The following is a 72,089-nucleotide window of genomic DNA, read 5'->3' as shown; positions in this document are numbered from 1 at the left end:
TTTTCAAAAGACATGTAAAACCTTTAGCTATTTTAGTGTAATTAGGAATGAACCTCCTCAAAAAGTTGGCTTTCCCTTGGAGTCTCTATAACTGTAAAAGATTTGAAGGTGGAGGAAAATCTAGAATTTCTTGAAGCTTTAATGGATCCAGTCACATCCCTTCTCGAGACACTAAAATCCAAGAAAATGACCAGAACCAACACAACACACACATTTGTGTGGATTGAGTCAAATCTTGTAGTGTCGCCACCATAAAAATATTGCTCTCAAGTGTTGCGGGTGAATAGTCTGCTTTCGTGAATGAGCAGGTAAATCGTCAAGGTAAGGTTGAACAATGTGCTTGATGTCATGGAAGGCATAATTCATTGCCATCTGAAATGTGGCCCCAGCATTCTTCAAACCGAATGGGAGTTTCCTATAGGTGAATGTGCCCCATGGACAAATAAAAGCTATTTTCGATTGGTCTTATGGGCGTATATTGATTTGATTGTAGCCGGAAAATCCATTCATAAATGAGAATATTTCGCATCCGGCACATTCATCAATAATCTGGTCGATAAAAGGTGTAGGATAATTGCCCTTTGGACATGCTTGATTTACATCCTGATAATCGATGCACACTCGTATTGTTCCTTGTTTCTTCATGATAGGAACAATGTTGGAAACCCAGTCAGTAAGAGGAACAGGGTAAATGAAACCAGCCCGCAAAAGTTTTTCAACTTCTGCTTTAATTGCAACACCTTTCTTCAGATGAACAGGTCAAAGCAGCTGTTGAAATGGCTTGACATCAGGGTACATTTAAATTTTGTGTTCAACAATACTAGAGTCAATGCCTGGCATATCCTCGTAAGACCATGAAAAAATATCTCTAAATTCATGAAAAAGAGCATGGTAATTTTCGAGTTCTAATGGAGAACAATATTTTTCAACATGAATGTTCTCTACAATATTAGGCTTGGTAGAAATATTAATAGAAATCAATGATTGATGGGTGGTTTAGTTCATTTGATTAATATTCAATGTCATCTAGAAGATGGGAACGATGATGATAATATTCCCATTGTTCCTCTCCTACCATAATTGATTGGATGATTCCTTCATCCGTAGAATGTATATGTGAAAAAGGATTCGAAGAGGTACCATATTATAATGACCTATCTACGCATACAATTGCTGAGTGCGGATTTGGGTTTGTCGTACAAGCCCGAAAGATTGATTGCTATGATGATTCAATGGGGCTGAATGAAATCACCTCCATATTACTAACAACTTCAACTTTGTTGGTAATCCTCCTTAAATCAGATGAGGTGGAGGAAATCATGTTGCAAGTCTCTACTCTTGCCACTTCCGCCAAAACAAATGGCGATGGTAGGGTAAAAGTACCCATTAGGGAAGGATCTTTAAAGAGACCTACTCCAACACTTTGAAGTGACAGCGGGGGTCCATGTACCAACGGAATGCTTCTCGTAGCCTATGAAATTTGAAAAGATGGCCAGCTGATCAATGAATGTTATTCCACCCGTAAAAGGGAATGCAATAGTACGAAAGTACGTGGAAATCATAGTAGCCATAACATATAGCCAAGGTCTTCCCAGTAAAATGTTGTAGTCGAGGGGTCCGTCAACTACTTCAACTTCGACAGTAACTGTTTTGCCCCCTAGTTCGATTTGCAGGTTACTCAAAATCCCACATGGAGTATATGTTCTTCCATTAAAAGCTTTCAACGTGGTTGGTGATTGTGATAACAACAGTGAACCAAGTGTTTTCCAACAGCTCATGGACATAATGCAAGTAGATTCCCCCTCATCAATAATAGTTCCGTGAACATTCTTATTGGGTGTTTTTACTTGAATTATGAAAGCTAACTACGTTGGTAATTGTGGTGTATATCCCACATGGTTAAAAACCACAAGATTTGAATTCATAGGATCTATTCCGCTTATTGTTGACAGTAAAGCCTACTTCTGGGAGGGACAATTTTGCAACACCTCAAGTGTCGACATAGCAGAAGGTGATTGAGAAAGATCTTCCACTATGTTATAATTTTGAGCTGCTCGACCCCGAAGGTTGAAAGTCAATTTGTGGACAACTCCCTTTGGTGGTTTTATTGTCAATTTAGGTACAATGGGTGGAACAACTTCAGATGAAGTCAAAGTCAAAGGATTAGGTTGATCAGTGGCTTGATTATTCATCGATGACGACGGATTTCCATAATATTTGTTTCCCTTTGGGACTAAAACTTCGTTTTGTGTGTTTGTGATGGATAACATGAGTACTTGGGATGTGGAAGCATGGTCTGTTGCAACCATATGTGTCTCCGGGATTGGAAATGGATCGGTCAACGCTGCCGATGTATTTGAAGTCTTTAAAAGTTTAGATACTTAAGAGCGGTGTGGACAATCTCTTATAAAATGCTCATCATTACATATCAGACATGGATAATGAGGTTTCCTTGCTGAAGTAGAGGAATCAAATGATTTCTCTTGGGGGGGGGGGAATTTTCTTGTTTCTTTTTGTTTTTCCCCTTTTTCTTGCTCCTTGGTTGCTTTGGATTTTTGCCTTTGTCAGATGACATGGCATTAATCTCTGTTGGCTACATGGGACCTAACCCAGGTTTAATAGTGAGTTTAGCCAAGCAAATCCCGCTACTACTGGCCCTTTTAGCAACAGTCCACAGAGTGCGAACTATGGTCTCACCCAAAGTAGTATGGGAGGGTGCTGGAACCAAGTTTCCACACCCTAGAGATGTCTTGATGAGGGTTTAAGAGGTTTGCAATCCTAATTTGCGCGCTGCGCTGCTCTGTGCAGCTTTCTATTCTTCACGACCCGTGCACACCTTCGTATTATTCCGATCCTATCCTTACTGTGCTATTATATTAGTACTTAACTTAGTCTGTGTGGGCTCAATATTCTTATTACTTATTCAACTTCCAGATTAGCGCGAGTACTCAAAAACAATATAAATGCATAAAGATAACCATAACATAGAAATATAGATCTATAAACAGATGAACAATAATCTGAATTAATCTTGTCTTTATTAATACTCAAGTTCTGTTACAGACCCGACTCCGCCCTGTGCACTCAGCTGCGGACTCTACTAGGCCTCTGCACACTCAGTTGGAGAGCCTCTACCTACCACTACGACCCAATACACTTCAGATTCACTTCTATCTTCTAACCATACCTTCGCATCTATTGTTACTTCTCAAAACTAAGGCTTTCTTTACACTTAGAGCCTTGCTCTATTTATACAATCCCATGTTCTGCGGACCATGGGTAGGCTGACACACTTTACATTAAATCACATTATCTTAGGGTAAACAACCTTAGAATCTCGCACTCTACGCCCGCATTTCTCGGGGTCTTTACATTACACTTGACCAAAATTCGTGCTTCAAGCCCCAAAAACATGCTATGGGGGGATCCGCTACCTAACAGGCCCCCAACACAACCATCATGACTCGTCTTGAGTCACTCTACTTGTGTGGTGATCTTTGCGCAAAGTCCATGCAACAGGTCTCGTACAACGTGGGTGTCCACAACATACTGTTCCACCGCCTGTTGTACTTGTTAAACACATATCTCTGAACTTTCGTGAGCAGGGTCACATTCCTGTCCAGCCGTATACAGTTCTTGCATATGTGCCAGCTTCCCTTCACTGGTAGCTGTGATTGTGAACGCTTCATCGATCCATGGTTGGATGCTTTCTTTAAGCAAGGCTTCCTTTTGGTGCACAATGTCTAATTGGTCCTTCAGTGCCCTTTCCTGTTGTAGTCTAGCGAGTCTTTGAGTAAGGGCAATCGTCTGCACAGTGCCCCAAACACTATCGTTCTCCTGTTGTAACTTGCACGCCTCTGTCTCTAGGCGCTGTGGCTTCGAGTCTTCCTACAGGTGTGTAAGTATGGTTAGTGCTTGCTCCAACATTCCGGTGCACCCCTGTGTCACCTAGCCAATTTGTTCCAATCCCATATAGATAGTGTGGGCATGCTGCTCTCTAACTTCTGTGGGTGTGGAAGGCTGCGCCTTTAATCACAGCTTGGCAATTTGTAGGTTCAGCTCCAAACTAAACCTTTGCCATTTCCTCCCAGGCCTCGCAGACTCTGGCCACCAGTCTATGGACCCGCTCTACTGCTGGTAGCTCTGCCAACATGACCAACTCTGGAACGCTCCTACATGCCTCCTCTATGATCTGCTCTAATCCGCTAGCTTGTGCAACCAACTCATCCCTTTGGATGCTGAGTTGGTCCATGTTGATTTTCTACTCATGCAGGGCCTAGATCGCTCAGGCCTCCCAAGCGCGGAGTTCAACGATGACCCCATCTTGAAGCTAGTACAATACTTTGTGCGGCAGGGTGGCCAAGTTCAAGCCAATGCCTTTCATGCTACTCATCGCAGCCCACTCATCCCCACTTGCTGTTGCTAACGCGCCTTCGGGAAAGATGAAGTTGTTACCCATATGGGCGTGCAGTGGTTGTTCGGCCTTAGTGGTTCTTGCTACGAAATACTAGGCCATTGTGCCTGTTTGCGGGTGCTGTACCTATAAACCTTGTAGCTGCATGCTGAGCGCCCCCAACATAGTGCTTTACTCCATCTATAATCCCTGGAGCGCGTCCTTCGCGACTTCCCGAATTGTTTTGCTAATATCTAATAGATCACCTTCTGTGAGCATGATAGGGTTGATAGACGTCTTCATGGCTTTCCCTTTCTTTGTGGGGGCTATTTTCTTTGGGTCGCACAGCCACTTGAGTTGTGTTGATGCCATACTCGGATCTGCACTGTCCTCCTCCCTATCCACTTCCCTGATCTACTGCCCTGAGGATATCTCCTGACCTTCCTTGGCCTCTCTAGTTGTGGTATCTACCATATGTGCTGCTGCTACTACATCGGCTGCCTTGTATCATGTGGCTACTTCTTGTTCTTAGCGCTTCCTCTCAGCCAGCTGTGCGAGGCACAACTTGGTGTCCTTCTTTCATTGCTGAGCTACGATCTTCTCCATTTCCCTCAAGTTTGGATCACACCACTCCAGAGGCCATGAATCCATCACGACGAAGATTGCATCATCCGTTGTAATGAACGAAAGCTTCACCCATTTTCATGTTGGATCCTTGAACGCTTGGATATACAGGTTATGCATATCCGCCTTAAATTTTGCCTTGCTTTACAAGTTGTTATGAACTGTAGGGGACAAGCACGGTCTGTGGTTGATCCAAGTTCAGATGCTCGCCTTCATGAACACCCAGAACACCTTTATCTTGCGAATCCTGTTCGCGTCTTTTGTAGCCCAGAGCGAGGTGTACCTCACGGCTTCGAGCAGGTCACCCTCAATAGTGAGAAACTGGCTGTCCACCGGCAGCTCCCCTACAACCAACATGATGGATAAGAGTGACCACGCAGAGTGGAAGGTCTTACCCTGCTCCTAGGCCTCTCTGCAGTTCGTCAAGAGTTCGTCACATAGGAACTGTGCCTAGTTGAACTGGACCCCCTCTACGCATCACTCTGCTAATGCAATCACATATGCTGGTACTTAGTCGGCGCAACATTTCCTCATTAGCTTTCCGGCCAGTAACTAGGTGGCTACGCGCACCCTTTGGTCTTTAATACTTGCTATTGTGTACCCCCACTTTCACTTTTCCGGTTTATACTTGGCCTTCATAGCATCTGCAAGGGTCAAGTCGTTGCTTTTTCCTGCTATGGCTGCAGGGTCATTTCCTTTGACTAGTAGTCGAGAAATTTGGTGAATTACATCGAGCGTGATGGGAATTGGCTCCTCCAGCCAGAGATACCCATCATACACTAGGCACAGCAGCTACTTGATGACAAAAATGGTGATGGGAACATGGTGGTAGTGGGGTATCCATCGCAGATGGAGTAACCCAACCTTCTCCACGCCGCGCAACCATTTTTGCTTTATTAACTTCTCCACGGCCAACTGTGGGAACTTCTCGCTATCCCCGAGGTCCCAATATTTGAACTTCATAGTTGGTACTCATCCCAATGGCGGACCTTCAAACCTTATATCATTGGGGAGGAGCAAGGTCTAGAGCGCACTCTTCGTGGCCTCCAAGTCCTTTGGTACTTTGGATTTCCCGTTCCACGGGGGGACGTAAGGAGGTAATTTTGTCACGGAATGATTTTGGGAGATGTCCTTCGCCTCATTGTCTTGCACCCCAATTTGGGCGATCAGGGCTTGCAAGTCTTCCTCCTCCTCTATTGTGATGACTTTTCCCTTCTTCGCCATTGAAAATTTGCCAAACCATGGGTTTCTTGGGGATACACGGATTGGCCCCATCGTTTGCTTATATTTTTGTGGCCGCGGCGTGCGTGGTGATTTTGGAACTTTTGGTGTAGCTGCCACCTCTCCAGGCTCCTCATGGACCATATGGGGCTCCTTGGTAACTTCAGTGAATCACACTCTTATTCTAGCAGCTGTCATTGTGTCTACACTTGAGGATGGTAAGAGTATGCAGCGTTCAATGCTCTGTAATTTCTCAATTCTCAAACAACCAAGTGTTTCCTTGGAGCTGGCCCTGGGGGTTTTATAGTGTCCTTTGAATTTGAATTCGACCCTTCCCCCCACTTCTACATCATTAATGCCTTCTTGGCGGCAGATCGTCCCAAATATCGTTCTTAATTTGTGTCTTAATTGTCTGTTGCCCGCTCCTTTTTGCCTTAAATTGGACCTCTTGTGATGAACAGTGACACCAACGGTCATCTCCCAACCTACCCACGCAGCAGCGCAGCCCCTTATGCACGACCGTGACCCTTCTGATGACCCAATCCTATGCGCAACCTCCGTCTTGCGCATCTCCCATCCAAACTCTTTTATAGTCCCGCGCTCTCTTTCAACTACTTGGAGTGGTGAGACTATGATTTCTACGGATAGTCAGGTGGTCGAACCACTGGTGCGAGGCTTCAATTTACCTGCTAGCCTAGTCTACGAGCACCCCTCAATTACCCTCATGTCCGTCAGTGCATCGCGTTCTTCCTTGTATGGTGCGCTCCCCTGTTTACTTTGTCTAGTAAGGTGCGGTCGCAACCATGGTAGTAGGGTCACAAATTCTTCTAATGTAGTAGTATGGCTAGCTATACCTTGTCCCATCATGCTTAGATTCTCAGCATGGCATGCTTGCGTGACTTTGGTTTCCAATTTGTTGATTTATTTGTCCAATGTCATGCTTTTCTTTCTCAGCCATATCCAATCTTTGTCGAGTTCGCGAATTTTCAAGTTCCCTCACCGAATGGTTTCTTGTAACTGCATAATTCCTTTAACCAGGTCCTTGCATATTGTCCCAACTGTGGGAGCTATTGTATGGGGATTCTTCTCTGTTTTGAGGGTTTCATCTCTTCTCGTCTTTGTTGGGGTCATTTCCGCACTTCGGTTTTTGCTTATGGCCCTATAGGCCCATCGAACCACTGGTACGCATAGGTCCCAGTCATTTCGTCTCACTTGGTGAACTCTGTTCATGATTCCACATAGCTTTTTGAATGCTTCATCATGGAATATTTGTGGTGTGCATCGCTTTTCCTACTACCGTGTTTGGTTCTGATTTTCGATCCTTAGTCTGGGATGTGCTTGCATAGCACATGTCTACACCCATCAACACAGGTGGGCGTGCAAGCTACTTCGTCTTGGCTGTCCGACTCTCATTCGATGTTGGGGACTTCAAAACTATAAGCACATCCATCTTCTACATTCGCGCTAGTTTCCAATGGTCTTCTGATGTGTACTCCATCATTGTGCGGGTGTTGTGTGCAGCACCCATTCCATCGCTCTGTACCACTATTGTTCCAGTACTGCACTTTCAAATTTGTCCAGGAATTCATCCACCGTTGTCATCCCATCATAGGTTGATAGTTCCCTTGCCTTTGTTGTCACGTAACGCAGAGATCTAATCATCATGTTGCAATTTAGCGTTGTCACTTCATTCATCCAGTTCTGCCAGCATTCTACTTCCTTGTCTGAATCTGAAGTACAGGAACTGTCATGCTCCCATGAGATTCTCCCATCTGCAGTCGGGTTCACCCACTCCTGGTCTCGCACGGTTATCTGGTAAATATAGTCCAGCTCATTGTCGCTTTCATCTTCGTGCACTGGTTCAGTGTAGCATGCTCCTGCCACTGGGTCTATCGGAACTACTACGCGTAGGGACTTTTTCTCAAATATCATCTTCTGCTTCTTCAGGTTGATGACTCCATTCATATCAGTGGCCCAGTCTATTCCTAGCAACATGGGATAAGGATTATTGTCATCAACAATATTTATTACTTCGAAGTCCGTCTGCATGCTCGTGCCTTCGATATCAACTGTTACCCCTTGCAACCTCCCCATGGGAAAAATCTTCTTTTGGTTTGCCATTCATAATTGAATAGGGTACCACTGTAATGCGAGCTTGCCCATGTGTTCCCATGTCTGCTTTGGTAACACATTCATGTCCGAACCCAGGTCTAGGATTACCTAATCCATTTCATACTCGCCAATCTGCGCTGTCAATCTCATTTCCCTCCTGGTGCGTAATGTATACTTTCCCAATTTACGTACTATGTGCGGTTACCCTGATCCTGCACACCTAGTGATCAACTCATGTAGTCCCTTAACTGCCTTATTTTTGTGCAGTAGTTTCATGCATGTCTCCAAGAAGGTAGTAAGCATAGAAGGATCCATCCCTAGCTCTAGTTGATCCTTACTACCTGAAGTGGAGGCCTCCGCGAAGCTCTTCCTAGCTTCCATGAATGTCACCTTTGCACGTTCTAAGTCAAACTCAGGTTCCTTTGTAGGAGCCTTGTGAACCCATGTGTCTCCCTTGGGTTGCTTCCCCTTATCCTCCCTTGTGGTCGCACCACTTCAGAGCATCATGTTCACATTTGGGTCTTCTTCGCGCAATTCAGATCTCATCATTTGGATATTTTGAGTCAGACGAGGCTGGAGTACCCCTTTCTCGCACATTTTTGCAATCAACCTAGAATAATATACTGCTTCATGATCGAACTGAGCACAGTATGAACAAGATATTGTTTTTGGGTTGGTACAATCGCGGGCGTAGTGCCCTGGTCCTCTGCAATTGTAACAAATAAACTATTTGCGGCCCCTTCCTGGTCCCATTCCTCCTCGTCCTTGACCTCGCCCTTGAAATCCCATGTGAGCCATCCCCGTCGTTGGGTCGAAGGCTCGTGTTTCTGTCTGCATCTGATAGGCTGGGGTCCGATCCATCATTAACTCGTAGCTGCGACAAATACGCTCGTTGTGGCCTACTAACCTACAAAAATTACAAAACAACTGCTGGGGAGCCTGCGTATACTTCTGCAGCAAACAACAATTATTCATTGTGTGTTTTCCTCCTATTTGACAGATCGTACACCATAACATGGGTGCCGCACTTGGCCCTGCTTGTGCCTCTGCTCTTAATGGCATTAGCCCCTCACCTACCAAGTAGTTCGTGAATACTGGACAATGGTCCTTGTCATGGCCCTATCCTTTGCATTTTATGCACCACACTTCCTCGCGCGCCTCTGGCCGTAGTGCCATACGTTGCTTCAAGCTCTACACTTCTAGGTAGAGATTCTATAGTTGCACGTGGATTTGTTGAACTCCCAACCCCGGATCCTATATCAGTGTTTCATGCAACCTCATCGCCATTTCCAATGCTTCGGCTTGGGTAGAAAGTTTCTGTTGCGACAGCGCCATCCTTAGGTTCAGTGTTAGATATGCCACGAACCATGTGTGATGCTGTGCATCTGTGAGTGTCATATTAGCCTCGCGGATCGTACTCTTCAGTGGCTAATCCAAATTCTAGGGGGGTCTTGCCTGGAAGCATTGTGATCTCTTTAAACCCAATGATTGACCGTGTCTCTGATTTTGGCTGGCTAAATTCTCTATTCAGTGCATTCTAGATCTCTGCTATTCCTGCATTTGGGTAATCATTAGAGTGCTTGATAGACCATGTCAACGCACGATCCTACAATGCGCTCACCAATGTAGCCTTCTTAATGTTGTCATCCGTGACCCCTTGCGCTTCCCACACTGCTGTTACCATGAACCAGAACTAGTCCAGATCCTCATTTCCTACTCCTCTGAATTCGGGTAGCTTGATTGCACTCACCATGTTGAACTGCGGGGGTGGTGGAGGTGGAGTGGGTGGAGATGGAGGTGAGGGAAGTGAAGAGGGTGGTAGCATGGGTGGGGGTGGTAACTGCAAAATGCACTGCCTTATCAAACTGACCGTACTTCTCGAAGAGACCCAAGCGAGCTCTTCCTCACTCTCTCATGAAGGTGAAATTAAGGGATTGTTTTCTAATTCCCCGCTACCTTTGTAGATCTTTCCACTCTGCGTCGTTCCAAACATTAATGTATTCACATAACTTGTTTTTCACATAACAACATCTTAATCCAGGTATTCAAAGATTTAATGTGCTTACCTCGCGATCCCTTGAGAAAATGTCGTTCTGCTTCACTGTAGCTCATGGTCATGTCCACTGTAAATTCAGTGATAAATCCCCCTATTATTTGTTCGAGCCAATGGTCCACAGCTCGTGCGATCTTATCTTCTGATGCCTCTAGTCTGCGTACTAATTCCGGATTCCACACTATTGGTTGGTTGAGCTTACACCTTCCCTGGCTCTCGGCTAACCTCGCGATCCACTCATATAGTTCAGAAGGAAAGGATGCGAAGAAGATCTCGTGGATTTCTGTATACGTAGCAATCCAACCACCTTTTCTCAGATACCTGCGGAGTTTTGTTTTCCTGTGTGACAAACTCATGAATATTCTTGTCCAACCACTCTTAAATTTCCTTCTTTGTTGGGTTCTAGTGGCACGATATTATACATCCCTTAGGAAGATCTTGGTCCCGGCAACGGAACGATTTGTTGGCTATGTGGGGCCTGACCCAGGTTCAACATTGAGTTTAGCCAAGAAAATATCAGTACTACTGGCCCTTTCAGCAACAGTCCGCGAAGCGCGAATTGAGGTCTCACCCGAAGTAGTATGGAAGGGTGCTGGAAATAGGTTTTCGCACCCTAGGGATGTCTTGATGAGGGTTCTAGAGGTTTGTGATCCTAATCTGTGCACTGCAATGCTCTACGCAACTTTCTATTCTTCGCAACTTGTGCGCATCTTCGTATTATTTCGATCTGATCCTTACTGTGCTATTATATTAGTGCTTAACTTAGTTTGTGCGGGCTCAATATTCTTATTACTTATTCAACTTATAGATTAACGTGAGTACTCGAAAACAATATAAATGCATCAAGATAACTAGAACATAGAAATATAGATCTACAAACAGATGCACAATAGTCTGAATCAATCTTGTCTTTGTTAATACTCAAGTTCCGTTACAGGCCCAACTCCACCCTGCGCACTTAGCTGCAGGGGTCCGCACACTCAACTGCAGACTCTATTAGGCCTCTACACACTCAGCTACAGAGCCTCTACCTACCACTATGACCCAATACATTTCAGATTCACTTACCATGCCTTCACATCTATTTATTACTTCTTAAAACTAAGACTTTATTTACACTTAGAGCCTCACTCTATTTATACAATCCCATGCTCTGTGGACCATGGGTAGGTCGACACACTTTACATTAAATCACATTATCTTAGGGTGGACAACCCTAGACTCTTGCGCTCTGTGCCCGCATTTTGCGGGGTATTCACATTACACTTGACCAAAATTCGGGCTGCAAGCCCATAAAACATGCTATGGGGGGATCCACTGCCCAACAATCTCGGAGGCAAGAGTATTCTCTAATACATTGATAGTTTGATTAGAAATAGCATGAGTTTGACTAGATGGTCTTCCTGCTATTTGCGTTCTTGAAGAACCGATCACAGCATCACTGGCACGAGAGTCCTTACTTGATTGTGGAAGAGGAGGAACAGTGAAAGCTAGTCGAGGTGCATTGGGAAATTTATCATAAAGCATGCCAGATTGTGTGTAAATCAAATCCAAGTATTGGGCATGAGCAATAACTTACTCTTATGTGACAACTCCACCTTTTGCCACATCCTTGGTGATTTATGGCAACAAGGATTTTATGAACCACTCAGCTAAAAGCTGATCGGGAACACATGTCTTAACCATTCGACGATGACGCCGCCACTCATGAATATGATCTGATATATGGGTAGGAGTAGTCTATTTAAAGTTGGTTAGGAGTTTCGTTCCAGTCTTGTATTTGATAGGTAACTAGAAGTGGGTCAAAAATGTAGTGGCTAAAGTGGTGAAATTATCGAAAGAAGATCTTGGTAATTCAATGTACCATTTTGGTAGCTGGACCAGTAAGTGTTCTTTGGAAAAGACGAAGTCTAACTGAATCATCATTTAAAGAGTTTGGTGAACACCACAAATGAAAGGTCATGACATGATTTTATGTGTCTTCTCCGAGATTTCCGTTAAATTTCGGAATGTCAGATGGTAACTTATGCTGAATTATCGGCCACCAAGGTGCATATAAGATTGGATCATTAGTGAGCTGATTTTAATTTGGTAATTCTAAAGTTGCTACAAACGACAATTGTCGATTCAAGTCAGGTTAAGCATATCTGGGATATGATGGAATTTCTTAAGAAATAGGTCTTTGCATACTGACATAGGGCATCTGCATTTGGTAACCTTGGTATGGTTGTTGAAAAAAACCAGTATAGGGTGGTTGATGATAACCAGGTTGAATGTGTGGTTGTCCATAACCTACAAATCCTTGTTGACCAGGACCTTGGTAAGCTTGAGATTGACCAAAAATAGGTTGAGCCTATGGAACAAGTCCAAACTGGGGTTGGAATTGTTGGAATTGGGGTTGTTGAAATTGAGACTGCCATGATTGTTGAATCAACTATTGTTGTTGTTGGTACAACTATTGTTGATTTAATAGTTGTTGCTGTCCAACAATGAAAGGTTGGCCAGGTTGTGAATAAACTATACTAGTATAAGCCTAGGTCAGTCCAGATAAGGGTATACTAACCTGAGGTTGCTGCTGAACTCCAAAAACAAGTCGTTGTTGTACAACAACTTGAGGAACTTGAACTTCTTGAACCGAAACTTGTGGTTGCAAGGTAGAAGGATTAGTTTGTACTAGTTGAGATACAACAGTTTGAACTTGTGACTGTGGTACAGTAGTAACAACAGGTGTAGTAGGAATAGCTGACACAGTTTGCATTGGTTGTGTTGGATACACAAGCCTCGGTTGAATTGGCATTATTGGTTGCCATTGACAAACTCTAATTCCAGATTGACCTGAATACTGTGGGATATTACCATATGGTAGTCCTCCGGAATAAGGAGGATACGATGAATAAGCATATTGATCCCCATATGGTGGCAATCTAGTATTTAATGGATACATAGGTTTTTGTTGACTAGATTTCCCAGCTTGATACTAATATGCAGGATCAAACTGTTGAGTTCCAATTAGAGAAGAACTAGGTAAAATTCTAGTTGAGGACATGGGTGATGACCATGGTGTAGAAGAAGCCCCTGAGTGGGTTCTAAACAATGATTGGTAACCAACGGGGATGGACGATTCACCGTATAGGTGCAACTCTGGTGTAGTAGAAAACATCGAAGAGGTTACAACAAAAAATTCTGCTGTAGCTGCATCAAATGATATAGTCTGAGATGTTGACGGTTGTTCACCCATAGTTAACTGACCCAAAAGTTATCCTAAAGAATTGACGGATACCTGAAAATAAGCAAGATCAAATGGAGCGAAAAAATCAGGAGTATTAGGGTAAAGATAAAGCCCAGTTCCAAAGTGAAACGGGGTTCCAAGTGTGGAATCTTCTTCCAATTCCTCCTCTATAGCAATTAAACCTGGTGGAAGAACTTCACCGTCAAGTCTGTAAAATATTTTTGGTGTTGATGAAGTTGAAGTTTCAATAGTTAATGATGTTTGAGGGGTAACCAGTTGATCGTCTTCTGGTAAAACAACAACTTTTGAATGTTCAAATTCGAAGTCCAGATGTTCGGGTAAGTGAAGAACAGTTTCAGAAAAAGGTTCCTGAACAACTTCAGGTTCAGATGTAACTTCTGTTTGAACTAGGATAGATTTTGGATTAACTTCTGGTTGAACTGATTCAAGTTCAGAAGTACTTTCTTGTTGAGCAATTTCAAGTTGAGGATCAACTTGTTGTTGAACAACCTCGGTTACTGTTTCACTAGGATCAATGCTAATGTCCTCAAGTAATTGTGAAACTTATTCTTTAGAAACAGATGGGCTAGAAATAGTTGGAGTAACTGGAGTCTTAGTACTTACTGAAATAGATGATTTAGGTAATTCAGATGAAGAACTAGGAGTTCTTGATGTACTAGACTTAGTTAAGTGAGACCGCTTTGCCCGAATTGGTGTCGCTTTGGGAGGCAAAGGCGGTTTTCTTTCTGTTCTCCATGAACGATGGGGTATGGATTCATGTTCCTCCACAATTGCTAATTAATTTTACTATCAAAAAAGAAATAAACAAAAAGGGGTATACTAGGCAAAAGGTTTACCAAGCAACTGTGAACTGCAGAATACCTCCTGGCGAACCAAGAAGTATGGGTAGGAAATCTCCTTGAATGTGTGTTCGGTGTATCACAGTTTACAGGGCGGCCGACTCAGTTACTTAAGAATGGATAGCAACCTAGAGTTGTCCTCCCATATATACCCTAAGGTACATGGAGGCACATTCCGTATAACTACTGTCTAATGCAAACTGCACAGTGAGAGAATTCCCATATACTTTAAGTACTGTAACACCGCCCTATATACCTAAAGGTACGTGGATGAGCTATGATATACTCACATACGTGGAATGAGCTATCACACTTGGAATGTATTGCAGACAAGTTAGTGACATATGCTTTGTTTTACGACATCGGAACACGTCTCTAGCATAGAACCACTAAATGTTCTCGTTGATGACAATGCTCCATTAGGTAAATTGATGTTTATTTTAAGTTGATCTTGCTTAGGAATTTTCCTTTCAAGTTCACCACGTGATGTATTCTGAAATTTCTAGGAACGCAACTATCATGATAAGCATTCTTTCCATTCAATTTAATGATGAAAATCCTAGCTACTTAGGGATAGAGAAATCAGATTTCTTTTGATCAAAGAGAAAAGAGCGCAATCTAAATGAAATTTCCCTACACTACTCCTATCAACACACACAAACTTTTTCAATGCAACATGCATGTATTTCTTTTCGATTCCCTTAATGTGAATATGAACAAAAACAAAATATGCACATAAAATCAATCAATCTCTCATATGAACGAAGACTTTTATGATAGTTTAGATTCGAAGGAAGAGAAGACTTTACGACACTTTCTTATGAATGACGATTAATCAATTATATCCTAACTTTGACTATTGATCAATAATGAAAAAGAAAACATGAAGAAACATTAATCAATCCAATCAAAGTTGGGCTAGACCAGGAGATGAAAACTCTTTTTTTTGAGACATAACATTCATTGATCAACCAACAAACAATCAAACAGAGAAAACTTGGCAAAAACTATTTCCAAAGGTGGGAAAACAGATCCTAGGAGGATCAACGCAACCTAGAGTGGGAGACAATGCGCTTCAGAGCACTGTCCCTAAGACATGGATGCTCTGCAGTGCACTGTGTCCCTCACAAGCCTGCATTGGTGACAGTAAGCCATTTCAAGAGGAAATTTGACACAATTTTGCCCAAATTTTCAATGTAAACATCTGAATTACAATCTATGAACACAAATAGAGTTTACAATGATGTCTTAGGAGGTGGATAAGCTACTAGGAAAGATGATTCTTCCCCAACGGAGTTGCCAATTTTTTTTGGAGAATTCAACATCTAAGGATAAATACTAATTCACTAGACAAGTAGCTGTGACTAGAACAACAATTTAAAGTGTTTTAGACTTTCCCTATAAGAAATAGATAAGAAGAGAGGATAGAAGGCCTACCTGTAGTTCTGCTTTCCTCTCGTCTCCATTGTATCGATCCCGTCACTCCTTCTCGTACTTAATCCACTTGAAAGGTACCATGTCAACACAACAGAAGATGAAAACCAATCAACGCATACGATCCATTGAATATAAATGAAAGAAATCAGAAGCAATTCATACATATAAGCATTATGAAAGAACACATCATATGGAAAAAGGTTCAAACACTTTATTAGATAGAAGAAGGAATTACAACCATCAGTGTCTGATTCAAAGTCATTCCTCTAGCTTGGATCCCATCTACATCACATCAAAAGCAAGAAAAGCTTGTGGCATCACATCATTTGCTCCAAAGTCAAGTCTCATAGTAGCATTATCTCCTTACAATTCAACATAATCTAGCCCCTGATCACTTAGATGAGTGGTCAATTTATAGGAAGATGAAGGAGGTTTTGTCATTAATGGTGACATTGAATGGCCTTCCATACTTAGAATTAGTCCCATGGAGAAAGGGATGAGAGGATAGGATGATCCTTAACTCATTCCTCATCCATTTTTGAGCTCATAGGAGTTGATAAAATAGGGAAACTTCTAGATGACTCCAAAATATAAGAATATTCCCCAAACCCTATGTGAATTTCGCTCATTCTCACGTAACGCAGGTGAAAGGAAGCCTAAGTGCTTTGCATAGCACCCTGGCAGTGGACTCAACTGCTCTACAGTGCACCTTCACAAGGTCTTACATACATTGGTCCCTCTAGAGGCAATTTCTGGATGCCTTCAAGTCATGAAACTGTCTGGGAAGGAGGCATTCAAAGGGTTGACTTGTTTAGGGCATGAAACAACTGATTTTAGGGTTTGATGTGTCCTAAATCACTAATCTAAATGTTGATATTTGATGTGCTCAAATGGATCTGTAACAGAAAGGAGCACCTTAAAATGCATAATAAAATGTCAAATCCCTCAATTATATATTTCCAACATAGAAATAAAAAATATTTAACTTTGTAAGAAAATTTCTCACTAGGAGAGATCAACAACACTCAGAAAAAAAATGTTTTCCAACAAAAATAGGGCGTAGACTGGTTGTGGTCCACATAATGATGCTACAATCCTAGATTCTGATTGCTATTACATTATATGGTGATGACTCCTTTGAAACCAACTTCATTGTACCCTTATCTTTTCCATTCGAATCAACTTGTTCATGGCCCACTAACTTTGACCCATTGATGATGTTTGTGAAACATAAAATTGTTGAAATTCACAAGAACAGTGGGAGTACTATGGCTGGAAAAATCAAAGTAGCAGAACAATCTCCCCTTTCTAATACTGGTACAGAATGGTATTCCCCCATGCAAACCCCCCAAAAGGGGGGCTACTACCCCCTTGTAAAGCCCTTGACAAGGGAGGATTTTGCACCCCCAGTGACCCCCTGTTGTCCTTGCCCCATGACGCACCCAACATCCCATCTATCTGTGGATGAAATATTGTATAACTCTTCAACTTCATGCCCATGTTCTGTCACAATGTAGTCCAAAATGCATTGAAAAATATTTTGTCCCCATCTAAAATAATGCTCCATGGTATCAAAAAGTGCACCTAGACTTTTCCAAAGAACAAGTGTGTTGATTCTTACCCATTGATGGTATTTTGAGAATGTATTATGACACACATATTGTTGAGCCTATCAACTAACATAAATAGGTAGAGATGTCCATTCCTAGTTGTTGGAAAACCTTTGAGAAAGTCCATGGAAATTAGTTTCCAAAGATGAGTGGATATAGTGTTGAAAAATGCAGCAAGAAAGTCTCAATTTGATTTTTCCTTGGTCAAATTGAGAAAAATTGAATTTCCACATCAGGAGATAATTTGGATGCAGTTTAATTACATGACATAGCTCTTGTCACTCAATTAGCTCAGTAAATTCAAGTTAGAGGAGTTGGAGTTTAGTTAAGCACGTGTGATTGCTAATTTGTAGTAATCAAGGTTAGTTATTTCAAGTTGTTTTTAGTTAAACTAGTTCTAAGAGTTGGAGGAACTAGTGGAAGGTCAATTGTGCAATGGGACTTCATTCTAACTCAGTGGTCATTCAATTAACTGATCAATCAACTAAAAATAGCTACTGCATGTAGATCATTCAAGTTCCCTAGCTGTGGTGGAGATTCCAGGGCAGTGTAACATCAGTTGTAGAATAGTATTGATTATATGGGTGTTGCATGCAGTCATATGATCAACCTTGGGAATTGAGAAATCATTTTGGAGGTAATTCCTAAATAATAGGTGCCTAATTTCCCCAAGAATTGCACAAGAAATTTGGAGCTCAAGCAGAGGAAGAAATTGACTAAGTCTCGGTCAGAGCTTCTTAGTGAGCAGAGAGATAGGTTATTCACTTGGAGGTTGAGCTCAATTGAGCAAGCAATTGTAATACATCTCATCAAATTAATGCAAGAAGGAAAAGGCATTTTTAACATATTTCTTTCTCCTGGAAAAAATACTATGCGCGTGTGTGTTATTTCTCATTGCTTGTTTGTGATTGATGTCCTAAATTGTGAATTGAATTCCACAAAGAAATAGAGTATGATTATGTCTTGTGATGTAAATTAAAATTTCATGAGTAGTTGCAATTATAAACCATAATTTCTACATGGTCTCAGAGCGAGATTTAAATTAGAACAAGAATTTCAAAGTTGTTTATGAGGAGGATCGAATTTGTAGTTTAATGTAGGCATATATCTTTATAGTTGGGAAAATGAAATTCAACGGGGTAAGATTAGAGTATGCCTTGGGAGGCAGCTCAAATTTCATTGCATGGAAGGATCACATGGAGGTGGTGCTAGATGACAATGGATTGTTAAAATATGTCAAGACAGATATTGCAAAACCATAGGCATCTAATGCACATAACCTAGCCCAATTGAAGAAAGATGTAGCCAAGGCAAGGAGAATAATCTTGGAGGAAGTGTGATACCACACTCTCTTAAATATCCATGGGAATGAAACTCCTTTGCAATGTGGAAAGCACTAACAGAATTTTTTGAAAATAGAAATGACGAGGGGAAACTGTCGCTCAAGGATAAACTTTGAAATATCAAGATGCAAAAGAATGAAGCTATCCCATAGTATCTGATAATATTTACACAAGTTCGTGATTAACTTGGTGGGGTTGGTGTCAATGTTGCAGAAGATGACTTGGTAAGCCTAGATCTTCTAGGACTTCCCAAAAGCTAGCATAACTACCAAGACTCAGTGAACGGGAGGAAGAAATTACCGAATTGGGAATGCTTATGGCCTAATTTTGTACAAGAGGAGATAAGGCAGAATACTAGAGATGGGACTTCATCAAAGGTAGAGGATGAAGAAAAAAATTCATTGGTTGGAAAAGGAAAGAAGGGAAAAGGGAAGAAATATCAAACCAAACCAGAATCGAGCCAAGGGGGAAAGAAGAAATATTTGTCCAAAATAAAATTCTTCAATTGTCATGAATTCAAGCACTATGCCATGAAGTGTCCACAAAAAAGGTTCAACAAGAAGTATCATGAAGTAGGAGCAACAGGTGAAAAATTAAATTCATAGTTCGATCTTGACTTCACCCTTATTGCATGCATGGCCAACGTAGTGATGGGGAGCGTGTGATACCTGGACTCTAGTGCCTCGTTTGACATGAAAGGTTGTAGAGAGTTTTTCAGTGACCTAGAGGAAAAGATGCACATTAAGTTTGGGGACGACGAAAGGTACATTGCGACTGCAATTGGTACAATAACCTTTCAGAGGGAGTCGTGATGCCTCTCGAACTCAAGAATGTCATGTTTATTCTAGGATTAAAGAAGAATCTAATCTTTGTAGAAGTATTGGAAGACCGTGGTTATGATGTGATCTTTAGCAAAGGGAAAGAATTTCTGAGACACATAGCCATTGGATAAGTGAAGAAGATCAGGGTTCTAGTCAAGAACCTGTATTCACTTGACGTAGAAGATGCATGTACAACCTTGAGGAGTAAGGAAGAGATTAGAGATGTGGTGGTCGAGAGGGAGCAAGATAGACCTCTCAAAATGGAGCCTCAGAAGGAGCCTCAGGAAGTTGTGGAGCAACCACAAATGGAGGGGCAAAGTGGAGGTAGAGTGGATACACCCACTCAAGTAGATACCTACAATAGGGGGATAGTTTTATCCAAGTGGGTAGAGGGAGAAGTTGCAAATATACCTCCATGAGTGAGGTGGAGTGATGTAGATCCCTAGCCCCACAATTTCAGATATTTGGGCAAGGTCCATTAAGGTGTTCTTCTCATGGATCACTACCTTGCTACAGGGGCCCACAATATTCAGTAGAAGAGGGATTATTGTTAGTCATATATTGAGGAGTGAAAAGGAGTGTTGACAATAGAGCAGGAGGCTCAATTGCAAAGTTAGTTGTAGCATAATTTTCCCAATAGATAGTTGTAGACATAGTTGATTCAATTTTTTTGGATGCTTCTTAGTTGTATATGTTGCAATAGAAAAAATAATGGTGAGAGGTTTTTCTACAATACATTCAAAATGTGTAGGATAGGGGTGGTTGATAATCACTTTCTCGCTGAGAGGGAGTGTTGAAATATGCAGCAAGAAAGTCTCAATTTGATTTCACCTTGGTCAAATTGAGAAAATTCAAATTTCCACATTAGCAGACAACTTGGATTCAGTTATCTTGTGTGACATGGCTCTTGTCACATAGTTCGCTCAATGAATTCGAGTTAGAGGAGTTGGAGTTCATTTAAGCATGTGTGATTGCTAATTTGTAGCAATCAAGGTTAGTTATTTCAAGTTGTTTTCAATTAAACTAGTTCTAATTATTGGAAGAACTAGTGGAAGGTCAGTTGTGTAGTGGGACTTCAATCTAACTCAATGATCATCCAGTTAACTGATCAATCATCCAAAAATAACTAATGCATGTAGAGAATTCGAGTTCCCTAGTTGTGGTGGAGATTCCAAGACAATGTAACATATGTTGTAGACTAGTATTGAGCATACAAGTGTTGCATGCAGTCAGATGATCAACCTTGGGAATTACACAACCATTTTGGAGGAAAATACTAAATAATAGGGACCCAATTTCCTTGGGAATTGCACAAGGAAATAGGGCTAAATAAGAGGTAGAAATTGACTAAATAGGGGCTCAAGAAGAGGTAGAAATTGATTAAGGCTGGGTCAGATCTTCTTAATGAGCAGAGAGATATGTTATTCACTTATGGGTTGAGCTAAGATTGAGAAAGAAATTGTAATACGTATATATTCATCAGATTAATGCAAGTAGACAAAGGGGTTTTTAGCAGATTTCTTTCCCTTGGAAAAAATATTGTGTGCATGTATGTTATTTCTCATTTCATTTTTATGATTTATGTTCTAAATTATGAATTGAATTCTGTAGAGCAGTAAAGTAGGATTGTGCCTTATGACTTCAATTAAAATTTCATGAACAATTACAATTCTACACATAATTTCTAAAACAAGATGAGTGGATATAAATAAGGGATGGTATAGATCATATTTCCTATTACTAGGCTTGCTAGTACAAGAAAGAATGTCCTCTTATGAACCTAGCTATCTCTTCTTGTATCTTGGGCCAATAGACACACTCTACATGTTGGCCACTCTGATTTCTAAATCAAAATTCTTTGGTATGAGTCTCTCTTATTAGCTATCTCACCTTTAGGAACACATAACTTATATAACCTATATAGTAACTCATTCTAGAGATGGTATTCAATTATGCTATCACCATCATGCACATGAATATGGATTTTCAAATATCAAAACACCTCCTTAAATTCCTCATCCTTCATGTATGCCTCTTTGTGGGTGAAAGGCTCCATGTGCATAAGAGTTCCCAAAGATATGATCTTTGATGTGGGTGGCCTTGAAAGCATGTCAACAAATTTGTTAGTGTTTCCCTTATTGTACTTGATCACTAAATGAAACTACTATGGAAACCCCATCCACTTGTAATTCCTATTATATTGTAGCTTATTCTTGGCCTATAGGTGTTGTAGTGGTTGGTGATCTATGTGCATTATTATCTCCTTTCCCATTAGATAGTGTTTTGACTTCATCATAGCTTACACCATGCCATAGAGATCCTTGTCATAGGTAAGATAGTTAATAATAATTGAGAATGGTATTATAAAATCCTTCTTCCCTGCATGAAGGCTACTCCCATAACATACCCACTTGCATATGTCGCCACTTCAAAGGGCTTCAGCGAGTCTGTTAACGCTAGAATAAGTGATTGACTGATCTTATTCTTTAACTTCTTATAGGCCTTCTACCGACCCTTTTCCCATTGGAAACTCTTGCCTCTCGTTCGTATGGTATGGAGTGATGTTGATACTACTAAAAAATTAGGCTATGAATTTGTACATGTATTGTGCTTCCCCAATGAAACTCCTCACCTCAAAACATTGGTAGGCACTAGCCATTTCATGATGGCCTCTGTAGAGCTATAAAAAGGGTCTCTTTCACCTCTAATTACCTCACATTAATATGTCAATCCGGGAGCATTTTGTTATTTCAAAGAGTGACTCAATTTGAGGCTATCATTTGTAGAGTAATGCTAGTAGTACAACGTTCAACAAAATACAAGAGTAAACGGATGCTTGTCTAGAACTAAGTTACTTCAAATGAATAAATCACACACTCTAAAACTAGGCAATTTATCAGTCAAGGGTTCGGCAACGGTAGCCCATCCCTTTGGAAACTGATGGAAAGGAAATTAGAGCATGGACCATGGGTCTGGGAGCTAGACAGTAAATGCCAAGGCTCACTACAGCCACAGATCATCTCTCACACCAAAACAACAAATGTGAGTAAATGAAACGGCAGGTAGAAAAATGGAACAACAAATAAGAAATCGAACAAAAAATCTGGAATGGACAACAATGCTAAAATGGAACAGCAATTGGACAACTGAGTCTCGCGAGCAGTAATCATGCTTTATCCTACTAACTTAAATGCACTCGTTGTAATCAAACAACAATCTTTCATTCTCCAGGCAAATCAAGCAGCACACACTAATGGAACAACATTAATTACTAATAAGTTATGGAACAGCGTTTGGAAATCATACACACACAACATACTTGAAGAGTAATCGGATCTAGCATCAATTGTCATCAACAGGAATGCAACTGCATTTCAAAATGGAACAACATTACTCCTGAATCGTAAAGAACACAACTTTCAGTTAAATTCCATAACAAGAATATACAACATAAGAGCTCTGTAACAAAATAGTAACAATGTTCAGTCAAGACTAATAATATTCAATCAACTCTAAAAGGATTAGTGATATAATGCAGAGTCAATACAATAGTTCTTGTCTGTAAAAACCTTAATGAATGAATCTTAACAGAGCATATGATGTAACTTATAAAGCATATCAGATTACCAAATAATGACGATAAGCAAACCACGCAGAAATCAAATCGTAGTGATACAGAAGCAAGTGTCCTCCGGGGCTGGGCCCTTAGCCTCCAAGGGTACACCGCTTTAAGTTAATCCAGATGCAGAGATAAAATACTCACCAAGTTTATATTAATGCATAAAACAAAAAGTACAATGAGCCAAGTTCAACGAGACTCGATGATCAAAGTTCGATCTTTAACAGAAAGTTACATAAAAGCATCATCCCCCAAAGCTAACAGTGCCATCCCTTTATATAAGGGTGACGGCGGAGATGTCTAAGTAATAAGATAAATAAAGTAGCGATCCCTCAGGATCAAAGATCTTGAGGGATTAGCCAAACTGTTAATCCTTAATCACTTCTTTTCTCCTCCGCCGAGCTGGTGTCTTCTCCTCCTTTTCCGGACCAGTTTGCTTCAACCTACTTAGCCTCGTTTGTACTCGGTCCTTCATCAAAGGGACAGCAATTACCATGTTCTTGTCTTTTTCTTTGGAACAACAGCTCCTCGTTTTTACCCCTTCCTGCACAGGAGAATGACAACTATCAGCGGTTAAGTCTTGCATACTAATCCCACATATTTTGTTATAATTCTTTATTTTTTTCCACGTTCATGATGCAAAAAGGTTCACAAGTTCCACTGAAAAGCCATTGAAATGATCATAAAAAACATACCTTTTTAGTACTCCATACACCCCCCTGCTTACCTTGTTTCATGTCCTCATGAAAACGTTGTAGTTGACATGCAAAGCAGTGAGAGAATAGGCTGGAGAAGGAATCTCATGCGGAGGCCTACAGCCGTGGTGAGCGACTAGGTAGTCAAAGAACTGGCTTGTATGACCCTCAGGCATCTCATATAGGGCTTGATATCTGGGTGCAGGGTGCCAGATAATTGGACTGCGGAATCTATATCCTAACCAGGATGGCCCTACCCTCAAAATTCTTTCGCCATAAAGGTTCAAACGGTTGGCAGCTAATTGAAAATTCTCATACCTAAATGGCTCCTTGAGCTGGATGTTTGGATTAGAGATTCGGTACCAAAATTTGGCTGCATCAATGGCGAGGTCTTTGATAGAAAGAAAATATTCTAAATTGTGTCGAATGAGTGCCTCGTGCATGGGTCCTAACGTTTCAATGACACCCAGAGTTCTCATGAAGTTTCTATGTGCTTTCCACAACTGTACTGGGTCCCTAGGCTCAACCCTTACCCACAAGTCTAGGCCAATTTCCTGCCTCTGGAAAGTATTATAGGCTTTGAGACATTTAATCTGATTAACCCCGAATGAGATGAATGCTTGCAATTGGATGTCTCCAACAAAATGGCCAGGGTTTAGTTCAGTCTCCTGATCTAGCACGAGGTTATGCAAATAGAATTCACACAGCAATCTCTGGACCTTTACCCCATAATGTTTACAACAGTCTATAAAGTCATTGACAGCGTTAATTTGTATAGGGGCGCCTGCTTTAACAACTTTTATTTTTAATTGTAAGTACCGTTCCAGTAAAAACAGAGCATAGTTTTTGGCAGGGGCCCTACATGATAAAACGTCATTGTATAAAGAACACAAGGTATCCATCTGCTTGATAACAGTATCTAGCCTACGAGTTACCCTTGCAACTTTCTCTTGTTCCTTTCACCACCCTTCAAAGGCCTCGCTTTCAGATTGATTGACATTCCTTAGTTGCTGTTGTAGTCCTTCATACTTCTCGCGAGGGATCGTTTGCTCTCTAAGCCTTTCTGCTTCTTTTTGAGCCTGTTTCAATCCCTTCCGAAAGGTCACTGTCTTTGGATCTCTTCTCCATGCAACAGTGGAGGCCGAGAGTTTTACTTGAACTTTCTTATTGCATTGTTTCGAGTTCAGAACCCTTATCACCCCTGAGGGTGGTGCCTCCATCTGAATTTTCTTGTTGTCCGTTTCTTTTTTAACACAAATATTAGCTTGTTGTTGTTCCTTTTCAAATGGAACAACAGTCTGTTCCTCAGCATCATTTGGAACAACAGCTGGATCTTTAGCAGGGTTTTGAACAGCAGGGCGATTTTTGGTCCTCCGCCTTTTTATCTTGCGGATTTTTACTGCAGTGGTCCCCTTTTTCTTCCCTGCGGTCTTCCTTACCCTCTGCCTTCCTTTCAGGATCCTGACCTGCTGGTGGAGCTGGGCTATTATGCTCAATAATCTCCATTGTTCCTTTCGTAATTCCCTAATTTCCAGCATTTTATTAGAAGGAACAGTAGGCTTTCTGCTGCGTTTTTGGCCGTGACTAGTCCCTGGATCTTTCTCCTGGGGTGCTTCTTCGCTGTTCTATTCTGGTTGTTCTGGGGTAGGAACCCTAACTGGTTCCGTCACTTCTTGGGTGACTTCTTTTTCTATTCCTACTTCCTCCGGAATTTCCTCTGGTGCCTTGGGAACAGATTGTTCCTGTTCAGTGTCTCTTATCTCCTCTTCATCATGAACAGGCAGATTTCCTTCTTCTACCTCTTCTGCATGTGGTTTTTCAGATGCATCTTCTTCCTGGGGTTTGCCGTGGAGGTCTGATGGAGTGGAAGGTTGGCCATACTCACCCATATTGGCCAAGACTGCGGCCAATTCATTTTCTCCCACTGGGTCCTGTGGTGGGCTACCTACCTGCTATCCCATTTCCTCCTCCTACTTGGATTGTTCAGCTTCTGCCTCAGAATGCTCAGCTTCTGTTTCAGAATGCTCATCTTCTTCCTCATTTTCTTCTCTAGATTGCTCGGCCTCCTCAGCCTCTCCTTTCTTTTCTCCTTCAGCTTGCTCTTCTTCTTCTTCTGGTCGTGAGGATTGCTCATCCTCAATTTCCACTGGCTGGCTGGTGCTTTCCTGGAGCTTTTCCAGCCTTCCTCTTATCCGAGCTAACCGGATTGATTTTCTGCGTTTCTCTAGCTGTTCGGGTGTACCGGTGTCATGCTTACGCTTTGTCGATTCCTGGCGTGTTTCTGGTCGTTCAGATGTGCTAGCAACATGTTTTTGTTTTACTAATTCTCTGCGTTTTTCCGGATGTTCTAGTGTGCTTGTAGTATGTTTACGTTTTGGGGATGGTGTTTTCGCCTTCCCCTCAATTATTGCAATTAGCTCTTCCCAGCTGCTTTGCTGCTGGGTGAGGCTATGACTAACTATTAATCGAATTAACCCGTGGTGGCTGACAACTGACTCTACATGCTGTGCCTTTTTTAGGCTTCGTGCAACGTCATGAAGTAATGAATTCAAAAGTGTAGGCAGATTTATAGAGCATTTCTACTTTAGAACAACTAAGAGTTTAAGATGTCGTGGTCTTACCACGTCTTTTCTCCCCTCGCAGGTGATGTAGCTTTACACGGTTCTTGCTAATTCCGCCCAGGGATCTCCTAGCGTTGCTGGCAGAACTCCCTTCCCCTTAATCGTCAAGCTCTGGCCTTCGTCCTGGAAGATTTCCATGATCTTCTGTAATCTTTCCTTCTTTAATGTCCATACAGGTCCGGTGGCTGGTAGTCCCGAGACTTCTGCGATTATATCATCGGTGACTGCTATCTGCTTCCCCCTTACTATGGAGTGATCCTCCTATAGATTCTGCAGGAATTCAATCGCCACTGTTTCATTAGACTCCTGCAAGTAACTGAGATAAGTTAGCCACCCTGCTCTTTCCAGGATCTCCCGAGCAGCAGCGGAGACTATCAACTCCTGAGGTTCCCTTCGAATTGCCCTCCCTCCCATGGTTTCACTGTGGATTCTCAATGGAACAACAACTGCTTGTGTTGTTTGAAACATAGAGAGGGTAATAATCGCAAGATTTTGAAAAAAACACAGAGTATGCAACAGAAATGGCTTCTGAACAACAAATTGTAAAAAAAATAGAAATATCATGTCGTTAAGCCGTGCCATTCCCTAGTACACTATTTTTCCCGAATAGTGAGCTGACACATAACCCGGGGAATAATGAGGTTAACCTCCCCCCCACAATGTGATAGGCTGTCCCAGCCGTCAAAGAAAGGAGCAGCACCCGATTTGCAACCAAGTCATAAAGGAACAGCGTATGAAAATATGCCATGTTTAGAAAAACAATGAATTACCGAAATCGAGGCATAAAGTTGGATCGCGTATTATGTAAGAGGCTGCTGTGATATGATGCGAGGCTGGGGGATAGGACGTCTGTCGTACTTGCCAAATCTCAAGTGGTCATTGTCACCTCCTTTGCCATGATTGGTGGTAATAAATGTTCATGCGATATATAGGTCGGGAAATAATGTATTATTAGTGCCTAGGATATAAGAAACAAAAGAGTATTATTATCTTACCTATTGGTGTAATCAATGTGACTTCAATACCATTAAAAGTGCTCTGCTGCCGATAGGTGTCCATAACCTTGGCAGAGTTGATTATTTCACCCCTGGAACCATGATCCTTTATGTGCATATTAAGGAATGTAATATCAAAGTGTAAGCCATTATGCTGGCTTGGTAACCAGTTAGCCATAATGCCATTCACGAGGAGGGAGCGAGAGTGGGCAGGTTGGCTCGTGATGAGACCTCCTGTTCCAAGGTTTGTTTATTTGATATACCTTTTGGACCATATCCCTGGTGTGGTGGCCATAGTGGGAATGCCACTTCACTTCCATCCTCATGATCATGGTAGGCTGGCTCTTGATGAGACCCCCTATCCTGCATTTGACAACTTATAATTCATCTTTTTACTTTCTTCCTTTTCATAAAGCACTTTTCCTTATTTATACACAAAGGGTGGTTCAACACTCCTTAAGAGTAGGAATGGTGGAATAAGTCTTATCATCTCAATAGGTAGATATAAACCCTTTGCTCTTATTCCTAAACAATAATCAAAGAGGATTAAAGGGGATGTCATGATAAAGATAACCAATCAAGGCAAAATTAGTAAGACAATGATAACAAAAGATGATGAATAAGTATGTCCTTCCTTTTGTCCTCTTACCAATACAAAGCCTCATAAAGATAACAATTTATAATTTGCTGATTTCAGTATGTTGTGATTTTATGTTCATTGCATAAGTGCATAGCTGTCTCTAAAAGACTTTGAAAGAATAGGAGCAAGAAGCATCCTCAATTTAGATTAGCAAAAGGGATAAGCTGTTTCACAAGGAGAGAAAAAGTATGCTGGAAGTGTTCCTTTTGGAAAGAGGAACAACAAAGGAGCATAGGTCTCAAAAGTGCAAATGTCGTTCCTTTTGAAAAAGGAACAACAGAACACACCAATGCTGTTCCTTTGAAAAAGGAATAGCAAAAAAAAAAATGCTATCTTTCTTGAAAAAAGGGACAGCAAAACACTCGAAATGACGTTTCTTTTGAAAAAGGAACAGCAACAATGAAAAATGAAGTTCCTTTGAAAAAGGAACAACAAAAGACGCAAAAGTGTCGTTCCTTTGAAAAAGGAACAACAGAAATCAAAAGTATGTTGCGCCTTTGGAAAAGGGACAGCAGACACACCGCAGTGTCGTTCCTTTTGAAAAAGGAACAACAAAAATCAAAATGTTGTTCCTTTTAGAAAAGGAACAGAAAAAAAAGCAAATGCCGTTCCTTTTAAAAAAAGGAACAACAGAAAAATCAAGAATGTTGTTCCTTTTGAAAAGGAACAGCAGAAAAATCAAGAATGTTGTTCCTTTTGAAAAGGAATAGCAGAAAAATCAAGAATTTTGTTCCTTTTTAAAAGGAACAACAAAAAAATCAAGAATGTTGTTCCTTTTGAAAAGGAACAACAAAACATGCAAATTCCATTCTTTTAGAAACGGAACAGCAAAAATCGAAATCTTGAGGGAGAAAAGGAGCAGCAAAAAAAAAGACAAGAAAACATTTAGTTCAAGCATATGTACAAGAATGACTTAAAGAAAAAAACTTATGTACAAATTGTAAAAATAAATGAATTCCTTAATGAATTACAGGTGAGAAAGACTTCTCTTCCTCTCCTAAAATCTCCATATCAGTGTCTTGGCGTAGCTACTGGTAGAAGGATTCCCGAGTGAGTGGTTTACGATAGAGACAAACTCAGTGGCCATTTACTTTGAAGGCATATCTAGAACTGTCAATGGTGATTAAAGTGAGGGTCCCATTATCATGTACCTTCTGGATTTCGTATGGTCCCAACCAACGAGTCTGGAGTTCCCCAGGGAAGTCCTAAAACCGAGAGTCATACAATAGAACCCAGTCTCCCTCGTGGAAGACTTTGCTTTTGATGAGCGCATCATGCCATTTAGCTCACTGCTGTTGAATCAGTGTTGTATTTTGTAGTGCAGAGAGCCTAATTTCGTCCAATTCATTGATCTGCTATAGTCGATTAATCTGTGCCTCGCTTAGATCTAAGCCAACTTCCTGTGCTGTTCATAACATTTGGATTTCAAATTCTATAGGAAAAATGGGTTGTTTTCCAAACACTAATTGATAAGGTGAGTAACCAGTGGTGCTTCTCCATGTTGTTCTATAGGCCCAGAGTGCTTCAGGTAGTCGGGCAGCCCAATCATGCCTATGTGACGCAATGGTTTTCGTTAGGATTGATTCTATTACCTTATTGCTGCTTTCTACTTGTCCATTCGCCTGTGGGTGATATGGAGTAGTGATTTTATGCTGGACATGATAATTATTAAGTGTTGCAGCTAATATATTCCCAGCAAATTGTGGTCCTCCGTCTGTAATTATTTCCCTTGGAAGGCCATAACGTACAAATAGATGGAACAGGAACTGTATGACAGAGTCCTCTGTGGCTCTTGGTAATGCTTCTGCTTCAACCCATTTGGTGACATATTCTGTTGCCACCAAGATATATGTTTTCTGATTTGATGAGGGGTTGATGGGTCCAACGAAATCAAGAGCCCATCGCTCAAATGGTTCAATGACTAATTGTGGTTTCAGAGGCATCTCGTCAGCTTGACCAGGACGTCCTGCTCGCTGGCAGCTGTCACAGGCTTGGACAAATTTCTTTGCATCTCTAAAAATCGTGGGCCAATAATATCCTGTCTGTAATACTTTATGTCCAGTTCTACACTCAGCGAAGTGTCCCCCACATGGTCCATCATGATAGGCTTTTAGGATGTCAAAGATTTCATCTTCTCGAACACATCTTCTGATATGCATGTGTGCCCCTGTGTGAAACAAATAGCCCCCAATCCAGGAGAATCGAGTACTCTTATGAACAATCTGTTTTCATTCATTAGGGGTTAGGTGTTTTGGTAGTTTACCTACTGCAAGGTAATTGGCAACATCAACATACCAAGGTGTTTGAACGGCAACAACAAACAGATGTTCGTCCGGAAATTGATCTTCAACTGCTGCTGCATCAATTGGCTTTGGCATTCTTGAGAGAAAATCGGCTACAGGGTTTTCTTTGCCAGGCTGATCCTTGATTGTGATATCGAATTCCTGCAATAAAATCAACCATCTAGTTATTCTGGCATTTGTGACAGGCTTATTTGCTAAATATTTTATGGCGGAATGATCTGTATACAAGATAACAGGATAGCCTGTAATATAATGTCTAAACTTATTGACAGCATGTATTATAGCTAGGAATTCTTTTTCAGTAACAGTGTAATTTAATTCAGCAGGGGATAAATTTTTGATGATGTAATAGATAGCGTATGGTTTTTTATCCTCGTCCTGCCCAAGGACTGTGCCAATGGCTGTATCTGAGGCATCAGATGATATTTGAAATGGCAAATCCCAGTTTGGTCCTCGAAGGACTGGGGTTGTGGATACGAGCTTCTTTAAATCCTTGAAAGCACGTTCACATTTTTCTATCCAAAGAAAATCAACATTACCAATTAGTGCGTATAAAGGTGCAGCAATGTGTGAATAATGTTCTATAAATCGTCTATAATAACTAGAAAATCCAAGAAAGATGCGTACCTCTGTTTGAGTAGTAGGAGTGGGAATAAGCAAAAGTATTTGGATTTTGGCCGGGTCTACCTGAACGCCGGCTGTTGAAACATAGTGTCCTAGGATAAGTCCTTCAGTCATCATCATGTAACATTTTTCGTGGCTTAAGAAATGTTGTAGGACCTTTTCTAGGGTGTCTAGTGCTGGATCAAAATCATCTCCATATGGTGTAAAGTCATCCATATATAATTCAAGTCCATCATTTATTAAATCTGCAAAAATGCTAAGGATAGCCCTTTGGAATGTGGCAGGAGCATTACATATGCCAAAAGGTAGAACTCGGTAGGAAAATGTTCCCCAAGAACAAGTAAAAGTAGTTTTGTCTTGGTCTTCAGGGGCAATCTGAATCTGATTGTATCCATTGAAGCCATCCAGGAAAGAAAAGAATTTCTTTCCTGCCAAAGTATCTAGCACTTGGTCTATGAACGGGAGAGGAAAGTGGTCTTTTTGTGTTGCTTTATTGAGTTCCCTGTAATCCACACAAATTCTCCATTTCCCGTTCTTTTTTGGTACCACCACAAGCAGAGAGACCCATTTACTGTCATAAATAGGATAAATAAAATTGACATCTAAAAGTTTCTGAAGTTCATCTTTTACCACATCCTTTAGATGAGGATTAAGTCTTCTTTGCGGTTGACGAACAGGTCTAGCATCTTTTTCTATATAAATGTGGTGTGTACACAATTGTGGATCGATTCCTTTCATATCAGGGTAATCCCATGCAAATGCTTCCTGATATTTTCTTAACAGATGGATGAGCTTCATTTCTTGTTCAGGTGTGAGGTTGGCATTGATATTTAAAGTTTTTCCCGGTTCAATTTCCACAATTTTACTATTTGCGACAGAAGTAACAGGTATTGTTTGATCATGTGTATCTTTCAGAGGATCTTCTTCTAATTCATTATCAAATGCTGCTTCTATCATGTGACATTGTGTGCAGGATCCAGATTCAGTTTGACTAATGAAGTTGTTAATGGCATCATCCTCTGTTTGATCTTTAAAATCAAGTGCCTCTTGTATAGTCAACGGAGATCTAATGTTGTCAGTAAGGTATGATACAGGGTGCTTGTTAGTTTTAATTATTGTGACACTTGGCTGCACTGGAGGGTATAGAACTAAATTCTTGATATCAGGTCCTTTGGTTATGGTCATGTTTCCTTGCCGGCAACCAATGTAAGCATCGGTAGTGGCAAGCCAAGGTCTACCTAGGATTAGCGGGTGTCCATCAAGTCGGGTTTTTGGATTAATTATCAGGAAATTAGTTGGATATTCCCAAGAATCTACAGAGACCATGACATCATGTAGAGTACCCTTTGGTCTAACCACAGATCGGTCAGCCAATTCTAACAAAGTAGAGGTGGGTTCTATAGATGTAATGCCGAGCTTTTGACAAGTAGTGGTTGTTAAAATATTGATTACAGCTCCTAGATCAACTAAGGCATTAGACAGGATCTGCCCATAAATTTGAACAGTTACAATTGGATTTCCTGGGTGTTCATATTTAATGGGTGTTTCTTTGCCGGATAATAAATCAGATAAAGTACCGACTACTTGGACTCTTGGATTAGTTGTTATATTCCTCCTTGGTTTCTTTATGCACAATTCTTTGATAGTTTTTGCGTATATAGGAATGTCTTGAATGGCTTGGAGGAATGGGGTTTTTATGTACAGATTTTGTAATTCTCCTAGAATGTCGAAGTCAGGATATTGTAGAGGTCGAGGTATGACTAATCGTTCTGGGAACGGAGGAGAGGATGTGGTTGCTTGATTATGAGTTTGCTGCTTATTTAGATCCTCTTGTTGCAACTGATGTTATCTTGATAACTGATCTTCAATATGAACTGTTTTATCTCCCTCAGTTTCAATAATACTTCCATATCGTAACTGAAGATCGTTACACTCCCTCAGGTCGGGTCCTATTTCTGGTGATTCTATGATTTGAAGAGATTGGACCAGTCTGTTATTTGGATTAGGGTTGGGTTGGGGTGGGAGTTGCGGTCTCAGATTAGACTGGGGATTTTGTTGTATAGCTGGCAGAGTAGCTTGAGGGAGCGGAATAGTTCCTACTGGCTGGTGCATCGGTCTTTGCCAGTTTGTCTGCCAGGGTGAACTTTGTGAAGTAGGGGGAGTCCATTGTGGAGGATATGGGCTATTTTGCCAATATGGTGGAGTGTAAGGGAAATTCGGCCAACCAGATTGGCTTGCCTGATTCAGCCATGGGTTTGAAGAAGGAAGCGACGGTGGTGACCAATTTGAAAATGGGGGTTGGGACTGACTTTGCCACATACTATATTGTTGAGCATTATATTGTGGAGGCTGAAAAGAAGAAGTTGGGTCTGGAAACATACTAGATTGTCTCGGCTGCCATTGGCGGCACTGGTTGATCAAGTACACCGATTCTGGTTCTTCCTGCACTTCCTTATATACTGCTTTTAATCCAGGAAGTGAGGGGCAGCTTTTTGTAAGATGATCTTTTGTACAGATGGCACATGTTTGGACTGTATCCAGTGGACACTCCTTGTGACTATGCTTTTTCCTGCATCGGGGGCAGAAGATTGCCAAATTCTGTTCTGCCTCCATCTGGTTCTGTTTGGCCTGCATAATATCAAGTTGTGTAGTTAGTGTCCCTAGAATATCAGTTTTAAAATTTTCTAATAAATTTCCAATCTCTACACGTGTTACTCCTTCTATTGATATTTTGTTGTCTCTTGTAAACCGATCATATTCTGCCGGTTTTACTCTTGTGCTGCCTCTCGAACTCCTGGTACATAAATCAATGATGTCGACAAAATTTTCTTGATAAATATCCCCTTTTCCCATGATGTTTAATGTTTCAATCCATTGTTCCTTCATGCCCCTTATCAATGCAGTTTTTAACACATTATCAGGTAAAGGTAGTGATGCATAAGGAGATCTTTGTAAATTGTACTGAAAACGTTCCACATACTCTTCTAATGTTTCATTCGGTTTGGCTGTCATTTGGAATATTTCGTCTTTCAATTCTCTAGACCTACAATAATCCTGATATTTTTTTAAGAAGGATTCTTTCATTTGATCCCAATTATTGATGACCCCACCACCTAGTCCCATAAACCATCTTAAAGTAGCCCCTTTTAATGTAGAGGGGAATAATTTCAATTTCTGGGGATCGGTGGTGTAATCATATCCCCTGCACAACACATCGAATTCGAATAAAAATGCATCCGGATCTTCTGATGTGAGACCGTGAAATGTAGGGATATGTTGAAGAGGGATAGCTTTCATGGGCGCATTTGCTGCAGAATCCACTATAGTATATTGTAATGTAGAGGTTTGAGTATTTGGCTGGTTCTGAGCCATAGGATCAAATATATGCTAATAACCTTCTGGGATATCTAGGAGGGTATTCCTAGGTTGAGAGGGAACGGTTATGGCAAGGATAGTTTTAATGGCACTTCCTTTATCTGGGATAAGGGGAATACCTGATGTCTGAGGAGATTTGATTCCTTCAACAATGATTTCCGCAGCGCTCCCCTTATCTGGGCTATTTAATGGCTGATCTGTTCCAATGGGAGATTTTGGTTCCTCGGTTTCCCCTGTTTCTCCTTCTCCTTCACAAAAGTTGCTGAAATTCCCTTCCTGCAATAGCTTTGGAGTAGAATTTTCAATTTCTTGAAAGTCCTACTCTTCCGTTTGACTATGCACCTCAGCAAAGGCTACAGATGGTGATCCTGTGGCCTGAAAGGAACTAGTAGGTTGTTTAGAAATGATTTTCCTGGGGCCTACTGATGGCTGAGATTCTGTTTTCTTATAGATTTCGTCTATGAAGGTCGTTCGGCCAAGGGTCACCAGCCCCTTAGCTTTTTCGGGTTTGGATGGAAGCTTAATATTCTTTTCTGGTTTTTTCTGCTTAGTCACGCACTCAAATGAACTACTAAATTCTATTCAAACAAAGCAACAACAAATCCGTTAGGAAAGCGGACAGTGGAGCAGGGCTTTTACATGCTCCACACGCAGGTTCTTACCTTCCGTTTTTAAGATCCAACTCTTCCCTAGCAGGTTCGTACATTACTCTGAAAAGGACAAATGGCTACACTCTTTCCTCGGCAACGACACCAAAATGTAGAGCTATAAAACGGGTCTCTTTCACCTCTAATTACCTCACATTAATATGTCAATCCGAGAGCGTTTTGTTATTTCAAAGAGTGACTCAATCTGAGTCTATCATTTGTCAGAGTAATGCTAGTAGTACAGCATTCAAAAAAATACAAGAGTAAATGGATGCTTGTCTAGAACTAAGTTACTTCAAATGAATAAATCACACACTCTAAAACTAGGCAATTTATCAGTCAAGGGTTCGGCAGCGGTATCCCATCCCTTTGGAAACTGATGGAAAGGAAATTAGAGCATGGACCATAGGTCTGGGAGCTAGACAGTAAATGCCAAGGCTCACTACAGCCATAGATCGTCTCTCACACCAAAACAACAAATGCGAGTAAATGAAACGACAGGTAGAAAAATGGAACAACAAATAAGAAATTGAACAACAAATCTGGAATGGAACAACAATGCTAAAATGGAACAACAATTGGACAACTGAGTCTTGCGAGCAGTAATCATGCTTTATCCTACTAACTCAAATGCACTCGTTGTAATCAAACAACAATCTTTCATTCTCCAGGCAAATCAAGCAGCACGCACTAATGGAACAACATTAATTACTAATAAGTTATGGAACAGCGTTTGTAAATCATACACACACAACACACTTGAAGAGTAATCTGATCTAGCATCAATCGTCATCAACAGGAATACAACTGCATTTCAAAATGGAACAGCATTACTCCTGAATCGTAAAGAACATAGCTTTCAGTTAAATTCCATAACACGAATATACAGCATAAGAGCTCTGTAACAAAATAGTAAAAATGTTCAGTCAAGACATATTCAATCAACTCTGAAAGGATTAGTGATATAATGCAGAGTCAATACAATAGTTCTTGTCTGTAAAAACCTTAATGAATGAATCTTAACAGAGCATATGGTGTAACTTATAAAGCATATCAGATTACCAAATAATGACGATAATCAAACCACGCAGAAATCAAATCGTAGTGATACAGAAGAAAGTGTCCTCCAAGGTCGGGCCCTTAGCCTCCAAGGGTACACCGCTTTAAGTTAATCCAGACACAGAGATAAGATAATCACCAAGTTTATATTAATGCATAAAACAAAAAGTACAATGAGCCAAGTTCAACGAGACTCGATGATAAAAGTTCGATCTTTAACAGAAAGTTACATAAAAGCATCATCCCCCAAAGCTAACAGTGTCATCCCTTTATATAAGGGTGACAGCAGAGATGTCTAAGTAATAAGATAAATAAAGCAACGATCCCTCAGGATCTTATTCGCCAAACTGTTAATCCTTAATCACTTCTTTTCTCCTCCGCCAAGCTGGTGTCTTCTCCTCCTTTTCCGGACCGGTTTGCTTCAACCTGCTTAGCCTCGTTTGCACTCGGTCCTTCGTCAAAGGGACAACAGTTACCCTGTTCTTGTCTTTTTCTTTGGAACAGCAGCTCCTCGTTTTTACCCCTTCCTGCACAGGAGAATGACAACTATCAGCGGTTAAGTCTTTCATACTAATCCCACATATTTGGTTATAATTCTTTATTGTTTTCCACGTTCATGATGCAAAAAGGTTCACAAGTTCCACTGAAAAGCCATTGAAATGATCATAAAAAACATACCTTTTTAGTACTCCATAGCCTCCATCTTAGTAAGATCTATCTTCAACTCTCCCCCACCAGTCACATATCCTATATACAACAAAGACTATTGTGAAAACTCATATTTCTTGAGATCTTCTAGCACCTACATCAAATGTGAGATGTTCTCCTCCCATGTAGCACTATATACTCGTATATAATCTAAATAATAAATAATAAATGAGTCTATAAAAGGGTGTAAGACATTATTCATTAAGCTAATAAACATAAATGTTGTGTTACATAGACCAAGCGACATGGCTAACCACTCATATGAACCTTTCCAGGTTTTGAAGGTAGTGTTCAAGTATCCTCTTCTTTAACTTGAACCTAGTGATATCCAAAATTCAAGTCCATCTTAGTGAAGTATTTTCCTTGCTACAACTGATCTAGTAGATCACCTATCTTAGGTAAGGAGTACCTATTCTTAAGAATAATGTTTTTTAATGCCCTATAATCAATACACATTTGACAAATTTAGCCATTCTTTACACAATGATGAATGGTGACCCACATGTGAGGTACTTGGTCAAATGAAATTGTGTTCTAGTATTTTCCATAACTAATTCTTCACCTCATTTTCCTCTCTAATGGAATTCCTATATATCCCAATGTTTGGCAATGAAAAGTTCAACAATAGCTAGATCTCATGCTCCACTTCCCTCTTAGGTGGTGTGCCCTTATGCTCCTAGAACACACCCCTTTATGCCTTTAACATTTCTTCCTGTTGATGTTTTCATACCTCAGTACACCCCTCCAAGGAAGAATTATATCTCATGGACTCTTCTATAGACTAATTTTCTTGTAAAAAGAAGAAAACATATTTATTGCTAGAGTTGATCATTGTATTCGCTTGGTTCATAATTTCTAGTAAGATCTTCAACTTTCCCTTGTGCACATTGATGATGATGGATTTTCATCCTTGATGAGGCAGTACTAGTTGGCTCTCCACATGAATATAACATCTCACATATACATATAGTGACTCTCAAACATAACAACACATACATCTAATGGAACCACATCCAATTATACTTCATCAATAAAGTCAACATCAATAACAAATTTGATGTTATTACAGGGAGGCGGCTCTGTAATGGTGCACTAAGGAACTAGGGTTCCTGTCAACACCATCCACAATGCACAACAACTTTTCAAGTTCAAACAAAAACTTTGTCAGGATTGGCATTGAAATTCTGAGCGCAAAGGACAATGAACAGTCCATCGAGGGAGGCATCATCGCCTCCCCCCAAAAATAACAATAAGGAAAACCCAACTGAGAGCAGAACTGAGAATGTAGAGAAGCCTGAGGCATGGCCTGTGTAGCAGAAGGAGAAGAATGAACAAGAAGATGTGGAACACGAGAAAATGGACAAACAAGCAACATCTGGCAAACCAAAGAAAGCCTCATCGCCAACATGCAAACCCATTGCCACAGAAAGGCCCAAGATCAAGCTGCCTAGTCACAGAATCAATGTGCAAATACAATATATGAAAGATCATGCCCTGATTGGCAAATTCATAAGTTTCTGGCCGACGGAAAAACCCCTGCAAGGCTAGATAATCTAAAAATGGAAGCCCAAAGGTCATGTAACTCTATAGTTGGGCCCTAAGGGCTTCTTTACAACCACTTTTAACTGCCTTGAAGACAGAAACCGAGTTCTGGACGGAGGACCCTATTTCTTCAATGCAGCAGGCCTTCATCTACGAGACTGGGTCGAAAGATTCAACCTTGACAAAGAAGATTTCAGTTGGGCGCCAGTATGGATCCGCATGTACTCGCTTCCACTGGAATATTTAGACAAGGATTCACTAAAAACCATTGGCAATGGCTTAAGCGAGTTCATAAAGGCTGCAGAGGAAACTAAGCTTTGAAGATATACATCTTATGCATGGATCTGTGTCTACATGAAGCTGGGCCATGCGCTACCGGACATGGTAAGTCTTCTGCACGCTGACTTTGAATGGATTCATCCCCTTGATTATGAACATGTACCCTTCTGTTGTAGGTGATGCCATGTCCATGGTAACCTCTTTCGTGACTGTCTGTTATTGGGAAATCTAGTGTCTATGTAGAGCTTCTAGTCCTACTAAGGCTGGTAGCTACCTTAGAAACAAACAAACTAAAACCACTTTTGTTTTCCTTTATGAGAGGTAGATAAGAGGGGAAATAAGGAGACCAACCTCTCTCTTGCGCTTGGTTCCTTGCTTGATTCCTCTCCCTTCTGATAGATCTTTGCCACTTGCTTCCTCGTTTACCCAGCTTCAAAGAGTACCTATAGAATCAAAGCGGCATAACACTATCCAAGAACAGAGATCTACTATCATAAACAATATAGGACCAGATATATATTGACCACACAAATGCATATATCATCAATCATACAAGAATGTGGAGGAAAAATCGAATAGCTTTATTTATAATCAAGAATAGCAAAGAGGATTACAACCAATTGTTCTGACCCAGCGTCATCCTCTTAGCAAGAAAGCCCTTCTTCACCTCATGAAAAGCTTAGATCACCCAACACTATGATGTCACACCAAGAAACCAACAACACTTCCTTACAAGATACAAAATTCCAGCCTCTGGATCTCTGGGATGAGAGATCCATATATAAATTTTTGCAAGGGGGGTGAGGCAGCTTTTGATATTTGATTAGTGTCCTCTCTCTGATAGTTCTTGATTCCACTTGGAGATTGATGATCTCTTACTCATCCCTGGGCGAATGCAGAGAGGCAAGTGTCACAACAGAAGTTTCTGGAAGATTCCATGATCCTCCACCTTGCAGATTGACCTTTCCATTTGTCCACTCTCCCATTGCACCCCATAGAAGGGCTTTTCAGTATGCATCACACCTCCCGTGTGCATTTAGGTGGGATGCAACGCACTTTGACCATGGAGCAGGTGAGATGGTCCAATTTTGACCAGTTCTAAGTAGTTTTTCATGGAGAACTTCTGGGAGATGATGTAATCAGCTGACCTTGTTCTTTTAGGGGTTGGAACAACACTTTTAGGGACTTAAGAGCCCTTGGTTTATGGAAATTTATGATTGGGGTTGCAGTGCCCAAAAATGTCTATAACAGTTGCCCCCTAAAGCATGAGGTCGTTAATCTTTTTGATGTCGGGTGAAATGATTTATCATGAGGATTTGAAGTTTTTTCGATCTGGAAGGCGACCTATAATAAAATACAATACAATACATTATCTTCATAATATTTTCATGATATAGCTGATCCGGGCATTCCCATGCTCAACTTTATAAATTCATTTTCATGTACATAAGACAAACAATCGTCTGTGTGCAGACTGATGATTCTGGTAGAGCCATCATCCCTTAAGTTGGATGACTATCTATGCAGTAATGATGTACATTTGATGTCTTTATTTTCCTGAATATATATCGCAGCCCGGATGGATGAAACTAGATCTGAGGTCTTCAATCTCGTTCGATCTTCACTCAAAGTACAAGTCAATCCATGTGAGAGATGTTCTGGAGTTGAACATGGAAAGACATCGCCTGATTACCACCCAATGATGTAAGCTGTTAACAGGCGCGAGAGGAATCACCGATAATGATGATGACCCTCAAGGTACTACAGTACAATTCATGTGGTGTGAATAAGGGAATTGGCATCGAACAACACGCAAAATCTTTCGGTCGAAGCCCATTGATGTAAAGCTGTCGCCGGAAGTGAGAAACTTGCCATTGAGGCATGCAAGCTTCAAAGTACTTAAAGGGCTGTTCCTAGATCGACTTCCTGGATAATGAGCTAATGTCGACAAGAAGTGATCTGTCATAGGAGGGCCTTAGTGAATCCCACATCAATGACATGGAACGGAGCAAATGATTTTAATGGAGGTGAAAACGATCTGATGACATAAGGTTCAAGGTGGCGGTCATGAAAGAATGGAGCGTAAATGTATTGCAGTGGATGAGACACAGGTGAATTCTCTGAGCGACTTCTCTTGAACATATCGGCGACACTGACATGATGGCTTGGTAGCGTTAACCCCAAATATGGATGGTGTGATGGACCAATGGTGATATGACTAGTGAACGGAACAACCCAACCCGACTCAGATGCGAAGTGAAAGTGTCATGTTCAAGAGCGACTTGCTACCAATAAAGCTTCTTCAAGTTTTCTTCCCAATTTTTCCCCAGTCATTGCTGACTAGTACCTCTTTATTTTTGTCAAGCTTGAGGAGGATAACATATGATTGTTCTATAATTTGCCCTTCGGGCAAACCCATCGCTATGTTTTAATGAGCCTAGCGATAGTGAAACTTGTTCTTGTCTGTGTGGACAAGTTTGTCGCTATTCAGTTTTAACGAGTTTAAGGACAAAGATAACTTAGTCCTTTTCAATTTTATAGAGTCTGAAAAGGGACGTAAAGAAAAATCCAATAATCCTTTTTTGTCATATAATCCCTTGAGTCCAAAAAAGTATAAAACAATACAAAAGGGATGAATTTTCGGTAATTTTAATGAGCCGAACAAAACAAGCACTCGATCTTTTTGTGTAATAATCCCTCATGTCCAAAAAGATTAAAATCTAAAGGAGGGATAGCACTTCCAGTCACTTTAACGAGCTGGAGAGGCCAATTACTCGGCAATCTTTTCATATTTTACGAGTCAATTGAGAAGAGCTTAAAGGAAACTCATTCTTTGAGGAACGAGTGATAAATTTGGGTAGTAGCTAATTCCAGGTAAGGTTTGGAATTTTCCAATCACGGCAGTGTCACAAGGATGGCTAACAGGATCACTCTTCGCAGTTGTTCCTCAAAAAGGGTAAACAATCAAATGGAGGTGAATGATCGGCCAAAATAGAGTGGAGGTGATGATGAGAACATGACCAAGGCTTCAAAGGCTGATGATAGTACATTCATGATGGTTATTTACCGGAAATTGGTTTATTTTTTAATGAGCTTAAACTCTGGGGGAAATTTGCTCATTGCTTATGTTTATTTTTTAACGAGCTTGAATTCCGCGTTAAAACTGCTCGATCCAGTCGTATAATAAGGATGTCTCATTTAAAATGGCATTTTTTCAAAGCTTCGCCCCGCATCCTTTCTTTATGCAAGTTAGGAAATGACCAATCCTATGAGTTTAAAGGGTTAGAGGACATACAAATTTAAAAAATAAATGGTCGCTCTTCGCTTGCACACCAAAAGGTTTTCATGCCCCCGGGTATAGCGAAAAATTTCCAGGTTACCAAAGATTGTTATATCCTCACTTTTAGACAAAACACTTCCTCGGATATGTCTACCGAAATAGACAAAGTTGAGTGGCGCAACTGGCTCCACTCACATAACTTTGACGAAGGAATCTTATTCCAGTCTAATCTCATAAACTAGTCATATATCCTTCGCGGAAACCTACCCTATACCCAAGGTTTTCCTGTCGAAACAGGCCAGGGTGCATGCCCCCTGGGTTTCAGTCATGTCCTCCGAATCACTCGCGCTCATTAGGTGGACGAACTGGGGATTGATGAGACATTCCTTGCATGAAAATACCATTCAGGGATGGTATTTGACTATTTGCTATGTGTGAACCGAGGAATGAAAGCTGGTCTACGAGCTTGACCACTCTTCCTTCATGCGGAAAACACATTACTCTAAAAAGTGAGGAGACAATGGCTCCCATGCAATAAATATAGTCGCATCCAAGGAGTAGGTTATAATCTAGGGGTCCTTGGACTACCATTACGTTCATGTGAACAATTTTCCTTCTCAATGTTATCGCCACATTGGGAAGGATCCCTAACGGTCGACTGGTTCCTTTGTCAAAGCCTGTTAGATTTCTCATTTCAGGCAAAAGCGATGGCGAACCAAGCGCTTTCCAAGCAGTTGAGGAAATGATACTCACAGAAGCCCCTTCATCTATGATGGTACCGACCATGACCATTCTATATATTTGAGCAATGATTCGAAATGGTACACTAGCCAGTAACCAAGGTCTACCTAGTAGATTCCAATCAAAGGAAACAACTAGGTTGATTGGAGGTGGGACTGAATAGACGGCCGGATATGACTCTGACGAACTTCCTTCCTGCAGTAAAGGCACGGGTAGACTACCCCCATGTTCATCGGAGTCTGTGCTTACGAAGAGAATTTGGACGGTGTCATTCTTGTTCTCTCCGGTGACTGTATCATCTAAAGATGGATCCTCTGAAGGCAAGACCGGGTCCACTACCGCCTCGACCTTTTGACCTTCATCTGGTGTGAATTCAGAGGGTTTGTCTTCAATGATAGACGCTTCAGCCGACCACAATGGCGTGTTAGCCGGATTTTCAACTAGTGACAGACTCAACAAGAGTTTCTTATATCCAGGAGGAAGCCGTAATGGTGAAAACGGGTGGTTGTCCAAAACTCTTTTAGCCTCATCTAAGAAGAGACAACGGTGGATGGCGTGATCGCCTTCACACAGTTCACAAGGAAATTTACATTTTCCTTTTTGTCCAGGGGCTTCACTTTCACTAGTTGACGCTGTATCTTCAACATGATCGTCAGAGGTTGATGAAACCGAATTGTGCAAACGAGGAGACCAGTCCCTTAAGTCCGAGGGATGTAAGGACAATCTCGATGATAGTGGTCTCCTTTGCAAATGACACATGGCGATTTAGGCCTAGACGGTGCAGTGTGTGGATTTTCGCTAGACGATGTCTGGTTGCCCCTTTTCGCCTTTGGCTCCTTCTTCTTCTTCTCTTTCTTCTTCTTCTCCTTCTTCTCAGTTACTTGATTTTTGGCTTTACCAGCTTCATCAAGCGAAGAGAAAGTAGGAGAGGGATTATTGGACGAAGTAGAAGGTTGGGGGGTAACTCTGGTATAGTTTAGTTTCTGACTTGATTGTTTAGGAATCACGGTGTTCTGAATGACAGAGGTCGAGAAGAGCCATACGGGCAAGCCGATTGTCAATCCTAGAAGTGACAATGTGGCCATATGGTGTGCACCAACATCTCCCCAAGAGGAGAAAGGACTAGGATTTCCCCCAAGGGGAAATCCTTGGTTGGTGGACTCCATTTTTCTCAACCTAAGACCAACGTAGGAAAGGTTATGTTTATTCCGATTAAAATAAATTTTAGACGCTTTGACACAACTTGTTTTTTCAATTTTTAAGAGTCGAGAAAAAACAAAAGATGACTCTAGTCGCCTTCGATTTTTAATGAGCCCAAAGTGACAAGTGCTCAGATGGACCTTTTCCTTTAAGGAGTCTGAAAAGGAACAAAAGAGACTACTCTGGAAATCTAGACAGAGGGATTACCAAACCAATCGCAAAACTGCAGAATACTTTTTACAGTACGACAGTCAATCTTCCCGAATGTTGTGTTCAGTTCATTGCGATCGATAGGGCAGCAGCATGGCTTCCTATGGATAAAGGATAAAGCCTATTGTGGTCTCCCAATATATACTCGACGGTACGTGGGAGCACAAGTCCGTACTGGCACTTACCATCTCAAAGTGGAGGAATCACCCAACCAGCAATGAAAACAACAGTTACCAGGCTTTACGACACCGGAATATGTCTCTAGCCTAGACTTCTAAATGTTGTGCGTTAGGTTCCAAAGCGTTTTTAGATTCATGAAATTTATTTTACAGTTGATCTTGCTTAAGAAATTTTCCTTTCAGGTTCACCGCATGATGTAGATATACAATTCCTAAAATGCAATCTAAGATGATAAACAATCGTTTAATCTTCTTTTTGCAATGAAAATCCTAGCTACTAAGGGAAGAGAGACGATATTCTTTCAACATAGAGCAGAGAGCACACACTGTATGCACTGTCCTAAATCAAACCAACAAACAGTCTAAATGCAAATGCACATGCATGTATTTGTTTTCAACCTTCTTAATGTGTGAATGATAAAAAGAAAGCTAAGTGAAAATCTAAATTATTTTTCAAAGCGACATTACTAACAAGTTTCTTTTCAAGACAAAATGAAGACAATGACAACACTTTGTTCTTTGGAATTGAAAACTTGCTTTCGACACTTGAAAAACTACTAATTCAAATCAAATACAAGAGTAACAGTGTAATCGACTATCAAGAACAATCAGATTCTTTTCTATGACTGAAAACGACACTTGCGACACTTTCAAATCAAGAAATGACAGTTCAATTACGCTACTTCTTTGTAAAAGAGAACTGAAAATGGCTCAGAATACATAAGAACATTTACAGTTCTTTGCATAATGGAGGTGGAATAATGGCAAGGAAGGGTGTTTCCAACAGAGGTATACTGATTACAAACAACAAAACTCCTGAATAGAGCTGAAAAGAGTGAAAAAACCAAAGTCTGAAGGAAAAATTAGCCCTTTCTGATCAGCGCACCTATTACACAGGGATTCCAGTATGCATCCCACCTACAGCACACGGGAAGTGCGATGCATACTGAGATCCTTGAAGAGAGGGTGCGATGGTACAGTGTGAGACTTTTGATCTAGTTCTTGATCACAGTTTGCAGCACAGTTCAGTGATTTAGGCTGAGCAAGTGGTAATCAGTAAATAAATCACAGGGGTAGATCTAAAGAGGTTACTAGAGCCACCACAAGGGCAATTAGAGAGTTTTTAAATCGATTGTTCAATTCATAAACAAAACTCGGAGATAGATTGAAGCAGCATTGATCTACTTTGCACTTGCATAGAAAATGCAGTTTGAAGGCTAGCTGGCTTGACTTCAGGCTCCGTCTGTAAGTTTATAAAGAAAATAAATATAGACAAACAAACAATCTATTCGCTCCCCAACGGAGTCGCCATTTTGTTATCGAGAAATCTAGTGTCTATGTAGAGCTGCTAATCCCACTAAGGCTGGTAGCTACCTTAGAAACAAACAAACTAAAACCACTTTCGTTTTCCTTTATGAGAGGTAGATAAGAGGGGAAAGAAGGAGACCAACCTCTCTCTTGCGCTTGGTTCCTTGCTTGATTCCTCTCCCTTCTGATAGATCTTTGCCACTTGCTTCCTCATTTACCTAGATTCAAAGAGTACCTATAGAATCAAAGCAGCATAACACTATCCAAGAACATAGATCTGCTATCATAAACAATATAGGACCAGATATATATTGACCACACAAATGCATATGTCATCAATCATACAAGAATGTGGAGGAAAACTTGAATAACTTTATTAATAATCAAGAATAGCAAAAAGGATTACAACCAATTGTTCTGACCCAGCGTCATCCTCTCAGAAAGAAAGCCCTTCTTCACCTCATGAAAAGCTTAGATCACCCAACACTATGATGTCACACCAAGAAACTAGCAACACTTCCTTACAAGATACAAAATTCCAGCCTCTGGATCTCTGGGATGAGGGATCCATATACAGATTTTTGCAAGGGGGGTGAGTCAGCTTTTTAGATTTGATTAGTTTCCTCTCTCTAATAGTTCTTGATGCCACTTTGAGATTGATGATCTCTTACTCATCCCTGGGCGAATGCAGAGAGGCAAGTGTCATAGGAGAAGTTTCCAGAAGATTCCATGATCCTCCACCTTGCAGATTGACCTTGCCATTTGTCCACTCTCGCCCATCGCACCACATAGAAGGGCTTTTTAGTCTGCATCGCACCTCCCATGTGCATTTAGGTGGGATGCAATGCACTTTGACCATGGAGCAGGTGAGATGGTCCAATTTTGACCAGTTCTGAGTAGTTTTTCGTGGAGAACTTCTGGGAGATGATGTAATCAGCTGACCTTGTTCTTTTAGGGGTTGGAACAACACTTTTAGGGACTTAAGAGCCCTTGGTTTATGGACATTTATGATTGGGGTTGTAGTGCCCAAAAATGTCTATAACACTATCCCTTAAACATACCGCCCAAAACCATAGAAACTGGAAACAAGTTTGACCCTGAAGGATTCACACACAGCCACAATTTGGCTTCCCCTACCTATTCAACTGGAAATCCCCACCATTATAGTGCTGTTGGTCATTATCCGAATGCCAGAAGTGGTAGAGGCAGAGTTTGCCTCCACTGCTCCAGATGCGACGAGGCGGTTGTGCGTACTGCTACCTTCCCTCTACCTCCGCATCAAGTCCCTCACACTACACAGTTCTGGTTGTGTAGCTCTATGAATTGCCTGGTTATAGTCACCACTGTCTCCATCTACATTTCTGAAGAGCCTGAGCAGCAAATACCCATGACTACTTCCCTGGAGGAGACGACCAGAGCAAGCCCAAGTTACCACAGAGACAACAATGACGAGCTGGATGGTAATGGAGGTCAGCACAGAAGACATGGAAAAGCCATTGCTGACAGTTCACATGATGCTTCAGGAATTCCTAGTGACACGTGGGTAGTGGAAAGCTATCTGGAGAACAGATTGCAGGGTGTTGCTGGGAGCAGGGAAGGAGGAAGTCTGGTTGTGGGGCATGGCTAGGCAGACAACCCGGATGACTGGGCGTTTCCTATCATGGAGGAACCCGCTCCGGATGACCTGGCGCCATGTGTCACACCCGACAGGTGGCAATTCATTTAGTTCTGGGTTTATTTTCTGTCTTGCTTAAGTGTCCTTAGGGTAATCAGCTGGCTGGGCGGTCTAGTTAGGACAATCTGTGGTTTTTCTGGGTGGTTTTGCTAGTTTTCAGGGTAGTTTTGTTGTTAGCTGATAGGCTGGTCTATTCAGGAAACCTGTGGGTTAAATTTGGATGTTTAATGGATTGGTTTCCCCTTTATAGGGGCAGTATCAAATAATTTTCATGGTTGCGTGCTAATTAAGGCCATGACCCTTCACGGCCCGGCTACTATGTAACTTTTTGTATTATATCAATAGATTAACCTTATTTAGAAAAAAAAAACATCAATAACAAATTTAATTTTTCATTGTTTGGTTATATTTATCTTTCCCACCTTGTTGATCCTTCCTAATAAATATGGGATAATATTATCATGAATTTGGTCCTATTTTATTAAATGTATCTACTACAATGATATTTTCTTATGATCCTTAGTCAAATAGAGCATCAATTTTAGTCTTCTTGACCTATACCTCTACATGGAAGATTCTGGTTATTTCCTTCTCTTCCTATTGTTGAAGGCTACTTATATTCACCCCCTTTTGCACTGGTGCAAAGATAATATTCACATCCATGCCCAATTTTATTTCCACCCAATTACTTGAATATTTATGCATGATATTTTTCTTCTTAGTATTTTATTTTCAATTCTTAGGGTTGAGATCTGTATGCAACTTCCAACACTTCTCCTCCTCTTTGTGACCATAAATTTTGCAATGGTTGTAGTGGTTAATGAGAACTTTTCATTGGTATGTTTTGGCTACTATTTTTTTTCTTTCCCACCTTTCCACTTCTTCTTCACCTAATGTGGAAGCTTCGTAGTGGTCCTTTTGCTTTAACCCACTTGATTGTACTTCCTGTAGCTTATGTTCTCTAGGTATTGTAGCTGTACAAAAGCCCTGTCCATTGTTATATGTTTGAAGAGAATTATTTTCTTCTATAAATGGGAGTGTAGATCCCCCAAATACTTGGCGATTATGTCTTGATTATTTGGAGATATATCCAACATTATGGTCATATTTCTAAATTCTGTTGTGCACTCTTGTACACTCTTCACCTATCTTCTCCTATAGTAATTCCATCAAATCCATTGGTATTATACATAAATGATAAGGTTTGATTGTTTCTTTATTATAGTTTTTAAATCCTCCCACTTATTCATTGGAGGATAACTCTCCAACCTCAGAATATTTATGTGGCAATCCCATTAGTTTAGGGAATGGCCCTCTGATTTCAATAGAGAAAACAAATTCTTTTATTCTTCCTCTATATTATGAACACTAACATAATCTTCTAATTGCTACAATTAGTGATTTAAATTTAGAATTTAAATCTCACCTTAATATGTCTTGATGTCAACCTTTTCTTCCATTTTGAATAGGAACTGTAATAGACTCATGAAACTCAAATTGTGTTGTTTCTTTTCAAGTTATTTCATAGATTCCCTCTCTATTTCTTTCTAATTTGTTGATTTCTAGTTTGATATGACTTCCATATTAGAACCTCCATCTTCTTTGAATAGTCTTAGCTTATTGGTGAAGCCTACCCTAAGAAGACTCACATTATGTTTTATATTTGCGACTTGTTCTCCCATGACACAAACCTCTCCTTTGTGGGACCATGAGTGTTATTAACCAAATCATCAACAACGGATGGGATTTTATGACTTTTTCCTTAGATGTTTTGGATCCCACACAAATACACAATAAATACCCAAAGAAACCTACTCTAATACTAATATGATAAAATGTCGTGGATATTCCACTCGACAATTTGTCACATCATATTTGATAAATTTATACTGAAAATATAAAATCTATACTATGAGGATTATTTTTCCAAGTTGTCTTTAGTGAGACTTTTTGGAATATTTTTCAGTGGGTATTTCCGCTCTAATTTCTCTAAAATCCGACAGGAATTTATTGAAATCGCAAGCTGGGTAACCCCTACACAATCAAATTTCTCTAGGGTTTTTTCACGGTGTTGAATCCATATATACAGTAAAAAAACTAGTTTAAATAACACAAATAAATACTTCAGCTCAATTTTTTCCACTGGATTCCAGCACTGGAAAGTCCAAAAAGTCACACTAAAGGAAACTCTTTATTTTCCTTAGACATATGGATTTTTTAAGTTATTGTTTTTATGCATGTAATATAAAAATGCAAAAAAATATAATAGAAAAAAATACATCATTGATAACCATAATATCATAGGGTACAACCTAGGAAACCCTTTCGGGAGAAAACCTAGTTGAAGGTGAGGTTGTTATGCTCTTGCTTTCTTTGAATGGAAATGATTGCAGTTACAAGAAGTGAGACCTATGGTTTGTGGGATTCTACGATGTACTAAACTTCTAAATTTTCTCTCTTCCTATCCACTCTTGATTTTTTTTCTCATCTATGGAACAAAATACACTCAAACATAATGAAAAACATTACATTCCTCACCCAATTATAAAACAGTCCAACAACCTACTAGTGGTTAAGTTTGAATCCATCAATTCTTAACTAGAGTTACAATATCGACTCTTCTAGAGTCTTATTCATCATGATCATGTGGCTATCCCATTTTCCATGGATAATGGGGGATGATGTGGGATACTCTTAAATCATAGTGCTCAAAACGGGAAAGTTAAGTTCCAAGTGGCATTATTTTTGCATACAGACTTTTATTGAGGTAATTCTTGCATAATTGGGAATATATATGCATATAAAATAGTGCTAGGGGGTGTTTCACTAAAGAGGAAATTTTTTAGCTCCATAAAAATTGTTTGATGGCTCAAACTAATTCTTTAATGTTTTAGACCCTAACTTTTCAAATTGGGACCATCGATAACAAATGTCCTATGAGCTTATTCCTCCACTTTTCCAATCTAAAATAATTAAAATGGATCACAAATAATATACTTATCCATTCTAGATATTCTCCACCTTGGTTTTTAATCTTGAAAATATTCACACAACCACACTATGTCATCTCCACCTTGTTTTGTGGCCACTCAAGATGTGAAGAAATAGATAGAAGATGATTATATAAGGCCACATTTTAAAAAATTGGTCACTGTTGACACCTAATCTTCATGATTGGGGGAATTTGTAAATAAATAAATTAGGAATGTGAACAGTCATCGGGAGATGAACTGAACAATCACTCCTATTGTATATAACAATAACCTACCTATGGAATAATAGATGAATCAGTTTTACTGCCTTTGGAGAGTTACTGCCTGACCTGACATGGTATCAGAGCCAGCTTCTGTTCTTTGTAACTCCCTCCTACATAGTCTGCTCATATTTTTCCCATGTTCTGCAGGCTGACATGTCTGTCATATCCCTGCGAAATCTCATTCATTGTTCAATAATTTTGTTGTGTGTGAGTTCCATTTTGCTATGCATTGTGAGTCTCAACCCAAGCCTGCTCCTGCCTGTCTTCTGAATACAATAATCGCTCTCTGGCTGTCCTAACAGAGAACTGAACAGTTAGACCATGTCATAAACGTTTCAAAAGGGCGTTATTCCTCCACTGTATGAATTGCTTCAAGCTACGCCTCCATTGATTATACTCTGCGGATTCTCACATCTCACCTGCACCTCCATTGATTATACTCTGCGGATTCTCACATCTCACCTGCGCCTCCATTGATTATTCTGTGTGGATCTTGCAGGTTTAAGTCTTGGCCACTGTTTGAGCTTTTTTTTGTATCTTCGTTACCCGTATGCCTTGATCTTTGTTGATCGAACTCAACATTTTTTTCTCTCTCTGGATTTAGTCGTAGCAATAAATCTGTGCTACTTGCGCGAACTGATGTCTCGATTTTCTGAGTCAAATGATTAATGGTGTCTCCGTCTGTGGAATGGTGTCTCAATTTTCTGAGTCAAATGATTAATGGTGTCTCCGTCTGCGGAATGGTGTCTCAATTTTCTGAGTCGAATGGTTAATGGTGGCGCAGCAGAATGCATACACAACAAATTTATATCAAATGACTTCGCATTAACATTATTGTTCATCGTTGAAACTCTGTTCAGACATATTAACATATGTCTGTGGGTCTGTAAATTTTTTAACCGTCTTCAACGGTTGAATCTGGAACCTGAAGCGTAGCATCTGGAACCTGAAGCGTATGCGAACCTGAAGTGTAGCATCTGGAACCTGAAGCGTATGCGAACCTGAACCGTAGCATCTGGAACCTGAAGCGTAGCATCTGGAACCTGACACTAGTAGATTCGGGTCTATGTCGACGGAGTTTGCTGCAAACCCTGTAGATTTTGGATATGAGAAAATTTCAGTGACAGGCTGCAACGATGGTTTGGACAACAATATCAAGTAGAGCTATCTCAACTTGGTATATGGCTATACATGTGGTCAACACTATAATCTTTCTGAGGAAAATATTTTCTTTATGGAATCTAACTGAACACTTTATAGTAGAGTTGTAAGATAAATAAGTTAAGCATCTCCAACATGGAAGATAGATGTTTTAACTGATAGTGGTTGAAGCTAAATTTGAAATTGTGCTGATTTGTTATGTTAAGTCAGTACAAAATATTGGAGATTTGTTTATTTCAATGGTATGCGAACCTGACATGGTATGCTGGATGCTTTTATCAAACATTAGAGGGATTTGAAGAAAATATAGTGCATAAAGTTGTAGCGTAAGGAAGAGATTTGAAATCCTTTGAGAATGCCTTTTTGAGTGCAATTTCACTGTATATCAGCAGAAGTTTTTTTTTTTATCAGCAGAAGTATTTTTTATAGAATGCATTCAATCAGCTCTATGGTAGGAATAGTTCTCACTGGCAAGGAGAACTATCCTGAATGGTCCCGGATGATAAAACACACCCTCATCTTCAATGAGTTGTGGAAAGGAGTGTGTGTCGGAGAAGCAGAAAATGACCCAGTGCAGCCTACATCAGATAAAGAGCTCATCATTTGGGAAAACAAGAACAGCAAAGCCTATGCATTAATCGTAGCATCTGTAAATGAAGAGGTGAGTCGCCATATTTCATCATATTCAACTGCCTTTGAAGCTTTACAAAAGCTGAAAGAACTCTATGACTCACATTCTGCACTTGAAGTTGTTTAGCTCATGATTAAACTCTTCACTCTTGAACTAAAAAATAATGATCCTCTTGCTCTTGCATATGAAGTAAAGTATATAATGCATGATATCAAATCCACTAAGGTTGAGCTGGATATCCCTCTTATTGCTTTTCTCAAGGCACTCTATCCTACCTACTCCAATTATCTTGAGTCTTTACAAGCAAATGGAAATCTTAAAGATATAACCTTTGACTCTCTTGTGAAAAAGTTTGCTGAAAGAGAGAAAGCCTTTGGAAAGAAGACAACCCCTAAATCTTCTGAAGAGACTGTGTGCCTTGCTCATAAAGAAAAGCATCCTGCTTAAGATTCTACAAGAGGAAGAGGTGGACAAAGAGGAAGAGGAAGATACTTCAGAGGCAGGGGGGCAGACATTCTCAAGGAGAAAAGGCAGACTTACACTGCATTCGCTGCAAAAGAAACGGATCACATGATGCTTCTACATGCAAGCTACCATGGGACATAATTGAACAGAAAAGAAACCAACAGAAAGGTAAAACTGATGATACAGAAAAAGGTAAAGCACCTGAATCCGCTCACTATATTGAGGCACAATGTAACATTGGAGTAAATGAAGATTTGTTTAATGCTTCACTTGCTTCTTCAAAAAATGATTGGTTGCTGGATTCAGGAGCAACCTGTCATATGACTCATAGAAAAGATTTTTTTGAAGATTTCACTAATAATGTTGATGGAGCAGTATACTTTGTAGATCAGTCAAAAATCAAGCCATCAGGGCTTGGCACAATCAGGCTTAAACTGCCTGGTCTTCCAGACTTTCTTCTGGATCATGTTCTATATCTCCCACAACTCAAAAGAAACTTGTTGTCCTTGGTTCACATCCGCCAGCAAGGTCACTCCATTCATATGTTTGATGGAAAGCTTGAGGTAAGAAAAGCATCTGACCACTCACTTGTCATGAGGGGAATAGAAGAAGAAAGGCTTCTCAAACTGCAAGGAACCTCTGCTCATACACAAAATTTCTCATATATTTCTCATCATGAAGAAGGTACACTTCCATCAAGTTTATTATGGCATGCTAGATTTGGACATTTAAACTATGACAGTCTCCACTTATTGAAGAAAAATGGTGTTGCTGGTTTGCCTACAATTCCTAGGAAACATAAGCAATGTGATGCTTGCATTCTAGGAAAGCATAGCAAACAGTCTTTTCATGATTCACATTCAAGAGCACATAGGAAGCTTGAACTCATTCATTCAGATTTATGTGGTCCAATGCCTATTCCTTTTGCAAATGGAAATAAATATATCATGACATTTATTGATGATTACACCAGAATGTGTTGGTTTATTTATTGAAGAACAAATTTGATGCCTTTCAAACATTCAAGAATTTTCATAAATGGATTGAAAATGATGCACAATCTCATATTGGGTCTATTCGCACTGATAATGGAAAAGAATATACATCAAATGAATTTGAAAACTATCTTCGCCAACATGGGATCAAACATCAAACAATTGTGCCTTATAATCCCCAACAGAATGGTGTAGCTGAAAGAATGAATAGAACAATCTTGAATATGGTAAGATCCATGCTTTTCTTCAAAAATGTAAAGATAATGTTTTGGGCTGATGCTGTTCTATGTGCTGAATATATAAAGAATAGATGTCCATATAATTCTATAAGAAACAAGACTCCTTATGAATTGTGGTATGGACATGTTCCTTTGGTAAAACATCTCAGGATCTTTGGTTCCACCTGTTATGCTTTGATACCAAAGGTACATAGAAACAAACTTGGTGCTACAAGTCGTAAGTGTATCTTCCTGGGGTATTCAAACACCTCCAAAGCATACCGCCTCTATGATGAAGTAAATAAAAAGTTTGTTGTATCTAGAGATGTAATTTTTCTTGAATCATCCAAATTTGACAATGTTGTTGAACGGCCACTTGATCACTTGGATAGATTCGCAAAAACAAAATCATTTGAAGAATTTGATAATCAAATTCCACATCTTGAAGGGGGGATTCCTATACTAGATCAACATGTGGAATCTTCTTCTGAAGAACACTCTCCCCCGAATGAAACGGATGATGCTTTAAGTGATGTAATTGATAGCATTGGGAGACTCAATCTTGATTCAGTCCCAACTCAATCAACAGAGCAGCCTGGACCATCTCAGAAAGGTCCCCCAAAGTGGTTGACAAAGACACTTGAAAGTGTTCATCGTGATGAAATTGGAAAAACAGGAACCAGAAATTCAAACCAACGAAATGGAGGTGATGTAGATGACTCTAATTCACCTATTGATATGGATGTTACTTATGATTGTGAATTGAACTTGTCTACAGATTTTGAACCAACTTCCTTTAAAGAAGTTGCTTCTCATGATGAATGGAAAGAAGCGATGCAAAAGGAGTATGATGCCCTCATAGAGAATGGCACTTGGAAGTTGGTTGATCCTCCATTTCGAACCAAATCAATTGGCTGCAAGTGGGTCTACAAGAACAAGTACAAAGCTGATGGCTCACTTGACAAGCACAAAGCTAGGCTTGTGGCAAAAGGTTTTGCACAGAAGGAAGGGGTCGATTATGAGGAAAATTTTTCCCCCACAGCAAAATGGGCCACCATCCGGACACTCTTTGCACTAGCAGCTCAGAACGGTTGGAAAGTCCATCAAATGGATGTAAAAATTGCCTTCTTGAATGGAGATCTAAAAGAGAATGTTTTTATGTCCCAGCCTGAAGGATTTGCTGTGAAAGGACATGAACATAAAGTATGCAAAATTTTGATGTCCTTGTATGGCCTCAAACAAGCACCGCGAGCCTGGTATGAAAAACTAACTGAGCATCTTCTGAAACTCTACTTCAATCATTTTGATCTTGATGATGCAACTTTATTTGTCAAGAAAGTTGGCAAAACAATTGTGTATATTGTGGTATATGTAGATGATCTTTTAATGACAGGGAATAATGAAAGCTACATTGCATCCATAAAGAAGGAATTGGGGAAAAGTTTTGAAATGACTGATTTGGGCTATGTTCATTACTATCTTGGCATTGAAGTAACCCAACATCCAAAATCCATATTTCTTTCTCAAAAGAAATACATTGGAGATTTGTTAAACAGGTTTGGCATGATAGAGTGCAATCCTCTTTCTACTCCAATGGAACAAAACCTAAAGATCACATCTATTGAAGGAAAGGAATTTGAGGATGCAACAAAGTATAGACAACTTGTAGGAAGTCTCATCTACCTCACTACTACCAGACCAGACATTTCATTTGCTGTTGGAATCCTCTCCAGGTTTATGCAAAAGCCTTGTGAGGGACATTGGTCTGCTGCAAAAAGAGTTCTAAGGTACTTGAAGGGAACTCAAGACCTTGGAATCAAGTATACACAGGTGGATGACTTCAGCTTGATTGGATACTCTGATTCAGACTTCGATGGAGACAAAGAAACAGGGTATCTACTTCAGGATATGCTATGAGTCTTGGATCAGGAGCTGTCTCCTAGAGATCAAGAAAACAATCAGTTCCAACAGATTCCACAACAGAAGTAGAATACGTGGCAGCAGCTGAAGCAACGAAAGAAATTGTGTGGCTCAGGAAAATTCTTGAAGATTTGCAGGTAAAACAAGTACAATCAACTCCACTCATGATTGATAACACCTCTGCAATAAAGTTGTCCAAGAACCCAAAGTTCCATGATCGAACAAAGCATATCAATACTAAATATCATCTGATTCGACATCATGTTGGGGCCAAAACAATCCATCTCCGTCATTGTTCCATAAATGAGCAAATTGCAGACATCTTCACCAAAGCACTTGGAAAGGAAAATCTTGAACGATTCAGAATGATGCTTGGACTCACCAACATCCCTTCAAATTAAGGGGGGGGGAATGTTGACACCTAATCTTCATGATTGGGGGAATTTGTAAATAAATAAATTAGGAATGTGAACAGTCATCGGGAGATGAACTGAACAATCACTCCTATTGTATATAACAATAACCTACCTGTTATGAAACCAGCTCACAAAAAGATAGAAAAGAGAGATCCACGCCTTAAAATTCAGCCTCTTCGAGGGGGCAACCTCCTTTACATTACATAAATGAACAATTCTTGGATGATACAAATGAAAATACCTCCTTTCTATATATAGGAGTCTAAGTGGTCCCAATACAATCAAAGCCTACATAACAATAATATTGTAGGCACAACAATAACAATAGTGGGCTTCTATGTGACACAATAGTAACAATATGGGCACTAAATGGGTACATCAATATAAATAAGGGGTATAACTACAATAGTAATGGGGTAATCACTAGTATTATAGGGACCCAACATGCCCCTCTCCTTCAAAAAAGTGTTGTCCTCAACGCTTGAGTATTTCATGATACTTCTGCATAAAATTCTCATCCTCCCATGTGGAATCTTCAGCGGATAAGTTCTTCCACTTGATAAGGTACTCTGAAATTGATCGATTTCGTAGCTGTCGAGTTCTTGTTTCTATAACTGCTTTCTGGCAATATTGTTTGAACTGGGAGCTTGTCGCCTATAACCTTCTTTAAGCATGAAACATGGAAAACTGGGTGCAATCGAGAAGCTGCAGGAAGCTCCAATTTGTATGCCATAGTACCAATCTTTTGCAACACCTTGTACGGACCATAATACTTTGGTGATAATTTATTATCCTTCTTAGCTTGCTTGAGGGACATTTGCTTATATGGTTGTAGCCGTAGGAATACCCAATCACCTACATCAAAACTTCTTTCACTGCGATGTTGATCCTGTTGTTTCATTCTATTCTGTGCCAACACAAGGTTATCCTTTAAGAGTTGGAGGACTTGTTGTTGATGTTCGATGTGATGTTCCACTGCCTGAACCTTAGAATTTTCTCTTAAATATGATGTGATGGATGGTGGTTGATACCCATAAAGTGCCATAAATGGGGTCATTTTTGTTGTTGTATGAAAGGAAGTGTTATACCACCATTCAGCCAGAGGCAACCATTTGACCCATTGTGTCTGTTTATCAGATACAAAGCAACGAAGATATCCTTCCAAACATTTGTTTACTATCTCAGTTTGCCCATCAGATTGAGGATGATAAGATGAGCTATGAGCTAACTGAGTACCAAGACAAGAAAATAATTTTGTCCAAAATTTCCAGTGAAAATGGGATCTCTGTCACTTACAATAATCTTTGGGTTTCCATGTAGCTTTTGAATTGTTTCCATAAATGCAGTAGAAACTGTACTGGCTTTGAAATGGATTGATAATGCACAAAAAAGTGCATACTTGGTAAGTCTGTCAACTACCACCACGATGACACTCTTTCCCTCAGACTTGGTAAACCTGTGATAAAATCCATTGATACCTCCTCCCAACGTTGGCTTGGAATGGGTAAAGGTTGTAATAGACCCGGTGTCTTAATTGTTTCAACTTTATTTTGTTGGCAAACCAAACATTCTGCCACAAACTTTTGAATATCTGATTTAATGCCATCCCAAAAAAATTCCTTCTTAACCCTGTGGTAAGTTTTTAAAATCCCGAGTGCCCTCCTAAGGGAAAGTGTGCAATTCCATAAGAATCTTTTGTTTTAGCTGGGAATTCTTACAGAGGTATAAGCGATCTTTGTACCATAACAACTCATTTTTCCAGCTAAATGTATCAGACGTACTGGAATCTTGTTGTAGCTTTCGAATAAGTGCCCACACTTCTTTGTCATTCTTCCATTCCTCCCTTGCTTCATTTATCCAATCTGGTTGGATGATAGAAATAGCACACAACAATGCTTCCACATCCTCATCCTTCCTTGAGAGTGCATCTGCCACCACATTTTGCTTCCCTTTTTTGTAGATGATTTCAAAGTCATAACCCAACATCTTTGTGACCCACTTTTGTTGCTCTTCAGAGGATAATCTTTGTTCTAAAAAATATTTAAGGCTATCATGATCTGTTTTTACCTTGAAGTGTCTTCCCATTAGGTAGGGTCACCATTTCTTAAGTGCATGGAGTATTGCCAACATTTCCTTCTCATAAATAGCTTTGCTTAGAAACTTTCCCTTGATTGGACGACTTTCAAAAGCAATGGGTCTTTCATCTTGCATTAGAACAGCACCAATTCCATTTCCTGAAGCATCACATTCCACAGTAAAGGTTTTTGTGAAGTCCGGTGTAGCTAAGACCGGTGCTTGGCACATTGCCTCTTTAAGATGTTCAAAGGCCTTTGTTGCTTCCGGAGTCCATGAAAATGCATCTTTCTTCAATAATGTCGTTAGAGGTGCTGCTATTCTCCCATAATTCTTAACAAACTTGCGATAATACCCTGTCAACCCAAGAAATCCACGCAAATACTTTATGGATGTGGGGATTTTCCATTCCTTAATGGCTTTAATTTTGGTAGGGTCTACCTTAACTCCTTCATGAGATACAATATGACCCAAATATTCCACCTCCTGGACTCCAAAGAAACATTTGGATCTTGGCATATAATTGTTTCTCTTCCAATAGTTGTAGCACCTGTCGACATGTTCAACATGATCCTTCCAAGACTTGCTGTAGATAAGTATATCATCAAAAAATACTAACACAAATTTTCTAAGGAATGGTTTGAAAATTGAATTCATCAAACCTTGAAATGTTGAAGGTGCATTGGTAAGGCCAAAAGGCATGACCAAAAATTCATAATGACCCTCATGAGTTCTAAATGCCGTTTTCGGAATGTCTTCAATCTTCATTCTGATTTGATGATATCCTGAACGAAGATCCAACTTGGTGAAGTAAATTGATCCATGCAATTCATCCAGTAATTCATCAATGACAGGAATGGGGAACTTATCTTTAATAGTGAGCTTGTTGAGCTCCCTATAATCCAGACACATGCGCCATGATCCATCCTTCTTGTGCACCAATACTACTGGAGCAGAGAAAGAACTTTGACTCGGTTGAATTATACCCGCCTCTAGCATTTCTGCAACCATACGTTCAATTTCACTTTTTTGGACATAGGGATATCTGTACGGCCTGATGTTTGGAGGAACACTTCCTGGAATCAGATGAATAGTATGATCATGATCACGCATAGGTGGGAGACCTTTGGGAGTCTCAAATACCTTGGAATGATTGTCCAGGACTTTTTGGAGATCTGGAGAAATAGATGATTCTAATGTGGAAACATCTAGCGAACATAATTGTGCAATTACACCCCTTTGCTGCTTTTTTAGAAGCTTTGTCATACCATTAGAGCTGATTATCTTTCCTGGTTTCCCTGCAATACCCCTTAATTCAACTTCCTTTCCTTCCACAGAAAATTTCATGAAAAGTTCTTGAAAATTAAAAGCTATTGTACCCAAGGATTGTAGCCATTGGACTCCTAGCACAACATCAGCACCTCCCATTGGAATGGAAAGCATTGGGCTAGTCAATACATATTCTCCCATGGATAGCTTGATATTATGGCACTTTCCAGAGCAATTTATTGTTCCTCCATTTGCAATCATCACTTGACACTCTGGTGCTGGATATAGGAAGCAATTCAATTCTTTTGCTACCCTACAATGAATAAAATTGTGGGTGCTTCCTGAATCAATCAACACTATCACCTTTTTCTTCTTGATTTGTCCTTCTATCTTGATGGTTTGAGGAGTGGTAATTCCCGCCAATGCATTACAAGATATGGGGATTTATTTGTTCTTCATCTAGGCTTTGTTCCTGGAGTATATCTTCTTCTTTTGACCTTTCTTGCTCCTTTTCTTCTTCCTCTTCACAATCTATGTAGAATAATTTCTTCTCACCACACTTATGACCCTTTGTGTATTTGCTATCACAATTGTAACAAAGCCCTTTTGCTCTTTTTTCTTCCAATTGTTGTGGTGTCAACCTTGTAGGTTGTGGAAGACTATGGCAACAACGCCTCCATCTTTATAGTTTGTGAATGGTATGCTTCCTAGTTGCCATAATTTTGCTTTCCATTTTTCTTGCTAACCTGAATGCCTTCTCTAATGAATCAGGTTCCCAAAGGCGAACATCATGTTGGATATTATCCTTTAAAGACCCTATGAACACATCAATCCTATGCTCCTCTGGAATATCTTTTACCCTTATGTTCAATTTTTGGAACTCTTCAATGTGCTCCATTATTGAACCCTTTTGTTTGAGACTTATCAATTGGCTAAAAAAAGTGTTGTTTTTTGTATCCTCATAATGTGTTATCAATTCTTCCGTAAAAATTGCCCAAGTGATAAATTGTTTACGAGAGCAAAGCCATTGATACCATACAAGTTGATTTGGTTCCAAATATAAAGTTGCCATACGTACCTTTTGTGTGTTTTGCACATTATTGAGATCAAAGAACTGCTCCATCTGTAATATCCATGTGGCGGGATCCTCCCATCAAACTTCCTCATATCGATTTTTGGAATATGGTGGGTCTTCGATCCAACATTAGAATCTATGGAATCATGATTAACATTACTTTTGTTCACATCATGAGTTTCCTTTACAACCTTTTCACCATTAGTAAGTATCTCTTGTAGAAAATTGTCAAATCTGTCTTCAAATCTGCCATGTCTGTCTTCAAATCTGTCTTCAAACTTGCCATGTCTTTCTTCAAATCTTCTTCAAATCAGTCTTCAAATCATCCATCTTAGCTTCCATGCCCTTTATCTTAGCATCTGTTAGCTTTTGTGAGCGTGACATTTGTTGCACTTGTTCTTGTAATTTGATATATCATGTAGCATTTCTTCCTCTTCTTCATGAGTCATGCTAGAGCTTTCAGGTTCCTTACTAGGCGTTTGCATTTTCTTTCGTCGGGGCATCAGTTAACGATAATAATTCTTTACTAGGCCCTTTGAATTCCTTCAAACCAAGCTTATGCAAAAATAAAAAATAAAAAATAAAAACTACACACCTTTTTTTTACTTTGTAGAAGCCTGATATTGAATCTGATGTACCTCTGAAATTTCGAATCATCCAATTCTGAAATTGTGATCTGTAGTAGGTTTCTGTGTCCTCTTTCCAATGCCACTATTCTGAACCAAATTGGATTCTCCAAGAAAGAGTTATGCACAATCTCCCGCAGTGACCTGATTATAGACTGTTTCGGTAGAGCGAACTTGTATGAAGTGCCACGTGTCACTGTTTCAACCCTTGACTCTGAAAAATATATAAACGAAAACTACAGTTCGTCCTCTTTCTGCAACTTCTTACGAAATTTCAATCCGATGCTCAGAAAGAAAGTTATGACGATTTTCCCCAGGTCACCTGTTTTGAGTGTAATTCAGGAGTCTGCAAAAAGACCAACTTCCGCAGATCATATCTCCGAAAATATTGCACGAAAAGATCTAAAATTTGGACCCAAGGTTCAGCGCCAATTCTTATCAAATGGGTTTTTTTTGTGACTTCTGAAACGTCACAGAAAAAAAGTTATAGCGAAAATTCCACGATGACCTGTTTGGAGCAGCGAAACCCTAGAATCCAAAGCTCTGATACCAAATGTTATGAAACCAGCTCACAAAAAGATAGAAAAGAGAGATCCACGCCTTAGAATTCAGCCTCTTCGAGGGGCAACCTCCTTTACATTACATAAATGAACAATTCTTGGATGATACAAATGAAAATACCTCCTTTCTATATATAGGTCTAAGTGGTCCAATACAATCAAAGCCTACATAACAAAATATTGTAGGGCACAACAATAACAATAGTGGGCTTCTATGTGACACAATAGTAACAATATGGGCACTAAATGGATACATCAATATAAATAAGGGGTATAACTACAATAGTAATGGGGTAATCACTAGTATTATAGGGACCCAACACTACCTATGGAATAATAGACGAATCAGTTTTACTGCCTTTGGAGAGTTACTGCCTGGCCTGACAGTCACCTTTTGTTAATGGCATGAAAACAAACTTAGATTTTGAATTTTATTTTTCTTTATTTCTTGTAGTACTAATTATGTTATGAGTTTTATAAACACAATATTTTAAACATTTTATGGTGTTAATGTTTAAAAAATTTACTTTCAAATGAGAAATGTGTGTGAGTGTTTTATTTTGTATTTATATAATATTTCTATTAAATATGTTACTTGTATATATAAGAGAATATGATACTACCAATGTACTCTTCTGGTATTGCGCATAACCCTTGGCCATCCAAGGGAGCCAATATATTTGAAAAATAATTAATCACTTAATGATAAGGAGACATAATCAATTATAGGATATTTCTATAAGAAATGAACATTTTGGAAATTTCCAAGAAATATTTTATAACTTGGACCCTTTTTGTACCTAGTAGCTTGGATGCACTGGTAGAAAAACAACAATAATGATTTAGAAACTACTAAAAATTGCATATAAATGACTGAGTTTGGTCATGTGACCATTAGTAGTTTATTGTCAGTCATTTATAACATAGAAAAATTTATGGCTAGGCCAATTTTAGTCACTTATTAGTTGTTTTGATTGATCAATTTGGTAGTATATTTATTCATTTATTTCATCATTGATTTGTGTTAACTGGTCATTTATTTAGTCATGGTAGTCATTTATTTAGTCATTGTAATCATTAATTACCATCAATTGGTAGTATATTTAGTCATTTTTATTCATTGATTTTTGTCCATTGGTAGTACATTTAGTCATTTGTATTAACTTATTTATGTCCATTGGTAGTGTATTCAATCATTTTAGTCATTATTTTGTCATCAAATAGTCATATATTTAGTCATATTTATTCACTGATTTTTTTTCAATTGGTAGTATATTTAGTCAACATACTTATTAATTGACATCAATTAGTAGTTTATTTAATCATTTTTATTGACTCATATCTGTCAATTGGTAGTAAATTTAGTCATTTTAATTTTTAATTGTCATCATTTGGTGGTTTATTTAATCGTTTTGGTCACTTCTTTCTATAAACTGGTAGTATATTAATGCATAGTTTATTAATTGCATAATCATTATATTTACTACTAGTTTAGTGGTTGTTAGGGTAGAAATTCCAGATGAGTGTAACAAAATCTCTCTTCTTATTGTTGGTGATTAAGCAACCTATCAACAGAAAAAGTTCCAAAATAAATTCCAAAACCCTGCAATAATAAATAACAATCTTTAGATCTGCACAAAATGTTAGTGCAAAACCTACAAAAATATCACATAATCTTAAAATAAACGCTAAACATTACAAAAACAAAACTCAATATAAAGAAAAAAAAATATTTTAATATCAATGAAAAATAACACCTATGGAGAATTGCATGGGTTTGTAAAGTCCTCTTCCATGGGAGCATTCTTTTATGTCCCTACGCTACAAATGGATTATTATCTCTCCTTTGTTTGCAAGTGGGCAAAGGAATTTTGAGTGAGAATATGGGTGAAATCAATATAGAGAGCTCAAATGCTGCGAGATCAAAATGATGACAATGGTAGTGATCATGTGTAAAGGGTGAGGGAAAAATATCTCTATTTATAACCAACCTCATATCCATCTTAACTCTCAATCTAACAAGCATCAAGAGGGATTAAATCTCTTGAGGTGCAAAAGTCTTTTAGAGTGAAAATAGTTTTGATCCAACTTGGTACTTGGTAGATCTGGAGTTAAGATGGATCCAAACTAGTTTAATTATTATCTATAATTATAATTATAATTATTTTAATTATTATTAATTTATTATTATTATTATTTTTTATGTAATTTGATAAAGTCAAATTTTTTAATAATAATAATTATTATATTATATTTTATTTTATTAACTTAATATAGTTTTTATTTCTATTTTTATGTAATTTGATTGAGTTTAAATATTAACTTGACAAAACATACACTTCTCTTCTATACTGGGACTGAGAGCACCTCTTGCAGAATAATTTATTATTATTAAACCATTAATATTAACTTATAATTATATTATTTAATTAATATAGTATTATGACAATATTGTATATGATATATTAGTGCTATATTATACTATATGATTAATACTAATTAATTACTATCAAGCCCCATCTCTCAAGGTGCAAAACTATTTATTGAGTGTAAAATTTGAGGAAAAGTTTTCACTTGGAGAGGTCTGATCCCTCCACTTGATAAATACAAAGTTATACAAAGTTAAGGTGGATAAGACTGGTTAATATAATTACTAATAAGTGATATGTTTTTGTGATATACATTCTATAAAAAGTAAAACTTGTGTTGACAAATGTAATGCATATATGAGATCTACATGACCAAATGTTATCCTTTAAAGGTGTAATTTTATCAATCCCAACTTCATTTTTATTGTTACAATGGAAAGAAGTAAAACATTTAGATTTTGGTTATCTACTTTCACACTAAGTAGATATTCGCATCTAGTTGATGACACAAGTTCTGAGTTCTAATTACATCTCATCCCTCTAACCATTATGGTTTAAGTGATGTCTTAAATTTGGGTTATGGTGTAACTCCACTTTGGTGGGTCTTAATATTATTTCAGAACCATTGAGTCTTAACATTATTGTAGAACTATTTACACTATTAACAACACTACTAAGTATATTATGGAAAATGGATTCCACATGCTCTCATGAATATCAAGCCTTCCATCAAACCAATAGATAACATAGAATAAAGTATCGATGCTTCGGTTAACTAACAAGTGAGTTCACAAGATAAAATCCCCTCGATGGATTGAAATCAATATACATTTCTTGATCGCTAACAATGTCGATTTCATGAAAATACTCTTTTCACTCTTTGAAAAAGCTATATTAGCCATTTTTGTCCAAACTCCCAAGGCATGTACATAGTTAGAAAACTCCTTAAACCGTTGGAAACAGATAACTATAAAGTCCCTAAGACATCAACAAAAACCTTAAATTTATGAAAAACCTAAAATTACATACCTTACTATTGAGGAAGAAACAAAAGCATTCCAAAATATACTTAGAGAAAATACAAATATGACTATAACATACTCGCTAATATCTATTTCCCTCAATTAACATCTTTATTTATTAAGATAAGAAGACTCTTGAAGCAGCGTGAATCTTTCCCGTCGAAGGTTTTAGAAAGTTCTCGTTAACCATTTTATTTTTTATTTATTTTATTTTATGGAATGTCTCATTGACTTTTTTTTTTTAATTTAATTTTAGTTTTTGGAACATTCTTGTTAACCCTTTTATTTTTATGTAGTTTGTTTGTAGTTTGTTTGGGTCAAAATTTTAAACAAGATATGAAATGGCATGATAGGACATTGCAACATCTCTACATTATTGGATTGGAAAGCGCCTCTCAACATAATGATTAAACTAGATCTAGTCAAATAATAAAATACTTGGTTGACAAGATCAAGATCTAATCATTATGAGTATTTTATTATTTTGGAAGAGGAAAGGGTTAGGTAAATGGTCAATCATCTTTATATAGTTAACTAGCTCAAATACTAATAATTAATTAGGAGAAATGGTTGAAATAATTAATAAATGGAAATGATTTATTAATTATTTCTAGGAGATACGGTCAAAGTAAGTTAGAAATTATTACTAAATAATGATTTAATAGTTATTTCAATGGAGAAAATTGAAGTGATTAAAGAATAATAAATAAATAATGATTGATTTAATTATTCCTAGTTGATATGGTCAAAATGGGTTAGAAATAATTACTAAATAATGATTCAATAATTATTTCATGGGATAAAAGTGTAATTATTAAGGAATGATATATAGATAATGATTTATTTAGTTATTCATATAGAAATATAAAAGTGGATGAAAATGAAATTAATTATTTTCACATAAATAGGTAAATATATGAAAATAACATTAAGTTAATTAAATAATTTTTTGGGTTATTTTCATGTGGGTAAATTAAGGGGAAATAATTTAGGAATATATAACTTTTCATATTATTAGGAAACTCCTATAATTGTTTTTTCGGTAGAAAAAAATGTACCTATATTCCAACAGGAAATAGAAACATTGCATAAATTTCTCATTTGCGAATGATAAATATACCCAAACACAACAAAATTCTTTTCCAAACACTTATAGAACTACAAAAGACTGCTACAAGAGCTAGCAAACCTAGATGAACCAATAATTGAGTCCATAGTGAATTCATCGTTATCACACTTGAAACACTTAGCCTTATTAGATTAGGAATATGCTTGAAACACTTAACCCTATGAGATAAGGTAATATGAATGAAACATATGGAAATAGTATGAGTTATAGGTAAAGGATAAGCATATTATGTTATCATAATTAAGACGAGGTTAAATTATTTCAATCTAATAGCATATATTACTAATAGTCCATGTCTGCAATATATATAATTAGAATTATTACACTATGTAAATAATGTGCCATAACCTGGAATGATATGGATTTCATGATAGCTGCAATCACTGCTTAAGTATAATTGGTGTTGTATACTCTTTACCTTGTAGTTATTATGCTATTACTTGTATTGAGATTTATGAGATAGAAAACCCTAAGTTCGATATGAGATTTAATGGTAGCAATTGACTATCTTACTTCACAATTACTCTTAATTATGTAGATAGCCAGTATGTGATCTGAGTGTGATAGGAGGCCATACCAGCTTGAACCATACTCTATAGTGAGTTAAACCTCCACATCAATGGAAACAATACACTCTCTTACAACTAAGCTCCAAGATTCAATAAGTAAGTTATATGTTCTCCCTTATTTCCATAATATATGTATACTAGATAATTAACTTCATTACTATTCTAATCAACTTCTATCACATAGGTAATTATTGCCCTAATTTACATAATAAAACAACCATTACTTACTTGAATAGTACTTATCCAATTGCTTAAGTATCTATCTAATTAAAGTTGATCATTATACTATGCCCTTTGAAGTATCAATACTATATTTATGCTATTACATGTATTGAGCTTTATGAGATAGAAAAATCTAAGCTTGATATGAGATTTAATGGTAACAATTGACTATATTACTTAAGAATTAATCTTAATTATGTAGATATCTAGTGTGTGATTTGAGTGTGATAAGATACCATATAATCATAGTGTGTTAAGCTTCCATATCAATAGGAACAATGTATTGTATTATAAATAAGCTCTAAGATTCAATATGTAAGTTATATGGATTACCCTAATTTCCATAACTTTAAGATAACCAATATTAAATAACAATCCAAATAACAAGCAACCCTTATAACCCATAACCCTCCTAGCCTTTGATCCTCTTCAACTTAAAACTTACTAATATAGATCCATCTTAACTTCAAATTTGTCAAGTACAAAGAGGCATTAAATCTCTCAAGGTGTGAACCTTTCCTCAAATTTTGCACTCAAAATATAGGTTTGCACCTTGAGAGATTTGATCCCTCTCAGTGCCTTATAGACCAGAGTTAACATGCATCTAAGATGGTTTACTAAATAAATAAAGAATATTACCACATAAAAATTATTTTAATATGCTTAAAATGATGCAGAGGAAGGCACTCATTTGGATAAAGGCCTCTCAATGTGCACACCTTCTTAAATCGTGGATCTCATGCTAGATTTATTTAGTTATCGGGTTTCATGCAAAGTTGGACACCTTCCAAAAATAATGGGTTTTCCAATATGCTTAAAAAGATGCAGAGGAAGGCACTTCGACTTTAAATCTAGACTGGAATTGTAGTCGATTCAATTTAAATCCACTATAAAAAGCATAGGAAATAGGAAAAATTAAGTTGATGCTAAAGCACTCAGTCACTAGTAAAACCATAACATTCACGATTGTGCTTTAATTCCTCTATACATATTGCACAAAAGTAGGTATTTAATGATATTATTTCTAAGTTCTTATAGTTTAATTATTATTTTTTAATTTTAATTTTATTTTAAATCCTTTGAACAATTCAACGTAACATTACATAATGATTTTCAACATCACTATCATATTGGTCTATAGAGTGCCTCATGATTCAATCATCAAACTCCTAACTCTTAAACTTTTTAAACCCCTAGTCATTACAAACCCTAATCACTAATTGATGTCATCACTAGCCCCATCACTATAATTTTTATCTTCGTTATAAATGGTATAAATATTAACTAATAACATTTATATCCTAATGAAAAACACATATAATCCAAGTTAGTTTCACCTCTAGCACTTCATACATGTCCCTCTACCACAATGATGTAACCCCTTTTGCTTATAACCTTTAGATATTAAATATCGTAAGTCCCAAAACATAGCTAATAATAACTATAACCCTTTACTCTTATCAGTTTATTCCTCTTATTCCTAAACCCCAAATTCTAATCCTTATAGTCCATAACCTTTATAAAACTTGACCAATATAGCCTTTGATCCCTTTATTCCTCACTCCTAACATTTAAAATCTATAATATATAGGAATGATAACCTTCATCCCATATAAATATTGACTTGTAACATATATCCTCTTTAACCCTAAGATGTAACTCATATAACATCTAACACCTAAGCTCAAAACCATAAACTATGCTCACTATATATCATAAATCCTAAATCTCATAAAAACCCACATAAATCTAACCCCTTACTCCTGACCATTATAAACACTAATGTCTATCATTCTTAATCCTTAATCCATATAACCACTAGTGCCTAAATTTTAAAATCCTTAACTTGTAATCAATATATCCATTAACTTCTTAAATCCATTAATACTTAAGCTTTACTATTTTAAATGGTTAAAGCATATAACCCCTAATCTCTAACATCATTATTTCTTATCACCCTACCATGAAACATGTTAGCACTATACCCTCACATATATTAAAACTAGTCCCAAATAGTTATAAGACATATAAGACATATACCATATAACCTCTCATCTCTAAATCTTGTAGCATTCAACCTTATAAAACCTAACCCAGATAACAATTTACTCATAGTCATTGACCATTATAACCATTAATAATCAATGTATACATCATAACCCATATAAGTTTTAATAACTATAATCTATAACACCTAACACTTACCACTCACAGTCCATAGCCTGGAAACCATAACCCCTATATATTGAAGCACATATAAGAGATTTCTCTTAGACCTTGTTACCACTAACTCTTATTCTCTATAATATCTAATCAATAACACTTTGTACTCTTACAATACTTATGCCCTATAATATATATTATCCCAAAACCTTAACCTCTTTAAACATTGTCCACTTGCACCTAAACCATATAGAACCTAGCATTTTTAACCATTAACCTTCAAATCCTAGTTGATACTACATTAAAACCTTAACCCCAACCCTTAATTAATAAAACCCTTAACTAGAAATCACTATAATTGATAATCCATAAAACCCATAATTCTTAATCTATATCACCATCTCTTGAACTTTATATATTCTTATCCCTATACTCCATAACCCCCACTTAACCTAACACATATCACCCCCATCATTCTTATGTCTTATAATACATTACCTTTAAAACCTTAACCATCATTATTCCATAACTATTTAAACGTTAACTAGTAAATCTTATTATCCATCACCTTCAGCACCCATAGAATGCCAAAAAGTTATGTTTAATAACCTATCTTATTATATATAAACCCAAACCCTTGATCCATCCACGATCCATGTCATATCTCATATTGGTCTCCCCTAACAAATGCTCCATATAGTTTCTAACCATCATATAATCCTTACAAAACAACAAATAACCATTAATTATAATGGTTTATAAACCATCTAAACGCCGACCCCTAACCTCTAAACCATTTAACACCTAACCATTATAAACCCTAACCACACCACCCCTAATAGCTAACCCCTAACCATTGTATTTATAAACGTGTTGTCCTTTCAATCCTAACCCATACAACAAATATCAAGAAATCATTATGAACTTTAAGAATTAATATTTATAAATCCATATCCTAGATAATAACTCACCATATCACCCCTAACATTTCATATCATACCTCAATAACATAATCATTCATCATTGTAACCCTTAGCTAATATAACCTATAACCCCCCTTAACTTGAAACTTTACCATGTAACCCTTAACCTTAAATTTTGATGACATTTAGCACATATAAACCTTAATGTGTTACCCCTGTAGAATTTTTCTACAAATCATCTAGCTCTAATACCATGTAGAAATTCCCACTGTGGATCACCTGGTAATGCAATGTACTAAATCAAAACACTTGATCTACTTCTACAACAATTGAGTGGAAGCTTAATCGAACATGAGCAACATTAAGCATGAACAGATATAACTGAGAATGAGAAGTAATCAACCATAACATAGAAGATATATCACTGGGGAAAGCACCAGCCTAAAACCCCAACTCTGTATTATCATACAAGTGGAAATCTTGTTCAAGTTACAAGAAGAATCAGCTCTCAAGCTATCCTGCTCTCTCTGTAATCAAACAATGCTGCTCATAGATAGTCAAAGACCTCTCTCAAACCTTCTCCTCTGCCCTCCAAGCCTCCTATTTCTTTGCGCAATTCTGATTGGGTTCCATTGTAGCCACTTGTGTGAATTGGCCTCTTCACACACTCACTAACCTCTGATCCAACTACGCGGTCCTAAAGGAGATAAATCCTCATCATGGATAAGCTTCCTTTATAGGCAAAATATTCATCCAACTGATAGCACACTGTCCCTTCTCTGATCTCAACTGGGTCTCTATGTGAACTGTCATCCATGAGTTATCCATGAGTGAATACTCAGTTATCTGAAATACAGTAGTTACATGCATGCAAGCATTAACTAACTAAACTCTCATTAATTTAACAAACTATTAAATTAATCTAACTGGACTTGACTCAATTAACTGAGCCAACTAATTACAACTCAATATTACAACTCATCCTTATCTATTAAACTAATGGATAAATTCCTCAATTAATAGATAAACTGTTGCATGTCCTCTCATAGAATTCAAGTTTGTTTTTCCTTAACTAATAAACTCAAGATGAATTAATTAATTAATTTACAAGCTACGGTTAATATCAAATTCGAATTTTACTTCCTAGTTTTAGTCCAGGGACAGACTAAAATTGAAATCCATCCTAAACTGCTAAAAATAGAATGATATTTTTAGCACTTCCATTTTCATTCCCTGTTGCCCAATACAGCACTGGTACCCAAACTGCTATTTATAGCAGTGCTATTTTTAGCACTTCTATTTTTAGCATTTCTTGTTTCCATTTTCAACAAAACCCACCACCTTTAACCCATATTATATGTGAGATATAATGATTATAACCCCTTTCACCTTGTCATTACAACTATTCACTGATAATTTGTACTAAAACTAACCTTTAATACTTAAATCCTATCACTCTAAACCATAAACCATAACCCATAACCCCATGGCCCTATAACCCCTCACACATATAACTCTTAAATCCATACCCTATCATCCTTAAATAATATCAAATATTCATGGTAAACTCTATAAAACTTAACATCTAGATGTAAATTACACTTATTCTATAACCATTATAACC

This window comes from Pinus tabuliformis, chromosome 6, assembly GCF_031772625.1.
Source record: "Pinus tabuliformis cultivar Carrire ecotype Pingquan chromosome 6, CPIR1, whole genome shotgun sequence".
In the NCBI taxonomy this organism is placed as follows: Eukaryota; Viridiplantae; Streptophyta; class Pinopsida; order Pinales; family Pinaceae; genus Pinus; species Pinus tabuliformis.
Note: the sequence above shows the minus strand (reverse complement) of the source record.